This window comes from Nicotiana attenuata, chromosome 12, assembly GCF_001879085.1.
Source record: "Nicotiana attenuata strain UT chromosome 12, NIATTr2, whole genome shotgun sequence".
In the NCBI taxonomy this organism is placed as follows: domain Eukaryota; kingdom Viridiplantae; phylum Streptophyta; class Magnoliopsida; order Solanales; family Solanaceae; genus Nicotiana; species Nicotiana attenuata.
The window spans coordinates 18,836,386-18,904,988 of NC_032000.1; the positions used below are offsets into that span (position 1 = coordinate 18,836,386).

The window sequence follows — 68,603 nt, forward strand, 5'->3', positions numbered from 1 at the left end:
AGAAATTCTTTCCCTCTGAGTATAAGCAAAGATAATATACAATATTAAAGAGTCAATAGATTCTAATTGGACTTATCATGGAAGCTAGCTCCTCGCCGCCGTGGCGCCTAGGGACGTGGTGTGATGTATATGATTCCTTCATCCTTAATGGACCTCGGGTTTGATTCCAAGGAACTGGAAAAATCTTGGTAGGAGAGTGCTTCCTCCTTTCATGAGTCTTACTCAACATGAATTTGGATTAATCGTAGATCCAAAGTAATACCAGACACCGTGTGAGAAATCAAAAAAGAAAAAGAAAAAATAAGCTGGCTCCTCCATTTGTCCTTAGCTAAAGAAATCAGTAAGCTTCTAATTACGCATTGTTCATTTTAAGCTATATATCTACATAAATATAATCTTTAAACAAAAGATTTCAGAAAGAACGAAGAATTGAAAATCCTTTTGTTGATTAAGTAGAGTCGGAGGAAGGAAGAAAATGGCTATTTAAAGATACTAGGTAACGACCTTTCGGAATATTAAAAAATATGGAAAGTGGGATTGAAGAAAAAATGGAAAAAAGAAAATGACTATGTAATTACTTCTTGACTAGTTTTAGGGTACGCGCTTTGCGCGTGTACCTATATCAATGACTATACAAATTTTTAAAAATCACGTAAATATTATTAGACAATGGTTGAGTCCTATAAAAATAAAATTAAAGAAAACTTCCTGAAAATGATAAAAGTTGCTCCCACTTAGCATGCTCAATAAATTAAGATATTTTGTTCTACATAAGTTTTCAAATGCCTTATTGTGATTTTTTGAGAACTTATATAAAAATATCTTATGAAAATTATTGTTATTTCTCTAACCTAATAGTGAAAATAAAACACGAAAATTCTTTTATTACGATTCTGCAAATATTTGTCAAATAACACAAATTAAAAATTGAATCTTTGGTCTTTAAAAGATTTGAGTATGAAAAGGTTGATCATATACTCCCTAAAGATTTGACATTGAGAATAAAAAGTCTAAAAAAATTAATGTTGAACTAATATTTTATAATCGGTCGTCTGTTTTTTGGTTCGTCTTATGAATGATTAAGTTGGAAAAGTACTGAATTAGATTCTTTTTCTAATTAGTTAATTCAAAGAATTAATTAGTTAATTTTTCAAAATTAAAGGAAATAATTTGCTAATTTAAATTTCTAATAGTATCTTATCTCAAGTTTTAAATATTTAACTGTAATTATTATTTTATCCAATAAAAATTATATTTTCAAATAGTAAGAAAGTTATATGTTTGGATCTTTTTATTTGTAAACCATTAGTGTTTTTGACTTTTTCCAAACAGTTATGTTACATTGCTCAAAAGAAGAAATGATTTTGATAAGTTATTTAAAATTTTAATTGATTTTAACGACTTCCTACCCAACAAGAAAATATTTAATAAATTAAATTTTAGTAAATCCTAATATTAGGAAAACAACATGGAAGGTATTATAACCTTAATACAGATCGACTTTTTCGCTTTTTAAAAACAGATTTACATTGGAAGAAATTATAATTTAATTATTGTTCTAATATTTAAGACTTTAAATCAATTAATATTCCGGTTATTAAATTTTTTGTATTTAGAATATATTAAGATTTTATCTTATACAAAAATTGCTAGTATGTGGCATAACTATAATCATTAAGAAGGTATGAGGGTGGTATAAAAATTTAATACCATCTTAATACTCTATTTGGTTAGCAAACCAGGTATAAGTTATCCCGGTGTTAATTTTAACACTGGGATAACTTATACCTTATAGAAGGTGGGGTAATTAGCACCGGTATAACTTATACCTTCTTCTTAGAAATTAAGCAATTGTCATTCTTAATACAACATACCAAACAATGAATAAATAACAATCCCAGCATAACTAATCCCAATATCGGAAAAACTTATACCGGTATAAATCGTATTCCAACCAAACGACCCCCAAACTGCCTAATATCATCTGCTATTTTTTTTTTACAAAGTCAACCAAATTAGACTCTCGTCATTTTCTTTTCTTATTACGCATACAACTAAATCATCACGTCTGGAAAGTGGAAACTATGCAAATACCTTGGTTAATTGGTGTTTAAATAAAAGAGCTGGTAAAAATTTTTGTATGAAAATATGAACTAGCCGTAACGGAAGCATGTTAGCATGGTAATGAATCTTCTGTATCTTTTACAAACCGTAATAATTTAACAATTAGTTTATTTTAAAGTCTTCTATATTCAGAAAGTTAAAATGAAAGGGATTATAATTATTTTGCATATTTAAATAAAAAATAATTTATATAAGGTAAAATCTTTTAAAGCCATAAATATTAGGACTTTCTACCTAGCTCAATTAGGAAAGATATAATAACCAAAAATATAAATTGATTTTGAAATCCTAGATAATAGGAAAATAACTTAAATTACAATTTTGTCCAATGTAAAATGTGTTTTTAAAGGGTAAAAAAGGCGAACGATATTTTGCTAAGGGCTTTCGTGCTTATATATATATATATATATATATATATATATATATATATATATATATATATATATATATATATATATATACACACACACACACACACACAAGTCACAAATCATAAATATACTAGATTAATAGAAGAAATAGAAAAAGAAATTGTGGAATATACTATATTGATAGAAGATAGAAAAAGAAATTGTGTGTGTGTATATATATATATATAAAATCATTTAAAGCATAAATAATGATAATTATTTATCTAAATTACCTTTTAAATCTCAAACTTTCAAGAAACTTTTTAGAAAATTATAAAAATCATTATCAGATTAAGGGTAGATCAATTTAGAGAAAAGATAATCAATGCCTTTCTGTTTTTTAAAAGCAACAATTATTTTGGACTAAATTTGTTTGGTTAAAACGACAGGTAAAAAGGACCAGATGGAGTCATACAAATACAGTATAGAGTAACATAACTTAAGCTTTTGACATAAATTAAAGTATATTACTTTCTTGGAGTTAGGCATTAAGGTTTAGTTAATTAGTTGGCTGATATACTTCCCTAAAGTAATAAATTTATGTAACTTGCTATACAATCGAATATTTTTGCTTTTATTAATACACCCCATAATTGAAGAGTAAAGTCATAACGAAACAGATTTATTAAGACATTTAAATAGTTATATTCTGTAATTAAGCATTAAGCCTTGAGTTTTGGTGGGAGGAATAACTTGCTACATGCTTTTATTTATTTAGCTTTGAGCTGAGACCATTTCAAGGTTCAGTTAATCAGACAATCGAGCTTCTTATTAGATCAAGTATTACTATTATTTTTGGCAAAGTTGGCTAATCTATTCAACTATTAATAAGAGTAATTACAGACCAGATTTGTGCTATCGAGAGCACATAAGTGTTTGACAAAAATTTAGATCTAGGTTTAAACAATTAAATATTTTTAATAAGGTAGGGTTAATTTTACCCAATAATAATATCCACTAGATTATTAACTAGTGCCGTGACAAAATGTTACAAGATATGTGATAACAGTGATACATATACGGTAATGAACAATGCTTAATAGCATAAATACGATATAAATAGCATTAAATAGCAATAAATGACGTATGATGGTATTTATGTAAATAGATGTAATAGATATGACCGAAAAAAGGGACGAAATCGTGTAATGTTCCTTCTGACAATGATAAATAATTGATGAGCTTTTTAATATTCAGATTCTCCTTGGATCGTAGAGGAAAGACTAGACAGGGATCTCAAGAAAAAAGGTATCTTTTGTAGTAATAAAGCAAGAATCTCTAGAGAATGTCAATGTGTTTTTTTACAAATGAGTATTCAATGTCCCCTGTAACTATGTCTCTTTCTATTTATAAGGGGACATGTGCCACAAAACCCTAACAGTACAGATCCAGAAAATATTCACTGGAATATTCTCTTTAAAGTCTTATCCTAAAACTAGCCGTTATTACTCTTTTTAAGGAGAGTGCTCGTCCTCGATCTTGATCTCTGTTGACTTCTCGACCTAGCCCTTCATCTCTTGTCAGATCACTTCGACATTGAATCTATCTTTTGTTGAAGTCATACTGATGACAAATGGCAGCCCTCGAATGCCCTCTTAATGCTGATGTGGTCTAAACATAAATAAGATAATTTTGGCTCATACAGTTAGTCCCGCCACCTGTTGAGGTCGTCTTCGCGGGCGAGTTCAATGAGCGGAAAATGTCGTTCATGGTCGAGCTTGTCGAACAGATAACGTTGGCCGTAGTCGTTGTAGCAAGCAGGCAGGCTCTCTGTGGGTCGCATATTTCAAATCCCTTAAATTTTCTGGGTGATTTATTGGAGCCATCTTGTCCAAGAGAGGGGGTGACGTCATGACGTCATGCGTCATGATGATGCTTGTTCCCGATGCATTGCATCAATTTACGCGTGATCTTTGATTGGATCTGCCTGTTCGGTCCCGATGCCAATTATGATAAGCCGTTTCGGATTTGGTGCCCATTATGACAAACCATTTCGGGTTTGGTGCTTCAATCTCTATAAATAGGGATGCTTCCTTCTGTAACCTAAACTCTCTTCCCATTATCCTTATTCACTTTCTCATAAACATGTCGAATGTATCATCTGATGTTGGTGAAGGGAGTCACGCCGTTCCGTTGGTGGTTGTGTTCACTGATCAAGGGAAGAATGCAACTGCCAGCGTATAGGATGAAACTTTTCCCTCGGTGGAGGAGATCATCCCCCGCAACCCTAAAGCCAGGTCCGATTTCCAACTATCGTCGGAAGCGACACATGGAAAATTCCTATCGACAATGGCGCCTAATCAGTTGGTTGGATTTAAAGCCAAGTTCGCCCTCCCCGGCCATATCAATTTAATCCCCGTTGAGGGGGACGAAGTACATGTTCACCGCCACAGGTACTGCGCTCTATACGCTTCCTTGTTCGCTATCGGTTACTCGTTTCCTCTTCTCCTGCTGGTGGAGGAGTTATGCCGTCACTATAGCGTTTGCCCTGCTCAGCTCTCCCCAACATTTATAAGGTCATCAAGATGTTGACCAAGTTTTGCTGAGCTCGCCGGTGTTGAGGTGACTGCAGTATTTAGTGAACATGTTCGCCCCTATCTTCTATACGAGGACGATGTTGAACCTCTGTCACCGCGGAGACAAGTTCCTGGTGGTGAAGATGGATGATAAGACCAGCAGTCAATTCTGGCTTGATTTTTTTTACGTCAGAACTGAGGACATCGTGGCCAACGCTGACGGCTTCCCCGAGGCTTGAAATATTACATGTAAGTGTCTATATTTCTTTCGTTTTTACCTTTTGCATCTCTTCGCCTATTTTGGGCTAGTCAAGTAATTATTTTCTTGTAGCCAATATCTGTCCTCCCCTTCTAGCCGTACGCATCGCCAACTGGGCGGACAAGTTCTCCCTCATGACGCAGGGATTCGTGATTGGCCGATCTTTTTTAAGAAGTTCAGACCGATTCTCCCTTCAACAGGTAACTTCCTTTTCTGGCTGTGATCGTTGCCTCTTTTTGCTATGTTGGCTGGCTCTGTTAACTTTTATTTCTTCCTTTCTCGGGTCCGGTTAGGGGGTCATCTCGAAGGAGCAGGGCATCTGTGCTCTCGTTTAGGAGAAGGGCTGCTACACCTTTGGTTTCTGTCCCCGTTGTGGCTATTACGCCTCCTGCACCCGCTCCCGTCCTGGTTGATGCGACGCCATACCAATTGCTGCCTCTGCTCCTTAGCTATTTTTAATCAGATGAGGACCAGGAAGTCTCCCCCAATGATGGGGATCTAAGGTGTCACGACCCATTTTCTAAACAAGCCGTGACCGGCACCCGATCACTAAACATGACCGAGCGAACCATCTGAGCTTATCAAATCTATTATAACTGCAAACTTTATATGCAACAAGGCAATACTTTAACCAATTACTTTTGATTAATTTAAATTTTTAAAATAAATAAACTTCCAAAACTTTATTCTTAGTAACTACTGATATACTGCTAAGTTATTATCAAAAACATCTGAATCTTAACCCAACGACTATGTCTATGAAGCCTCTACTGATAAACTGACACACTGCTCAGGACATGAAATTTCCTGGCCAGTTCTCTAAGTAAACAAAGAAATAAGTAGATAAAGATGACTTTAAGGAATACTCCACGAACAAAAGTGGAGCTCACCAATAACACTGGTAGAGAGGGAAGTCTTAACCCGTAGCCTGTTCGCCTGCAAAATCGGTTCCTATGTTGTACCACAGACCAATGTAGGTTCCCAAAAGAGAATGTCAGTACCATCCATTGTACTCAGTGAGTCTCAACGACGGGGGACAAAACTTTAATAACATATATATTACGAGCAAAGATTCTAAATGCATGTAAAACATAAAGCTTATAAGAACAATTCTAAAATAATTGCATAATAGTAGTTTATGAATATTCTAAAAGAAATTCTTTTCTTTTTCTTTAAAAAAAATACTTCACTTTATACTTTGGGAGTTCCAACTATCCTGACCTATTTCTGTCTTAGTTACCGTGTGATTGGCACGGGTTCGATCCCAACCTGATCGAATAGGTCCAATCCACGAGGTGCCACTCGCTTCATGGTTCTCAACGCTCATGTATCATACCTTAGCATGGCTAAGTAAATTCTCAGCAACGAGACCCTCGGCTCGTGTGCTCCCTACTTTGGCACAAGTAATTTCAGGAAGTCAACGCCTTGGTCAGGACCCTCGGCCTGGACGATGACCCCTTCTCAGAATAAAGGATACTCCCAAAAATCTTTTCTTTCTAAAACTTCTTCTTGTGACTTTTCAAGTCTAAATCTTTTCTTTTTGGAACATCATGTACGTGCTCATGCTGGTATCCTTAAATGTAAAACATGATATAAGAATAAAATAAACATCTAAAAGTATTTCTAAAGATTCTTGCTTCTTCATAAATTTTCAACATGAAAATAGCATATAAGAATAACATAAAAATCTGAAAATTTATGCACATATATCGGCAATAAATCATCTAAACTTTTGCTAGAACAATTCTAAGTTAATAGGTACTCACTCGCTCCAATTAAGTAAATATAAACTCTTTTAAGCAATTCATCAAACACCTTGTATACGTGCTTTTATGAGTTAAACCACTTTAGGAAAGGGTTATATCAACTCACCTCAAAACTTCTCGAGCCAATACGTAGGCCCCAGTCCAATTGACACCAGTCAAACAATCGATTCTACAACAACCAGTGCATTTTAATTAATTTTAAATTCTTGCACCTAAACACGGAACTTTACTGTTGATATAGAAAAAGAAGGGAATTAACTACTCAATTCTTACCTAATACTACTATAGGGTAATTGACAATAAGGAATTTTATATACCCGAGTTCAAGAATTAGTGATCCGTAATGAAACCTAGAATCTTCCGTGAGTATTTTGCTGTAAAGCTGCTGTTTCTTGGCAAACAGAACGTGGAGTTCTGTTCTTTTTTGTTCCTAAGGCTTATGCCTTTTTCCTGCCAAGAGCTCTTTATGGGCTTGGCTTGCACGCCCATTTTCTTTTGCTTTCTTCTTTTTTTATTTTTTTATTTTTTTTGTTTTGACTTAATTAGTAAGTAATGATACTCACTTTTAATAATTAATAATATTAAAATTATTAATATTTTCCTAATCGTATATCCAATTATTTAAATGTACACACACACACACACACACACACACACACACATATATATATATATTTCACTATAGGCAAGATAAAAATAATAGTAATAATAATAATTTAGTTCTATAATTAGCGTGTCTCGAAACTTCTATAAATTTGAGGAGTGTTACAATCTTCCCTCCTTAAAAATATTCGTCCTCGAATTTTGCTAGGGCCTTATTCTTAAGCTAACAATCATTCCTTAGGTCCTTGAACCTCTTATGTTTTCTTAGCACTACTCACTCTTCCAAGGGACTCAAAATTTTGGCTAACTCCCTATATTTTTAAAAATTTCGGCAGAGTTCCCTTGTAAATTGGACTATGCAAAAAAAATATCCATGTCACAAATACCACAACTACTCCAACAACAACCAAATATACCATAACGGACCATTCATAGGCACCATACACAGCTCATAAATTAATTACTCACACTCCGGCAAGGAGGTACCACAATAACTAACAAGAATCTAAAGCACAACACTTTAACGAAAGTAAATCACTTTAATGAGTTAAATGTACTCTAGAATGGCACTAAATTATTAAATAACTAAATATACTCTGAAAAAACTAAATTACTTCAAGAACTAAGTATAATCTAGCAAGGACTTTGCATTTAATAAATAAAGTATAAATGCCAAACGAAACCTAGGTTCACATACCTTTTTTCTCAAATAAATATGGATATTTCTCTCTCATATCTTCCTCGACCTCCCACGTAGCCTCTTTTGAATCATGATTACTCCACAAAACTATTACCGATGCTAAATCTTTTGTTCTCAATTTTTTTACTTGCCTATCGAGAATTTCTATAGGTACCTATTCATAAGTCAAGACTTCTTTAATTCTTATGGTATCGGCATGTATTATATGAAAATCATCATGAATGTACTTTCTAAGCATAGACACATGAAAGACAGGGTAGAGGAAAACTCAACGGGCAGCGCTAGCTCATAAGCCATGTTTCCCTTCTTTTCTATAATCTCATAAGGTCCAATAAATCTAGGACTAAGTTTTCCTTTCTTACCAAACCTCATAACTCCTTTCATTGGTGAAACTTTCAAAAACACCTTATCACCAACCATGAACTCTAACTCACGATGCCTCTTGTCAGAATAAGACGTTTGACGACTCTGAGCTGCTTTCAGTCTTTCTCTTATTAGCTGAACTTTCTCTAAGGCCTCACAAACAAACTCTGGACCAATCAACAGCACCTCTGCTAGTTCAAACCAACCCACTGGAGACCTACATCTCCGCCCATACAACGCTTCATAAGGATCCATACCAATGCTGGCCTGATAGCTGTTATTGTAAGCAAATTCTATAAGTAGCAAGTGATCATCGCAATTACCTCCAAAATCTATAGCACACGCACGCAGCATATCTCCGAGAGTCTGAATGGTCCTTTCTGCCTGGCCATCGGTCTGTGGATGAAAAGCGGTGCTCAAATTGACCTTGGTACCTAATCTTTTCTGAAATGCCTGCCAAAAATGCACCGTGAACTGAGGGCCTCTGTCAGATATGATTGAAACTGGAGTACCATGCAATCAGACTATTTCTTTGATGTACAACTGCGCATACTGCTCTGCGGAATCTATTGTCTTTACTGGTAGGAAATGCGCGGACTTTGTCAGTCGGTCTACAACAACCCAAATTGAATCATGCTTACGGTATGTGCGAGGTAGACCTACAACGAAATCCATATTAATCATCTCCCATTTCCACTGTGGTATCTCTATATCTTGAGCTAGGCCACCAGGCCTTTGATGCTCGGCTTTGACTTGATGACAATTCAAACATTTAGCGACATGATCTGCTACTTGCTTCTTCATGCCTTTCCACCAATACAACTCTTTCAAGTCCAGATACATTTTGGTAGCACCTGGGTGGATAGAGTACCTCGAACTGTGAGCTTCTTCCATTATGGCCTTCCTAAGACTATCTACATCAGGCACACATAACCGATCATTCAACTTCAAAACTCCATCACTTCCTAGGGTGAAAGCAGTGATTTCTTTGTTTCTGACTCCTTTTTTTAACTTCATAAGTACGGATCTTTGTCTTGCTTAACCTTAACATGCGCAACTAGAGAGGATTGCGCTAAGGCATAAGCAGTTATACCTCCTTCTTCGGTCTCATCTAGTCTAGTTCCATCATTTGCCAGTTTTTGAATTTCTCGACCCAAAGTTCGCCTTTGTATTGCAAGATAGGCCAAGACACCCATTGACTTCCTACTAAGTGCATCTGCTACCACATTAGCTTTGCCCGGGTGATAAAGGATATTGATGTCATAATCTTTCAATAGCTCGAGCCACCTTCTCTGTCTCAAATTTAATTCTTTTTGCTTGAAAATGTACTGGAGGCTTTTGTAATTTGTAAACACTTCAGAATGCTCGCCATAAAGGTAGTGTCGCCATATCTTTAGTGCAAACACTACTGCTGCAAGCTCCAAGTCGTGTGTGGGGTAGTTCTTTTCATGATTCTTTAACTTCCTGGAAGCATAAGCAATAACTTTTCCATTTTGCATACGAACACAACCAAGACCAACTCCGGAGGCATCACAATACACTGTGAACCCACTCGAACCTGTCGGCAAGGTTAACACAGGTGCAGTGGTCAACCTCTTCTTTAACTCTTGAAAACTCTGCTCACAAGCGTCTGACCACTGGAACTTAACTGCTTTCTGGGTCAACTTAGTTAATGGAGCTGCAAGTGAGGAAAATCCCTCTACAAACCTTCTATAGTAGCCTGCTAGCCCCAAGAAACTCCTGATTTCGGTTGGCGTTGTCGGCCTTGGCCAGTTTTTGACTGCTTCTGTCTTCTGAGGATCTACTTTTATGCCTTCACTAGATACCACGTGGCCTAAGAATGCCACTGACTACAACCAGAACTCACATTTTGAAAATTTGGCATAAAGCTCATTCTCCTTCAAGGTCTGCAAGGCTATCCTGAGGTGTTCGACATGCTCATCCTTGCTCTTAGAGTACACCAAAATATCTTCTATAAACACGATAATAAAGGTATCAAGGAATGGCTTGAAAACTCTGTTCATGAGGTCCATGAATGCAGCTAGAGCATTTGTCAACCCGAAGGACATTACTAGAAATTCATAGTGTCCGTAGCGAGTTCTAAAGGCCGTTTTAGATATATCTTCTTCTCTGATTCTCAACTGATGGTACCCCGACCTCAAGTCTATCTTAGAAAAGTACTTTTCACCCTGGAGTTGATCAAATAAATCATCAATTCTTGGCAGTGGGTACTTGTTCTTAATGGCAACTTTATTCAACTGCCGATAGTCGACGCACATTCTGAGGGGCCTATCTTTCTTCTTGACAAACAGGACCGGGGCACCCCACGGTGAAACACTCAGCCTGATGAAGCCCTTTTCAAGAAGGTCTTTCAACTGTTCTCTCAACTCATTAAGTTTTGCTGGAGCCATCCTGTAAGAAGGTATAGATATGGGCTGAGTGCCTGGCATGAGATCAATGCCAAAGTCTATGATTCTTTTAGGAGGAAGTACGCGAAGGTCATCTGGGAAAACTTCTGGAAATTCTCTAACAACTGGCACTGACTGAAGAGCTGGTGGTTCTGATTCTGGATTAATGATGTGAGCCAAATAGGCGATACACCCCTTACCGATCATTCGTTGTGCCTTAAGGTAAGAAATAAACTTACCTACCAGCGATGCTGAACTATCCTTCCACTCTAACACTTCTTCATTTGGAAATTGGAACCTGATAATCTTATCACGACAATCTAACATGGCATAGCAGGAAGACAACCAATCCATACCCATAATCACATCGAAATCCACCATTTCTAACTCTATGAGATCGGCCTCGGTGTTGCGGCCTTGGACTGAAACTATACAACCTCTATAGACTCTTGTGACTTTCATTAAGTCGTCAACTGGAGTAGATACTAGAAATGGCTCACTAAGTTGTTCAGGTTCTAGCCCGAGGTTAATTGCAAAGTATGGAGTCACATATGAAAATGTTGAACCTGGATCCATTATGGCATAAGCATTATGTGAGCAGACTAAAAGTATACCTGTAATAACTTCTGCAGATGCCTCTGCACTCTGACGATCAAGTGTCGCAAATAAACGGGGTTGTCTCCCTCCCTGAGTAACTCGATCTGCACCTCTACCTACCCCATGCCCGGTCTGATTGTGAGCACCATGAGCCTGAGGTGGTGCAACTGCAGTAGCTGAGGAACTAGAAGGACGAGTTGATCTACCACTAAAATTACGTCACAACTTTGGGCAGTTGGCCTTTATATGACCAATGTCTCCACAATGATAGCAACCATGAAACCCAAGCTTGTACTGACCTGAATATTGCCGCTTACATGTTCCACAAAAACCTTGTTGGTGTGAATGTTGCTTAGCATGACTCTGGCTATGTAAGGATGATGTACTAAATTTCTGATTCTGGCGAGACTGGTTTCTATAACTCTGAGTACATCTGAAGGAAGACCCACCACCTGACTGATGACTGGCCTGAGCTGGTGCTAATGACTCCTTATTGGAGGAACCCCCTCCACCTCCGCTGGATGTACCATTAAACCTGCCCGCTGTCCGGGTTTTCTTGTTTTGCTCTTTTTCTTCTCTCCTTTGTTGTCTATCTTTCTCTAAGTACTTGGCGAATCCCGCAATAGAGGAGAAAGCTGTCATTCCTACTGCTACAGCTGATGTCGTATCCTTAATGTGGTAAGCCAAACAACCAACAAATCTGTGAATCTTTGCTTTTTCTGTCTTAACCATGTGAGGAGCATGCTTAGCCAACCATATGAATTCCATGTAGTACTCTTGCACACTTTTATTCCCTTGCTTGAGCTGTTCGAACTCTGTAGCCTTAGCTTCCCTATCTTCTTCCGGGATAAAGTTAGCCATGAAGGCCTCTTTGAATTATTCCCAAGTAGGCGAACCATCATCTTCATCTCTTTCCTTTTCCCACATCTCAAAGCAAGCGCCAGCCACATCTCTAAGCTGATAAGTAGCCAGCTCCACAACTTCATCATCAAATGCCTTCATCGCTCGGAGGGCTTTCTTGACACCCTCCAGCCACAACATTGGATCTTCATCAACTATTGAACCATGGAACACTGGAGGACTCAACTTCAAAAATTCATTCACTCTTAAGGACTCAGAATTGTTCTATCTATTTGATTGAGGTGGAATCTCATCTCTTCTCTCGTTCTGGTTGGCCATGAAGGCTTTAAACATCTCCATAGCGCTGTTGACTGCATTAAACATCTGACCCATCTCTGGAGATATAGCTGTCTGAGCCGGAGCTGCTGTTGGAGGCGGCACTGGATCCTGAGGTACTAGATCATCATGCTCCACCCCATCTTCATGTTCAACCCGGGGTACTTGAACCCCCCCTCCCCCCCGTGGATTTACCCTTCCTTTTCTGAGTTGGAGCCTTTTTAGTTCTGCCTTGAGCCACAATAGTAGCAATAGTTTCTTGAGTAGCATCCTGAGTGTCGGTGTCAGAGTTGCGAGTACGAGCCATTTCTGCGAGTTTTGGAGAAAAGAATACTTTAGATAATTTCTTAGAGGTAGGCTCTACTGCACGATCTAAAGTATGAAAAAATGAGACTTTTCCTAAGTGCTTGTAGCCTCCTGTTTATAAGTATGGCGCACTTCATACCCATAAACAAGACTCTACTAACACAGTTTCATAGACCCCTAGGACTCCATAAACCTGAGGCTCTGATACCAAGTTTATCACGACCCACTTTCTAAACAAGCCGTGACCAGCAACCGATAACTAAACATGACCGGGAAAACCATTTGAGCTTATCAAATCTATTATAACTGTAAACTTTATATGCAACAAGGCAATACTTTAACCAATTACTTTTGATTAATTTAAATGTTCGAAATAAATAAACTTCCAAAACATTATTCATAGTAACTACTGATATACTGCTAAGTTATTATCAAAAATATCTGAATCTTAACCTAACGACTATGTCTATGAATCCTCTATTGATAAACTGACACACTGCTCAGGACGTGAGATTTCCTGGCCAGTTCTCTAAGTAAACAAAGAAATAAGTAGATAAAGATGACATTAAGGAATACTCCACGAACAAAAGTGGAGCTCACCAATAACACTAGAAGAGAGGGAGGACCCGTAGCCTGTTCGCCTGCAAAATCGGTTCCTACGTTGTATCGCAGACCAACGTAGGTTCCCAAAAGAGAACGTCAGTACCATCCATTGTACTCAGTGAGTCTCAACGACGGGGGACGAAACTTTAATAACATATACATTACGAGCAAAGATTCTAAATGCATGTAAAACATAAAGCTTATAAGAACAATTCTAAAATAATTGCATAATAGTAGTTTATGAATATTCTAAAAGAAATTATTTTCTTTTTCTTTAAAAAAATAATTCACTTTATACTTTGGGAGTTCCAACTATCCTGACCTATTTCTGTCTTAGTCACCGTGTGATCGGCACGGGTTCGATCCCAACCTGATCGAATAGGTCCAATCCACGAGGTGCCACTCGCTTCATGGTTCTCAACGCTCATGTATCATACCTTAGCATGGCTAAGTAAATTCTCAGCAACGAGACCCTCGGCTCGTTTGCTCCCTACTTTGGCACAAGTAGTTTCAGGAAGTCAACGCCTTGGTCAGGACCCTCGGCCTGGACGATGACCCCTTCTCAGAATAAAGGATACTCCCAAAAATCTTTTCTTTCTAAAACTTCTTCTTGTGACTTTTCAAGTCTAAATCTTTTCCTTTTGGAACATCATGTACGTGCTCATGCTGGTATCCTTAAATGTAAAGCATGACATAAGAATGAAATAAACACCTAAAAGCATTTCTAAAGATTCTTGCTTCTTCATAAATTTTTAACATGAGAATAGCATATAAGAATAACACAAAAATCTAAAAATTTATGCACATATGTCGCAATAAATCATCTAAACTTTTGCTAGAACAATTCTTAGTTAATAGGTACTCCACTCGTTCCAATTAAGTAAATATAAACTCTTTTAAGCAATTCATCAAACACCTTGTATGCGTGCTTTTATGAGTTAAACCACTTTAGAAAAGGGTTATATCAACTCACCTCAAAACTTCTCGAGCCAATACGTAGGCCCCAGTCCAATTGACACCAGTCAAATAATCGATTCTACAATAACCAATGTATTTTAATTAATTTTAAATTTTCGCACCTAAACACGGAACTTTACTGTTGATATAGAGAAAGAAGGGAATTAACTACTCAATTCTTACCTAATACTACTGTAGGGTAATTGACAATAAGGAATTTTATATACCTGAGTTCAAGAATTAGTGATTCGTATATTTTGTTGTAAAGCTGTTGTTTCTTGGCAAACAGAACGTGGAGTTCTGTTCTTTTTTGTTCCTAAGGCTTATGCTTTTTCCTGCCAAGAGCCTTTTATGGGCTTGGCTTGCACGCCCTTTTTTTTTTTGCTTTTTTTTTTGACTTAATTAGTAATTAATGATATTCACTTTTAATAATTAACAATATTAAAATTATTAATATTTCCCTAATTGTATATCTAGTTATTTAAGTGTACACACACACACACACACACACACACACACATATATATATATATATATTTCACTATAGGCAAGATAAAAATAATAGTAATAATAATAATTTAGTTCTATAATTAGTGTGTCTCGAAACTTTTATAAATTTGAGGAGTGTTACATAAGGCCTCGCAAAAGGAGAGCCGTGGATGCCGGAGGGGAAATCCTGGTTTCCATTGACTCGATGGAAGATGACTTGGTTCTGAGAGAGACGACGACGATTCATGTAAGAGAAGATGCTGGGGCAGGCACCGAGGCCCCGCAACTAGAAAAGGTGGTTGTGGATGTGCTGGTGCGTCCTCAGGGAGAGACGACCGTGGTGGGGGCACTTGACGGCGGCCCTACACCTCCGAGGCAAGAGGATGCTTCATCCTCTGGGTGGCAATCGATGTTTCTTCTCCCGCTGGTGACAAAAGAAAAGTTATCGCCGAGGAGGGTGACGAGTCGGGTTCTAATATTGACTTGGACGATATGAGGATGATCGAAAGGGGCTCACCCAACTTGAGGTGAGACTGGAGGGAGTTTCTAGGACCATCACAATCCCAATGGATCGTGATTTGCTTGTAAATACCAAGCAGGTAGTCCTTGCAGTCCTCTCTGTTTTGACGTCGAGGGTGAGACTCTCAAGAAGATAACCGACAGTACTTTGTCGAAGAGTATCGCCGGCCTCTCTCTCACGGTAAGTACAATTGCTATCTTCCCTTTTCCTAATGCCTTAGCTTATTTTTGAGTTATACTCTCTTTTCTTTCATTTATAGATGGTTATTCTGGAAATTGAGAGTGCTTGGAGGGAGAAAAGCATAAAGAGATTTTTGTGAAGCTGAAAGGAAAGTATACCGAGTACTATGGGAAGTATCAGGATCACCGAAGTCGGCTTTGTGAGGGAGGCGATGTGCTGGCTTTGAGAGAATATTTGAAGAAGAGGGATGAGGAGCTGATAGCGGCCGTAGAAAAGTGTAGCGTCCTCGAGGGAACGTTGATGTAACACCCCGTACATTCGGACTAGGTGTGCATATGTTAAATGGGTATTAATTGGATATTTTAGACATATGAAGTCCTAGTGAGATGAGTATGGGTGAAAATAGTTATTTCAGAATCAAGATGGAGAGTGAGGTGCATAAGATTCTACAAAATCGACTAAGTTTACAAAAGGTCCGTCTTCCAGCAGGATTTAATGAAATGTGAAAGTAATTTGGGAAAACTCAAAAGATATAACTTGTAGGCCTTTGAAATAGCTTTCCAACGATATATTGTGAAGCCCGAACGGATCTCTGTATAAAAGGTTATGTGCATTTTACAGAGCAGTACGCAATATGCGCGCCCAGGTGCGCGCCTAGAGGGATCACGTGCGCGGCCGCGCACTTGTGGCAGTGCTACTACCATTTTGCGCGGCAAGGTGCACGGTCAGGACTTCAGGTGCGCGGGGGGCGCACCGTGGGGGTCATTTTCAAAGCCCTACTTCGTCCCCCACACCCCAAAACACAAAAACTTGCTCTACAAAGAGAAGCTCTCAAGAACCTAACTCCTCAAAGGTCCCTCCACCATCCAAGGTAAGTTCTAATGATGATTCTAAGTTGATATCAATTCCCCAACACATTATTAACATGGTTAAACCCTCCAAATCATTATATATTCGATTGGGGCATCATTGTTGAGAGAAGAAATCCAAGAACTCGAATTCAAGAAGATTGAACGTCGAGAAGGTAATATCTTCACCCTCTATTTGATTATAGCGTTGGATTATTGATTGTAGACTATAAGTTCATGAGATACGAGTTGATTGGTTTGATAGAAAATCATGAACAATTATAGGTTTGGCTTGTTGATTGTTCATTATTGGTTAAGGGTGTTGTTTATCTTATGGGTGAAGAAGAATGATATTGATTATAAGAAATTTGAGATTTTAAAATCTATCTAGGAGCTAAGAGAATAGCTTGTTGGGTGTAGAAACACCATTAATAAGGTTTATGAAGCTTTATGCCACCAAGTGATTGAGAAAATGCCTAAGTGACCAAAACATGAGTATTATTGCTAATATGGAATCCCTTTGACTTGTATTGCTATAGATTAAAGTTGAAAGGTTTGACAAACATTGTATTACGCTCAAGAGCAGGAAGTTAAGGTATGTGAGGCTAACTCTCTATGTTTGGGAATGTTAATGATTCTCCCTATATTACGTTTCTTTTACGACATTACTAATTGCCTCAGAAATATAGTTTAGCCTAGTTCCTTGAATAGTTGTAGAACTTCTATTCTCTAGCTTCATAACTCATTCATGATTTGTGAGCTCAGTGCGTATTTAATATAGACGGGTTTGATGCCCCCCAGTCTTAGTATAGATTACTCAATATGCCATAAACAGTTGAAGTTTCAGTGTTCATAATCAGTTCAAGAAAACATGTCTCAGTCTAGTCCTATTCAGTATTCTAGTATTATGTAACTCAGTGTGATCCAGTATTCCAGTATCATGTAACCCAGTGTGATTCAGTATTTCACTATCATATATTGCAGTATGATTCTCAGCTCCTAATTTTAAATCCATGAATGTTGAACACCTGTTATTGGGCCTGAAGCCATAGTTAATGCTTTATGCATCCTTGGGTCTGAGGCCACAATTAATGCTTTATGCATCTCTGGGCCTGAGGCCATTGATAGGTTACATGTACTTTGGTTATAAGTACTTCACTTTATGTTTTGATGATCTAACAAACTTACTATCCAGAACCAGATAAGGAACCTGTTACATATTCACACGACCTCAAGTTTGCAATATCCTAGGATGGGATTCAGCCAGAAACATAATTCAACTCTTCAGAAGTGGAAGGAACAGTTGAGGGACCAGGTCCCTACCAGTTCCCGAGGAGACTGCATGAAGTCAACTTTCTAGCTAGAAAGTTGCTGCCTGCTCACGCTACTGTGCAGAACAGTTCTACAGTCAACCTTCCAGGGAATACTTTTCACCTACCTTGCTTGCATCATTGTAAGTGATGTCACACATGTATATATGCATGCAAGGGAGGTAAAACAACCACTTGAACATTTTGACAAGCTCATTAATGTGACCATCCAGTAAGTTTCAAAGTGCTTCAAGAACAAAGAACAAAACAACTACGGACCAGTTCCCACATAGAGTTATTGTATGTCCTTAGTTGAGTTGTGACTTTGAAATAGTTCTTTAATTGTAACTCCTATCTAGCTTGTTTAGAAGCATTCTATAGGAACCCATTTGTAAACCTTAAACCAGTGTGTTTGAGTCTTGGCTAGAGTTAGTCATGTTGTAAAGTCTTTGTAATAGAGTTATTACAAAGTCGATTGTAATAGAGTATTACAAGTTAGTGAAGGATTAAGAGGTTAATTCCTAGGTTGCATAGGTTGTAATCTAAAAGTTGCTCAGTAGTGAAGTAGAAATCCTACAAGGGTAGGTCGTGGTTTTTAATCCCGTTGAGTTGGGAAATTTTCCACATAAAATTCCTCTTGCCATTTAATTACTGCTGTGTGTGTGTGTACTGTTGGATCTGATAGAGAACCTGGTTCTCTATAGAGTTTGGTGGACCCTTATATTCTATCACCGTAGTTTATGCTTTATGCATCTTTGGGCTTGAGGCCGCAGTTTATGTTTTATGCATATTTGGGCCTGAGGCCGCTGTTATGTATACGTATACTTGGGCTAGAGGCCGCAGTTGTGCATATATATATGTTGTGCCTGAGGCCGCAGTTTAATATTCAGATAAATAGGTTTTTCATCATTAAGAAAAGGGAGTATTCATATCCTTACTTCCTTTGTTTAGTTCAGTTATCAGTTATCAATTATCAGCTATCAGTTACCATTTCAGTTTTAGTTTCAACATTTATTATTTTAGTTACCAATTATCAATTCTTAGTAATCAGGTCAGTATTAGTTTCAGCATTTATAATTCTTTCTTTCAGTTGCTTTACATACCAGTGCAATTTAAAATTTACTGACGTCCCTTTTGCCCGGGCCTGCATCTCACGATGCATGTAATGATTTATAGGTTAATGATTTAGAGCACTAGGATTCTCGTACCAACTATTTTGTGATCCCAGTTCTTTCAGGGCATTATTATTACCTTATAGTCTTCAGTATTTTCAGACAGTCAATGTTTTCAGTACTTCATTAGAGGCTTCATATACTAGAGTTACAGTTAGACAGAGTCGCAGGCTTTTCATGTCAAGATATGTTGGCTACAAATATGTTTCAGAATTGTATTAGTATTTCCATACTTTGATTTATATCATTCAGACTTTTAGTGTATCACATGTGTTAGTTTATCTTCCGCTTCCAGTATGTTATGATAACACATGTTGATTCAACTAGCCAGTTGGTTCGCTCGGTCTCAGTAGTCAGGCACCGGGTTCCGTGTTACGTCCAGGCCCAGGTTTGGGGTATGACAAAGCTTGGTATCAGAGCACTAGGTTCAAGAGTCCTAGGGAGTCTATGAAGCTCTGTCCAGTGGAGTTTCCTTTATATGTGTGTGCCGGCCACTCATATTAATGGTTAACTACCAAGACATTCAAGATTGTCTCATTTCTTTCTACTCTAGATCGTGCCATGATACTTAGAGCAATAGGTAGCCTTCTCTTCCGATCAAATTCCAAACGTATTGGATGCCCAAGCGACGCACAGGAGAAACCTAAGGTTCTAGAGAGGACGATTGCCCATTGTGGTATATTTATGGATTGCATGTTGGTAACAAATGAGATTTGAGGGTATGTTGAAAGTGGGAGGCAATAGATAGTAGTACATATTAGAGCATACCCTAATAAGAAAGTACAAAAGCAGTTACCATGTTTTATGGTTATCAGTTTATCTCAGTTACCAGTTAGCGGCCTTTCGGCTAGCAAGTTTATGGTTATTCAGTACGCCAGTATTTAGTTATATATTTACCAAATATCCAATTTTCAATGTATCAAAATTTCTGGCGACTTGTGAGTATACAATGATGCATATGGGTGCTCAAAGAAGGTGTAAGTAACAGTGATTAGAGCGAAATCTTCGCATGTTTTAGGTCCGAATTAAGACCCAAGACTCACCGGATGGTGCATGAAGTGATTTATCAGATGTGTATGGTAGTGTACCCGTATGTCAGACCCCACAGTGTAACAAGTTAAGAATTCAACCGCAGCAGGCATAGAATTGATCACTATAGTTTTGGACAGAAAAGAGCCTAAGGGAAATATAGCTACGAATAATATGATGTATGAAATGAGAACTAAGAGCTGTCGATATTGAAATTTAGGGAATGATTTTAAGTTGTTTAGGTTTATTCAAATCAGAATTAGAAGGTACCACGTTAGTGAATTACTGTAAGAAGCTACTATTATTGTGACATAAAAGATAAGATAGTTCCCCCTTAGGTTATGTGACTAAGTGTTTACCCCAGATGTTTATAGTCTGATATGATTTTGAAGTGTATAGAACTTCTGGGGTTAGATATTCTAATTTCGTTTAAGACAGGTGAACTTTCCCTAAGTGTGATCCATGTACATTGTTCAAAAAACAAAAAAAAAAGATAGTATGTGACCATAGAATAGGGTCGGATGGTGAGGGAAGTTAGAAATAACCTTATGCTTCACTTTAGTTATTCAAAGCAGAGCAAGAAAACATGATGCTAGCAGGTGGTTAGTAAAAGAATAGTAAGTAAGTTTTGAGTAGATACTGTGAATTAGCTCAACATGGCTAGTAGAGGTAAGATTTGATTCACTTAGCCACAGGTTAACTCTAGTGAGTGGATGACAGTTTGAAATACCGAACACGTGTTAGAACCCAAAGAGTTTAAGTTAAACCCGAAGTACAGTGATAGTGTAAAAAAAATCAACCAGCAATAAGAGAGAAAACTATAAAAGAATAGTAGCCGAAGAGAAGGAGAAACAATTCGATGATCCCTACGTGTTGCAGTTGAAAGAGGAGATTCACAAGTATAAGACGATGGCTTTTGAACAAGGGGGAGGTGATGGTACTTTGAGGTACCAAGACAGATTGTGTGTTCCAGACATAGATGGACTTAAAGAGGGAAGATCATGTTAGAAGCCCTTAATTCCAGGTATTCTTTCCATCCGGGTACCTCAAATATGAATCATGACTAAGAAGATCTATTGTTTGAACGACATGAAAAAGAACGTCGCAAACTTTGTGGCCGATTGTCCAAATTGTCAGCAAGTGAAAGTCGAGCAGCAGAAGGCCTAGTGTTTTATCACAGAATACACATATTTTGAGTGGAGATGGTAAATATGGAATTTATAACAAGATTATCTTGCTCATTTAAAAGGATGATTTGATTGGATGATTGTAAATCGACTTACCAAGTCAGCACACTTCTTGCAGTAAAGACTACAGATTTAGTAGAAGATTATGCCAAGTTGTACATTCAGAAAATCGTCTGATTGCATGGGACTCCATTGCCCGTCATTTCAGACCGTGGTGCTCGGTTTAAAATTAACTTTTAGAAGTTTCTTTCAGAAAGGATTAGGCACAAGTTTTACATCCTCAGAAAGATGGCCAGGCAGAGCGCATTATTCAGACAGTCGAGGATATGTCCTTGATGTTAAAAGTAATTGGGATGATCACATACCTCTCATTGACCTTGCTAATAATAACACCTACCATTCTAGTATCAAGGTGGCACCGTGCGAGACTCTGTATGGGCTAAGGTGTAGGTCGCCAATAGGTTGGTTCGAAGTCGGCGAAGCAGAGTTGTTGGGATCAAATTTGGTCTATCAGGATATGGAGAAAGCCAAGTTGATTCAGGAGTGTTTGAAGATGGCTCAAAGTCACCAAATTCCTATTCATACGTGCGGCATAGAGACCTAGAGTTTCAAGTTGATAATTGGGTGTTTCTAAAAGTTTCGCCTATGAAAGGCGTTATGAGATTTGGGAAGAAGGGGAAGCTTAGTTCTTGCTATATTGGGCCATATATAATCTTGCGAAGGATCGATCAATTAGCTTATGAGTTAGAGTTGCCACCAGAATTTGCGGCTATACAGCCATTATTTCATGTATCATGTTATAGCATTCAAGTTTCTAGTACTTAGATACTCATGTTAGTTCAATACTTAGCTACTCATGTCAGTCCAATACATAGATATTCATGCCAGTTTAGTACTCAGATAGTGATGATATTTCAATACTCAAATATTCGTGCCAGTTCAATATTCATATATCCATGTTAGTTTAGTATTCACGTATCCATGGTAGACCAATATTCAGTCAATAAAGTAGTCATTTCGGTTCAGTATCTCAACAGTTCAGTAATCATGTATTCATTCAGTTTAGTATGCAAGTGTTAATGAATGTTCATGTTTCCGCCAAACCCGTTTAAGGTCCGGAGTTAGCAAGTCAGGACAATCATTCGAGGACGAATGATACCAAGGGGGAGATAATGTAACACCCCGTACATTCGGACTAGGCGTGGATATGTTAAATGGGTATTAATTGGATATATTAGACATATGAAGTCCTAGCAGGATGAGTATGGGTGAAAATAGTTGTTTCAGAATCAAGATGGAGAGTGAGGTGCATAAGATGGCTAAGTTTACAAAAGATCCGCCTTCCAGCAGGATTAGTTGCAAATGTGTATGTAATTTGGGAAAACTCAAAATATTGAAGTTGTAGGTATTTAAAATAGCTTTCCAACGATAAATTGTGGGACCCAAACAGATCTCTGTGCAAGAAGTTATGTGTGTTTTACAGAGCAGTGCGCAATATGCGTGCCTAGGTGCGCACCCAGAGGGTCACGTGCGCGGCCGCGCACTTGTGGCAGTGCTACTGCCATTTTGCGCGGTCAGGCCTTCCGGTGCGCGGGGGGCGCACCTGGGGGGTCATTTTTAAAGCCCTACTTCATCTCCCACACCCCAAAACACAAAAACTTGCTCTAGAAAGGGAAGCTCTCAAGAACCTAACTCCTCAAAGGTCCCTCCACTATCCAAGGTAAGTTCTAGTGATGATTCTACATTGATTTCAATTCCCCAACACCTTATTAACATGGGTAAACCCTCCAAATCATTAGATATTCGATTGGGACATCATTGTTGAGAGAAGAAACCCTAGAACTCGAATTCAAGAAGATTGAACGTCAAGAAGGTAATATCTTCACCCTCTAATTGATTATAGCGTTGGATTAATGATGGTAGACTACAAGTTCATGATATACGAGTTGATGGGTTTGATAGAAAAGCATGAACAATTATAGGTTTGGCTTGTTGATTGTTGATTATTGATTAAGGGTGTTATTTATCTTATGGGTGAAAAAGAATGATACTGATTATAAGAAATTTGAGATTTTAGAATTCATCTAGGAGCAAGAGAATGGCTTGTTGGGTGTAGAAACACCATTAATAAGGGCTATGAAGCTTTATGCCACCAAGTGTTTGAGAAAATGCCTAAGTGACCAAAACATGAGTATTATTGCTAATATGAAATTCCTTTGGCTTGTATTGCTATAGAATAAAGTTGAAAGGGTTGACAAACGTTGTATTACACTCAAGAGTAGGAAGTTAAGGTATGCGAGGCTAACTCTGTTTGTTTGGGAATGTTAATGATTCTCCCTACACTACGTTTCTTTTACGACGTTACTACTTGCCTCAGAAATATAGTTTAGCATAGTTCCTTGAATAGTTGTAGAACTTCTATTCTCTAGCTTCATAACTCGTTCATGACTTTTATTCTGAACATTGTGAGCTTAGTGCGTATTCAGTATAGACTTGGGTTTGATGCCCAAGAGTCTTAGTATAGATTACTCAATATGCCATAAACAGTTGAAGATTCGGTGTTCACAATCAGTTCAAGAACACATGTCTCAGTCTAGTCCTATTCAGTATTCCAGTACTATGTTACTCAGTGTGATCCAGTATTCCGGTATCATGTAACTCAGTGTGATTCAGTATTTCACTATCATGTATTGCAGTATGATTCTCAGCTCCTTATTTTAAATCCCAAAATGTTGAACACTTGTATTTGGGCCTGAGGCCGCAGTCAATGCTTTATGCATCTTTAGGCCTGAGGCCGCAGTTAATGCTTTATGCATCTTTGGTCCTGAGGCTGCAGTTAATGCTTTATGCATATTTGGGCCTGAGGTCGCAGTTTATCCTTTATGCATCTTTGGGCCTGAGGCCGCAGTTTATGCTTATACATCTTTGGGCCTGAGGCTGCAGTTATGTATACGTATAGTTAGCCCGAGGCCGTAGTTGTGCAAATATATATATTGGGCCCGAGGCTGCAGTTTAATATTCAGATAAACAGGTTGTTCATCATTCAAAAGAGGGAGTATTCATATCCTTACTTCCTTTGTTCAGTTCAGTTATTAGTTATCATTTTAGTTGTCTGTTATCAGCTATCAGTTATCGGCCGCAGTTAATGCTTTATGCATCTTTGGGCCTCAGACCACAGTTTATGCTTTATGCATCTTTGGGCCTGAGGCCGCAGTTTATGTTTATACATCTTTGGGCCTGAGGCTGCAGTTATGTATACGTATACTTGGGACCGAGGCCGCAGTTGTGCACATAAATATATTGGGCTTGAGGCCGCAGTTTAATATTCAGATAAACAGGTTGTTCATCATTCGAAAGAGGGAGTATTCATAAGCTTACTTGCTTTGTTCAGTTCAATTATCATTTATCATTTCAGTTGTCGGTTATCAGCTATCAGTTATCATTTCAGTTATCAGCTATCAATTATCAACTATTAGTTATCATTTCAGTTCAGTTTCAACAGTTATTATTTCAGTTATCAATTATCAATTCTCAGTAATCAGCTCAGTATTAGTTTATGCATTTATAGTTCTTTCTTTTAGTTGCTTTATATGCCAGTGCAATTCAAATGTACTGACGTCCCTGATGCCCGGGGCCTGCATCTCACGATGCAGGTAATGATTTACAGGTTGTCGGTTTAGAGCGCTAGGATTCTCGTACCAGCTATTTGGTGATCTCCAGTTCTTTCGGGGCATTATCATTACCTTACAATCTTCAGTATTTTCAGACAGTCAGTGTTTTCAGTACTTCATTAGAGGCTTCATAGACTAGAGTTACAGTTAGACAAAGTCGCAGGCTTTTCATGTCAAGATATGTTGGCTACAAATATGTTTCAAAATTGTATTAGTATTTTCACACTTTGATTTATATCATTCAGACTTTTAGTGTATCAACATGTGTTAGTTTATCTTCCGCTTCCATAATGGTATGATATCACACGTTGATTCAGCCAGCCAGTTGGTTTGCTCGGTCACAGTAGTTAGGCACTGGGTGCCGTGTTACGTCCAGGCCCAGGTTCGGGGCGTGACAGTTGAGGAGCAAAGAAGAGGAGCTTGAGCTTAGTAAGGATGTGGAGGCCCAATGTAGCAACCTCCAAGCTCGAGTAGTCTAACTGCAAGGCCAGCTAGAAGAGTTCCAGTTCCAGGTGGAGGCTCTTATGAGTGAGATTGCCGAGAAGCATGAGGAGCTTGAACATGTGAAGTCTTCTCGTTTGGATGCTCGGAGGAAGGTGGACATCCTTGAGCTGGCGAACAAAACTCTTCATGCCGAGCGGGAGAATGATCGATCGACGTCGAGGTCTAAGGAGGACCGGCTTGAGTAGAGGATCAGGATCTGGACAAGGAAAACTCTGAGCTGCATGATCGAGTTGCTACTCTAGAGGCTGAGAAAATCCAACTACTCACGCGACCTTCTTCGTCTAATGCTTTTGATTTCCCCAACGTCCCTTCGGGAGCTGTATAAAAAGTGGATCCATGCTGAAGCCCGACTAGATGTGTTCCGCAACATGCATTCAACGGGATCCATTTCTGAGGTGGCTCTTGAGGATCCTCAGGTCAAGGCTCTCTAGGCTCGGCTTGGTTGCGGCTATGATCCTGCTACGCCTCAGCCTGGTGAGGAGGATGAGGAGGAGGTCATGGATCGGCTCGAGGACGATGCTTGGTATGATTCTGTTTATCCTCAGGGTGAGGGTGGAGAGGATGCTGGAGGCCAAGATGGTGGTATTGTTGACGGTCAGGGTGACTTCGTTGAAAGCCGGATGGCGAGGATGTTGAGGGTTATTATCGCGATGGCCAGTAGGTTTTCTTTTAACATTTTTGTGTATTTTTGTTGGCGTCTTTGAGCGCCTTTATAAAACAACTCTTTATCTAGGTGTGAATATCAAAGTTGTTCCTTATACCTTTTTTCAATCATGCAGTTTGTTTCTGTACTTGTATTTTCTAGCTTCTGTTGTTTCTATGTTTTGCTTTTTGTCCTTTTATTCTTGTAGCCTTCTGGCTGATCGTAGCGTTTTGAGCCGAATAGTCGTGGATCATATCGGCCCTTTGTTTATATATCTTAAGTATGTCTCTTAGTTGGGAAGTGGCTGAGGGCTGATAGGTCTTGTTCGAACAAGTCATGGTCGAGGGCCAATAGGTGTTGGTTCGAGCTTAGTCGAACTTAAACTTTTATTAAGTCATGGGCGAGGGCCGGTAGGTATCGTTCAAACTTAGTCGAATAAGTCATGGCCGAGGGTGATAGGTGTTTGTTCGAGCTTAGTCGAACTTAACCTTTCATTAAGTCGCGGCCGAGGGCCAGTAGGTATTGTTCGAACTTGGTCGAATAAGTCATGGTCGAGGACCGATAGGTGTTTGTTCGAGCTTAGTTGAACTTAACCTTTCATTAAGTCGCGGCCGAGGGCTGGTTGGTGTCATTCGAACTTGATCGAACTTAAGTTGCGGCCGAGGGCCGGTAGGTGTTGTTCGAGCTTGGTCAAAGTTAACCTTTTGTTAAATCGCGATCGAGGGCCAGTAGGTATTATTCGAACTTGGTCGAACTTAACTGTTTGTTAGGGAAGTTTCGCTAAGTGTGAATTTCTATTACTTTGACGTCGTTGCTCTGATTACATTGTTTGGCCCTTGGGTAATTTTTTGGAGAAAGTTACAAATTTTGGGCGTTGGCTGGCGTTCCAGTCCTAGTATATCTAGTCCCTTTATTTTTTGACTTGGATAATCTTGAGGAGTCGGGCGAATAAAAAAAATCAGTCTGATCTTCGTATACTCCAACTCGAAGTGCCCTCTCGCCGCCTCGTTAAAAACCTACTTGAGAAAACCCTAATGGGATGAAACTCAAATGAGGGAAAAAAGAGTACGACTTGGGGGCACTTCTTATTTTTTTTAGAAGTTGAAGTATTTAAGGTGGCTAATATTCGAATTGTTTGGTAATTATTTTCTTTTCATTGTCTCTAGTTGGAATGAACCCTTGTTCACTTTGCCTACAATTTTGTATGGTCCGTCCCAGTTGGTTTCTAATTTTCCTTCTCGCGGATCTCTGTTTTCTTGGGTTTTGGCTTTGAGTACGTAGTCCCCGATCTTGAGCGGTCGGACCTTTCCCTTTTTGGTAACGTTCCGCCTACTATTTAGGAGACCATCCTTATGTATGCCATATCTCTTCGTTCGTCGACCTCATCGAGCTCTTGTCTCCTACTTTCGTCGTTGCTGGTGCCGCTTTCATGGGAGTACCTCAAGCTGGGTTCTCCGACCTCGACTCGTATAACTGCTTCTGTTCCGCAGACCAGGGAATAGGGCATCTTCTTGTGCTCGTCTTCGGGGTGGTTCTGTGCGTCCATATTACTTCTGGGAGTATTTCCGGCAACAGTCCCTTGGCTTCTTCAAGTTTCTTCTTCATGATGTTTAATATGGACTTATTGGAGGATTTTGCATGCCCGCCGGCTGATAAAGAGTTGAAAGTATCCTCTTATTATGCCATTTCTCGAAGAATTTAGTGGGTTTTTTTCTCGTGAACGAGGGCCCGTTGTCCCAGCTTATCTCCTTGGGTAGGTCAAATAGACAGATGATGTTTTTTCCATATGAAGGCGATTACCACTTGTTCGCGCACTTGGGCGAATGCTCTTGCTTCCACCCAAATAGTCAGTTAAAAGTAAAAGAAATCGTCCATTACCTCGCCCTGGCGGCAGTGGACCCACGATATCCATTTCCCACTTGATAAATGGCCATGGAGAGGTGACCGAATGAAGGTGTTCACCCGCTTGGTGAATTATTGGGGCGCATTTCTGACATTGCTCACATTTCTTCACAAATTCTGAGGTGTCTTTCTTCATGGTGGGCTAGTAGGCCGTATGATACACCTAACGAGTGTTCGATCACCAGAATGAGCGTCGTAGTGGCCTTCATGGACTTACTCAAGAATGCGCTGGGTTTGATTCAGACCTAAACATTTCGCTAGAGGGACGCCATGTGTTCTCTTTTACAAGTCATTATGAAGGAGGATGTTTCTGGCCGCTTGCATTCTTAGTTTTTTAGCTTCCTTTTTGTTGTTTGGGAGAGTTCCATCCTGCAAGTAGGTAATAATTCAATTGCGCCAGTACCAAGTCAAACTTATAGATTTTACCTCGATTTGGTCTTGTGACGAGTTGAGGAGATGGACTACGCTTTTATCCCCGATCGTGATACCTTTGGCGGCGGCAGCCATTTTTGCGAGGCCATCTGCTTCGCTGTTTTGAGCTCGTGGGATCTGGTCGAGCCGGCATTCGTCGAAATTGCACAACAACTTACAGATCTCGGCTTCATATTAATGCAACCTTTGTTCTTTGATTCAGAGAGTCCCTATAACTTGGTTGAACACGAGCTGAGAATCACAACAGAGTTTCAGCCGCTTTGCCCTATATTTGAGTGCTGACCTCAGCCCTACGATTACGGCCTCATACTCGGCCTCTTGTTAGTCATATCTGGGAATCTTATGGACTGGTGAATTACTTTACCGCTAGTAACCTCAAGTACAATTCCCAGTCCAGATCCAGAAGCATTGGATATGTCGTCGGTGTACAGGACCCGGAGGTCTTGTATTTGAAAAGAAGCTTGAGCGTCTTCCTTCTTGGCCTCGGGCATTACTTTTGCGCTAAAGTCTGCGATGAAGTCGGCGAGCACTTGCGACTTTATCATTGTTCGAGGCTGGTATATGAATGTCGTGCTCACTTAGCTCAATGGACCATTTGGTCAACCTCCCCGACATCTCGAGTTTATGTAAAATGCTTCTTAAAGGGAAAGTGGTAATGACCGAGATAGGTTGGCACTAGAAATAGGTTATAAGCTTTCGTGAATCTATGACCAATGCTAGGGCCAATTTCTTTAGGTGAGGCTACCACGTCTCGACATCGACAAGTGTTTTACTGATGTAATAAACAATATATTGCATACCTTTGATTTCTCAAACTAGGACTACATTTACTACTACTTCGGAGATGGCGAGATAGACGAGGAGGTTTTCCCCAGGTCCAAGCTTTGAGAGTAAAGCTAAGCCTTCAGTTCTCATAGTGCTTGCACGCACTCGGGCGTCCACTAGAGGCCGCTATCCTTTTTGAGTACGCCAAAAAGCTATGACATCTATTGGACGACCGCGAGATAAATCTCGATAGGACGGCGATTCTACTAGTCAATCTCTGGACTTGCTTCTTGGTAATTAGTTGTTCAGGTATCTTGTCGGTAGCCTTGATTTGATCTGGGTTGACTTCAATCCCTTGATGTGATACTAAGAAACCCAAAAAATTTTCCGAGGCTACGCCAAACGCGCATTTCTCGGGGTTTAGTGTCATCCAGTATTGTCGAAAGCTTCCTTCAAGTGGTCGATATGGTCTTCTTCCCCCATGGATTTTACCACCATGTCGTCGATATATACCTCAATGGTCTTGCCGAGTTGATCCTTCAACATTCTAGTGACTAATCTCTGATAGGTAGCCCCTGCGTTCTTCAATGCAAACGTGATGACGTTATAACAATATGTTCCCCTGTGGGTGATGAACGTGATTTTCTCTTGGTCCTCTTCTTCCATGAGTATTTGGTTATAACCCGATTATGCATCGAGGAAACTTAGCAGCTCGTGCCCGGTTGTTGCGTCAATGAGTTGGTCGATATATGACAATGGAAATGAATCTTCCAGTCATGCTTTGTTTAGGTTTGTGAAGTCTACACACATCCTCCATTTCCCTTTTTTTTACCATTGCCATGTTGGCTATGCATTTAGGGTACTCCGACTCCTTAATAGAGCCATTTGCTAATAGCTTCTCTACCTCCTCGGGGACGACATCGTTGATGGTGGGGTTGAACTTTCGTCGAACCTGCCTTACCGGGGGATAGAAAGGGTCGACGTTCAATTTGTGTGTGGTGATATCTTTGTGGATTCCTAGCATATCTGCATGGCTGAAAGCAATAGATCCGCGCTAGTTATTAAGAATTGACTAAATTAATCCGATTCTCGGATATTGCAACCGATGTAGGCCTTTTTGCTTGGGTCGCAATGGTCTAATTGAACGGGGTTGAGGTCCTCTATAGTTGATTCAGCGGCTTCGACTGTTTCAGGGTCCATAATGACTTCCCTAGCTCCTTCTTGTGGCGACCTCGACCCTGCTGATTTATATTCTTCTTTTTCCTTATCTTTATTTTGTTGAGTTGTCGTGCTATCCATAGCGATGCACTAGCAGTCCCGGGACATGCGATGTTCCCCTCATATGCTGAATATTCACCAAGGTGTTGGGAACTTGATCACTTAGTATAAGGTGGAGGGGACGACTCTCAGGATGTATCCATGGTCGTCATACTATGGCATTGTATGTGGTGGCCTGGTCCATGATGCAGATCATTGTCTCCAGCGTTATGCCACCAACAAGGAAGAGGAGTGTAATTTCTCCGAAGGTCCGTTCAACTGCATTGTTAAAATCGATTAGTATGATGCAACGTGGCACTATCTTGTCCTCGAGTCTCATCTGGACGAGGGCTCTGGGATGGATGATGCACGCTCTGCTCTCATCATCTACCATGATATATTTAACATCAGTATCTAAAATTCGTAAAGTAATGACTAGAGCATCGTTGTGAGGGAAAGTCAAACCGTCGACATCTGACTCGTCGAAGATGATACTTTCTTCAAGTCCGTCATGCCGTTCGTGTGTGATCGATCTTTTGAGCTTGTGGGTGGTAGTGAACTTGACGCCGTTGATGGAGGCGTCGTCGCCGCCTCCAATAATCATATTGATGGTACGAGGTGGTGAGGGCGGCTTTGGCGGGCGTTGACGTTCTCAACCCCTGGCGAAGGTTCTCATTCCTTTGTTACTCAGCAGCTCTTTGAGGTGCTCTTGCTGCAACATGTTCGCTACCTCTTGCCTTACAACAATGCAATCTTCTGTTCTGTGTCCGTGTTCCTGGTGGAATTCGTAGAGGGCATCAGATTTCTTGGTGTTTGGATCGGACCTCATCTTTGGCGGCCACTTTACCTTTGTTTCGAGCTTCTCCAGGGTGTAGGCTATCTTTGTAGGTGAAACACAAAAATTGTGAGTAGATAACAAGGGCATACCTCTCTCGTTCCTATGAGTCCCCGTCCTCGGCCTAAACGGGCCATCATCATAGCGAAAGGAAGGAGGGGCGGGTGCCCTGACATAAGGCTGATATCGTTCCCTATTTCGCCGTGAGACTAGGTGATCCCTCTTCATGTTATCTCTTCGTTCTTTCCTAGGCTCGGTTTTTACTGAGACGAGTCATCGAGTTAGTCCGTTGAGGTCGTCATTGTCTACTCGGACCTCGGCACAATAGGCATTATGGATTTCATCCCAAGTGGTTGGAGGATACTTCATCAACCGACTCAGTAGCTTTCGGGTCGCTCTTCAACCTTCTCTACTTAACCCGTTCTGAAAGGCTGCGACTGACATCCCTTCGGACACATTTGGTAAGGTCATCCTTACCCTGTTGAATCGGGCAAGGAAGTCCCTCAGTCCTTCTCGGGGATTGCTTGATAGCGAAGGTGTCGTTTACTCTCGTTTTGGCTTTCTTGGCCCTGGCATGTGCCGTCACGAACTTGTCGCCCATTTCTTCGAACGTTTCTATGGAGCAGGCTGGTACTGTGAATACCATGTTAATACCACTCCAGTGAGGGCTTCGCCGAATTTCTTCAGCAAAATGGAGGACACCTGTTCCTTGGTGAGGTCGTTGCTTTTCACGGTGGTGACGTAATGAGTCACATGGTCTTCAGGGCCGGTTGTCCTGTCGTATATTCTGAGATACGGTGGCATTTTGAAGGTCTTTGGTATGGCATGTGGGATGGCTTCCTCGCTATATGGCTGCTCTACGAACCTGCCGGCGTCCCTTATCGATTGTAACTTAAGGGCGCCCGATATTTTGTCTACTCTTTCCTGGTGTTCTTTCATTTGGTCTCTAAGCATTGTGTTTTCATTCTCCATTTCTTCAATTCTTTTCAAAATAGTGGCAAGGATACTGTCACCTGCACTGTCAGTAATATTTTGAGTTATACCTGGAGTTGGGGGGTTTGGTTGATCGCCCTGTTTGTCCCCTCTGTAAAGCCCCATAAATTTTTATAATTAATTCAAGTTAATTTTAAGCTTGGGAATACAACTTAACTAAACCCAGTTATGCAAGATTATATGAATGGAACTGGTTATTGAATGCTCAGGGATAATTATTTTATTGATGGTTCAGTATTAGATTAATGGGAAATAATTAGTCATCAAACTCACTAGAATAATATGAAGTTACAAAGAAGTGAGTGTTTGGACTATTATTCATGGGAATACTTGGATATGATTTTTATACAATGGGATAAGTGTTGAAGCTATATTGAAACTTAAGGAAATTAAAATAAAAAGTAACGTGATGGTTGGCTAGAAGAGATGTAAAGCTCTAAATTATAATTTGTCACTTGAGACAAATGACATTTTATATGGAGAACTGAATGCAATATCTTGTACGTGAATTGGGGGACAACTTCACAAAAGATTCAAGAAGGAATAATGCTGAAATTATAAAGGAGTGGAATGTGATTGGAAACAGTGAATGATTGGTTGGCTAAACTAAGAAAATTAGGCAAAAGGCGTCAGCTATGCCAAAGTATAGGCAGTAAGCTCAACTGAAAATGCCAAAGTAGACATCCCAAAATATGAATGAAAAAGCAGGGACGCGCGCGATGGTCATGCAACGCGTTCCCTGCAACGTGCTTCGACTGGAGCCTTTAATAGGCATTTCGGGTGAGAGTATTTTATATTATTGAAAAAAGGTCAGATTTGTCCCTCTACTTTGGAAAATTATCTAGGTTTATACCTAATTCTAATATCGGTCCAAATCTATTCCTACCGTTAAGAAAGTAGACAAAATATCCCCAACCCTAACGGTTGTCCATGACTCAGTAACTAAAATGACACGGTGGACTCCATGTTTACTTTATTTTTCATCTGTATCAATAAATAACCAAACCTACTAAAATTAGTCTTCTCCTTCTCAGCTAACATACCACTATTGCTGTAAATTCAAGGTTCTTCTCCTGCTCCACAAAATTATTTCATAAATTTCCATCATTACCGGTCAGTGTTCGAACCACCACTCCAGTCGTCTTCCACCAAGAAAACTCCACCTTCTCTCCACCTAGAAAATCATCAGCAATCACTCATCGGAAATACTCACCAAAAAGCTTGAGAAAAAGAAGAAGAGCTAAATCCAAAAGAAAGAAATCCTTCATAAAAACCCATTTACCAGTGACCTCCTGTTTCTTTTTAAAATTCCACCTAACGGAAAAAACTTTTTTTTGCTAAAAAGTTTTCTTTACTTCTTGAACATATCAAAACCAGTAAATCTTTCTCGCAAACAAAGAAGAATCAATCAGGTGAGAATCGTTTCTGGAATTTTTGATCTATTTTGGACTGAATAGAACAAAGAATCTGACATTGGAATGCAGAAACTATTCAAAGCTGCAACTTGTTATTTAAATTAGAATTGGTTAAATCTTTGTGCCTTGAATCTGGAAAGCTAGAGCTCCCGTGACGAATTTCTTGTCATTTTATTTTGCCAGAAAGTTTGCTTGGATTTCTGATTTTGAAAGGAATTGTGCTAAGAGAAGGACGTAAAGGAAAAAAATAAAAATAAAAATAATAAAGAATAAACAGTTGAGGGGTGTGGGTCGGTTATGAGTTTGTGAAGAGAAATGAGTATAGGCAGGAAGGGAGGGGTCAAAAAAAAAGGGCATGGGTCAAAAAAATGAGCATGGCTCTCTACAATTCGGGTTGGTATTTGCCCAGTTGGCACATTAAGTGAGGGGTCCTACTGTTACGTTGGAAATCTGTTAGCGTTAGGGACTATTTTGTATACTTTACTAACGATAGGCGTATATTTGGACCGAAAGTAAAAACGGGTATAAACGTGACTAATTTTCAATAGTATAGGAACAATTTAGGCCTTTTTCCCTATATTATTTTGGTTCAAGTCTTTTAAGGTTTAGAGAGAGGGAGAAGCTCTAGACCATAAATGATACTTCAAGGTGAGAACTTAATACCCTCTTTGTTAAATTTGATCCTTTAATTTCATCTCCCAATCCAACTACATGAAATTCATAGATTTTTGAAGAATTTCTCAAGAGCATTTCAAGAACACAAGTTTTGAAAATTTAGAGTTTGACAAAGGGGTAATCCCTCCACTCCATTTATATATATTATACTTCATGGACTTAGTAGAGTATATTTATGATGAAAGATTTATATTTAAGCATCTATTCATGAAATCTTAGAAAGCTAGTCTTGAAATTAACAAATTTGTAGGTAGAGAAGATGAATAGTATTTGGTTTGTTTGAAGATTCCATCTTGAGCTTCTAATGGAACGACTAGACTGCATAACATGTTTAGTGGATGAATTAGAGTTAAAAACCAAGGATTAACCTTTAAATGGTGAGATAAGGTTTTTGTAAAACTTGTGAAATTGGACCGTGTTAGGAACTTAGTTGAATTGGTTTGTATTGTTGCAATGCGTTATTAATATATGTGAGATCATAAATGTAGATTATGAATTGTTGACGTGGTTGAACTTTTGGGTAAGATTTGGAAAGCGACTTGAGGTAAGTTGATTAAAACTTACTCTACTTGAGGGATTTTCTCTAAACATATGTTTTGACTTGATACATGAGATTGTTCGTAAATGTGTATCCGTATTCGTGGGGACAAGCAAGAAAGGATGTCACCATATGTTTTTGAGTCGTGTTACATATGAAGTGATGTCATGTTATTTTGACAAATCTTATTATTAAAAACTTGTTAGCAAATGGCACTTGAGGCAAACGTTATAAGCTTTATTAAAAAAATGATAAAAAGATTAACATTTGAGTTCTATTGTTACTTTTATTTTATAAAATGAGAAATGTAAGATAAAAAGATTAACATTTGAGTTCTATTGTTACTTTTATTTTATAAAATGAGAAATGTAAGATTTCTAAAAAAATTATATTTTGAAGTAGCACTTGTTAAATCTTTAAGGATTGAAATCTCAATTTTTTTGTTGCTTTATATAAAATGAGATAGGATACTCATTTGATTTGTTCGAACGATTTGGATTAACTATGAACGTCATGATTTGATAAAATAGATATTCTGAGGCTATTTGGCTACAAATTTATTTTTGGAGTATCAAATATTTTGGGAGTTACTCATGTTCCCCGAGATTGGCTTCGAATATATCGTGTTCGTCGTCACAAAACTACACGTGTCGGTGTAGGCATAGATGACCACTCTGTGGTATAGATTACAACAGAGCAATCCTCCTTGAGAGGGTGTTATTTCTGCTAAGTTGATTCGTACAACACTGCGATGAGACGACCTAAGCAAGTAGAGTATATGATACTTGTCGCAAGATACATAACCTAGTTTACCTTATTGTGTCGATGATGGTATAGTACTCCCGATGAAAGGTAAAAGATGATTTTGCTATGTATAGGCCTAAGGAGTTGAAATGATTTCAATGACTTAATAAAATTGAAATGGTTTTGCATGATTTTATTAGAATCATCGGTTGATATAAGTATTTAAAAAGTTTGTATCATGTTTTATATTTTACTAATCTTTTTATTTAAAAAAATAAAGTATGAACTGGTGTAAGGGTTTATCGCTTTATATAAAGTGTTGGTTCATATGTTTTGTAAAGCCTTGTCCTAGGAACTCTAGTTAGAGAGAGTCTATGACATTTATTAAGTACCATGGTGGTGTACTCAGCCCTCAAGGATCCCTCTCTAGGGTCCTGCTTTCTTTACATATTTTCAGGATAAGATGCGGCATGTAATGGGCGGATGAGGCTAGGATGACTCTCTCTACAAGGTACATAGTGAGGTACCATTTCTATTTCGTGGTAGATGTCATGTTGATCTTACTTTCTTCGAGTTGGGGTTTGTCCCAAGTATTGATTCTATTCTTGTCTCATAGAGATTCCATAGACAATTGTTGTTACTTTGGATTATAATTGAGAGTTATTCATATTGCATGCATGAAAGAAATATTGCCAACTTTATGTATTTTCAATTATTTAAAATGGTAGATTTAAAGATTGTGTTTCATATATGGTCTTAATTATTTAAAATAATTGTGTTTTTTTCTGAAAGACTTCCACATGCATCTATTAGGCATATATGGGTATTCTTGTACGAGTTGATCCACTCAGGTTGGGTAGTATGCCGGGTGCTGGTCACACGGTTTTGGGTCGGGATACCCTCGTTGTACCGCATGGGCTCTCGTGGTTTCTATGGTCGTGCATGGAGCTTATTTGTTGAGAACACTTACTAGGGTATCGGTTAGCCATGCTTCGAGGAGCTTTTTCATAGCATGTGGCATCCCTTCTCCGGTAGACGTGGAAGCTCCTTTTCCATTTGGTTTCATTGTGCTGCAATGAGGGAGGCGACCTTTCACGCGGGGGGGGGGGGGGGGGGGGAGGGGGGGGGGGGGGGGCAGTGGGCGTCACATCCTCGCACAATGTTTCATAGCTTTCATTGATGGAGTTCATGAGGTTAATGGGGACGTCACCTATCGCCCTAGTTCCATTTTCCTGGTTACCTGCCACGGAAATTTCAGTACGTGTGGAGAGGAGAAAAACTTTGTGGCTCGTTAGGTTAATAAGTCATGTGAGTTGTAGATCTAAAAAAAACAAAAATCTTAACTAAAAAAATTCCCACAGAAGACGCCAAACTGTTTGACTGTCACGACCGTAAACCCAAACCCGGTCGTGATGGCGCCTCTCGTGAAGACAAGGTCAGCTGACACACTTCCAATTCACATTAAGCAATTAAATAAATAAATAATAAGTCTTTAACAGAAATAAAATACAAAATAACAGTATAAGTTGCGGAATTAAAAACCAACACAGCCCGATATCAGGGTGTCACCAGTCATGAGCAACTAAAATAATACTACAGTCTGAAAGTCTAATCCACTACTACATCACTGAATCAAAAGGGAAATAAAATAGAGGGAGAATGCACTGGGCTGCGAATCGCCAAGCATCTACCTAGTAATTCTCTGAAGATCTGCTGGAAACTATAAACCCTCAGTAGCAGGACCTGTAGCGTCCGAATCTGCACACAGGCGTGCAGGGAGTAAAGTGAGTACTCCAACTCAGTGAGTAATAACAATAAATGAAGACTGAGCGATATAAAATCACGTTAAATAAAACAATAAGCTATAAGAGGCATAACAAAATCAGTAAACACAATTACACAGTGAAATTTCATAAAACACCTTTTAAGCAGTTAAACATGTAAAGGAAAAACAACCAGAAATGTAAACACACAAGAACTGCCCCGCGGGCTAAGTAACAACAACAGAATTAGCCCCTCGGGCTATATCTCATATCACAATGGGTGCCCGCGCTCACTGGGGGTGTACAGACTCCGGGAGGGGCCCCATACGGCCCAAGCACAATATAAAGCCATCTCGTGGCATCATAAACAGGCTCTCGGCCTCATACCAATAACAAGCCACCTCGTGGCGTACAATCTCAGGCCCTCGGCCTCATCATTATCATAATCAGTATATCACTGCTGCGGCATGTAGCCCGACCCATAAGTATCCTCACAGTACAGGCCCTCAGCCTTACTCAGTCAGAATCTCATAAGCCCCTCGGGCAACAGTAAGATATGAAGCTCAGCTCAAAAACAGCTTTAAAAATATCATTTAAAGTGTTTAAAACATAATAACATAGCTGAGTTTTTGAAACCAGTAAAATATGGCATGACTGAGCACAAATGTGAAATCAAATAGTGAGGAAAATATCAGTAAAAATCCCCTAAGGGTTCAAACAGTTGGCACGAAGCCCAAATATGGCATTTAGCCCAAAACAAAATAATATCAAACAATTAGCTATCATATACGCAGTAAAACAATCATTCGGGATGGACTAAGTCCCAATCCCCAACGGTGCACGACCCCAGGGTCGTCATCTAGCGTGTGTGTCACCTCAACATAGCCGAACGCTGTGTAATCCGGGTTTCATACCCTCAAGACAGCATTTAAAATTATTACTCACCTCAATCCGGCCCAAACTCTAGCTCGCAATGCCTTTGCCCTTCGAATTGGCCTTCGGATGCTCCGAACCTACCAAAATCAGAACGTAATCATCAAAATATGCTAAAGGGACAAAGCCCACTCGAATATAATCGAAAAAACCATGAAAATCCCGAAATTACCAAAACCCGACCCCCGGGCCCACGTCTCGAAATTCGATAAAATTTAGTCATTAGATTCCTTATCTCCCCACGAGTTCATACATATCAAAAGTTCCAAAATCCGACCACAAATGGTCTTTCAAATCCTCAATCAAAGGCTTAGGTTTCTAAGCCCTAGCTTCTCTAATTTTTATCCTCAGTTACAGCTCTAATCCGCGAATTAATACCATAAAAACGAGTTTTCATAATCCAAAACCTTACCTCAATGATGTCTCCTTGATTTCTCTCTTCAAAATCGCCCAAAGCTCCAAAATTCGTGTTTAAAAGTAAAGAAACCCTCTGAAAATCGCGAAGGAGGAAATATAACCATTCTGACCCAGGCTTTTCGCACCTGCGGTCCAGAAGTCGCACCTGCGTGACCGCTTCTGCGGTCCCAGTGGCCGCACCTACGGTTTTCACTTACTCGACCATTTCCGCATCTGCGATGTCCTCTCCGCACCTGCGCCATCGCAGGTGCGATCAATCAACCGCTTCTGTAGTCACAGCCTTCCTAGGCCTCATCCGCATCTGCGACTTGCTTCCCGCATCTGCGGGGTCGCACCTGCGATCCTTTAACCGCAGATGCGGCTATGACAGTAACAAAAATACTTCAGCTCTCCAACTTAATTCCAAACCTTCCGTCAACCATCCGAAATCACCCCGAGGCCCCCGGGACCTCAACCAACAGCACAAACACATCACATACTACTATTCAAACTTATACCAACCTTCAAAACACCTCAAACAACATCCAAACCACCAAAACACATCGAATTCAAGCCTAAGGTTCTAAAATCTTCCGCATTCCGCTTTTGATAAAAAAAAGTATGCCAAACCACGTCCGAATGACCTAAAATTTTTGCACACACATCCCAAATGACATAACGAAGCTACTGCAACTTCCGGAATTCCAATCCAACCCCTATATCAAAATCTCACCTATCAACCAGAAAACGCCAAAAACTCAAGTTTGCCAATTCAAGCCTAACTCTGTTCCGGACCTCCAAAACACATTTCGATCACGCTCCTAAGTCCCAAATCATCTCCCGAAGCTATCCAAACCATCAGAACTCACATCCGAGCCCTCTAACACATAAATCAACATCCGGTTGACTTTTCCAACTTAAGCCTTCTTAAAAGAGACTAAGTGTCTCAAACCTTCTTAAAACCTTTCCAAACCAGAACCAACCAACCCGATCACATATAAAACCGATAATTAAAGCAAATAGAAGCAAAAATGGGGGAAATGAAGCGGTAACTCATAAGACGACCGGCCGGGTCGTCACATCCTCCCCCTCTTAAACAAACGTTCGTCCTCAAACGAGTTAAGAAACATACCTGAAGCCTCAAGTAGGTGAGGATATCTGCTCCGCATCTCCCGCTTGGTGTCCCAGGTAGCCTCCTCCACGGGCCAACCTCTCCATTGCACTTTCACTGAAGCTATATCTTTTGATCGCGGCTTTCGAACCTGACGCTCCAAAATAGCTGTTGGCTCCACATCATAAGTCAGATCACCCTCCAACTGAGCCGTACTGAAATCTAGAACATGAGACAGATCCCCAATATACTTCCGGAGAATGGAAACATGAAACACCGGGTGCACACTCGACAAGCTAGGTGGCAAGGCAAGCTCATAAGCCACTTCCCCAATTCTCCGAAGTACCTCAAAAGGCCAAATGAACCGCGGACTCAATTTACCCTTCTTTCCAAATCTCACAACACCCTTCATGGGTGAAACCTTCAACAGAACCTTCTCACCAACCATGTAGGACACATCCCGAACCTTCCGGTCCGCATAGCTCTTTATCCTCGACTGCGCTGTACGGAGCCTCTCCTGAATCACCTTCACCTTGTCTAAAGCATCCTGTACCAAATCTCTACCCAATAGCCTGGCCTCGCCCGGCTCAAACCGACCAACTAGAGATCTACATCGCCTCACATACAAAGCCTCATATGGAGCCATCTGAATACGCGATTGGTAGCTGTTATTATAAGCAAACTCTGCGAGCCGTAGAAACTGATCCCATGATCCTCCAAAATCAATGACACAAGCGCGTAACATATCCTCCAATATCTGAATAGTGCACTCGGACTGCCCGTCCATCTGAGGGTGAAAAGCCGTGCTCAACTCAACCTGAGTACCCAACTCTTGCTGTACAGACCTCCAAAACTGTGAAGTAAACTGAGTGCCCCGATTTGAAATGATGGATACCGGGACACCATGCAAACGAACAATCTCTCGGATATATATCTCTGCCAATCGCTCTGAAGAGTAAGTAGTAAGATAGGGATGAAGTGCGCGGACTTGGTCAGCCGATCTACAATTACCCAAATAGCATCAAACTTCTTCAAAGTCCGTGGGAGCCCAACTACAAAATCCATGGTGATCCGCTCCCACTTCCACTCTGGAATATCCATCTGCTGAAGCAAGCCACCCGGTCTCTGATGCTCATATTTCACCTGCTGACAATTGAGACACCGAGCTACAAATCCCACAATGTCTTTCTTCATTCTCCTCCACCAGTAATGCTGTCTCAGATCCTGATACAACTTCGCGGCACCCAGATGAATGGAATACCGCGAGCTATGGGCCTCCTCCAAAATTAACTCCTGAAGCCTATCCACATTGGGCACAAAAATCCGGCCCTGCATCCTCAACACCTCATCATCGCCGATAGTCACATCTCTGGCATCATCATGCTGAACTCTGTCCTTAAGGACAAGCAAATGAGGATCATCATATTGGCGCTCTCCGATGCGCTCATATAAGGAAGACCGATAAATCACACAAGCCAATACCCTGCTGGGCTCCGAAATGTCCAACCTCACGAACTGATTGGCCAAAGCCTGAAAATCAACTGCAAGAGGTCTCTCCCCAACTGGAATATACGCCAAACTCCCCATACTCACCGCCTTTCGGCTCAAAGCATCGGCCACCACATTGGCCTTCCCCGGGTGATACAAGATAGTAATGTCATAATCCTTAAGTAACTCCAACCACCTCCGCTGCCTCAGATTGAGATCTTTCTGCTTGAACAAGTGCTGGAGGCTACGATGATTGGTATACACCTCACAAGACACACCATACAAATAATGCCTCCAAATTTTCAACGCGTGAACAATGGCAGCCAACTCCAAATCATGAACAGGGTAGTTCTTCTCACGAGGCTTCAACTGACGAGAAGAATAAGCAATAACTCTACCCTCCTGCATTAGAACACACCCAATACCAACTCTCGAAGCATCACAATACACGGTATAAAAACCTGAAGCTGATGGCAAAACTAACACTGGAGTTGTGGTCAAGGCAGTCTTGAGCTTCTGAAAGCTCTCCTCGCACTCATCAGACCATTGAAATGAAACAACCTTTTGAGTCAACTTGGTCAAGGGCGATGCAATAGACAAAAATCCCTGAACAAACCGGCGATAATAACCCGCCAAACCAAGAAAGCTACGAATCTCTGTAGCTGAGGACGGTTTGGGCCAACTCTGAACCACCTCTATCTTCTTCGGGTCCACCTGAATACCTCGCTGGACACCACGTGCCCCAAGAAAGCCACTGAACTGAGCCAGAACTCACATTTGGAGAACTTTGCATACAGCTTCTCCTCTCTCAGTCTCTGCAACACCACTCTCAAATGCTCCGCGTGCTCCTCCTGACTATGCGAGTACACCAGAATATCATCAATGAAGACTATGACAAATGAGTCGAGATACGGCCGGAACACACTGTTCATCAAATGCATGAACGCTGCTGGGGCATTGGTTAGCCCGAAAGACATCACCAAGAACTCATAATGACCATATCGGGTCCTGAAAGCTATCTTAAGTATATCTGAGTCCCTGATCATCAACTGGTGATAACCCGAACGCGATGATCAATCTTGGAGAACACTCTCGCTCCCTGAAGATGGTCGAACAAATCATCGATACGAGGCAAGGGATACCTGTTCTTAATTGTTACCTTGTTCAACTGCCTGTAATCAATGCACATTCTCATCGTGCCATCCTTCTTCTTCACAAAGAGAACCGGCACACCCCACAGTGACACACTAGGATGAATGAACCCCTTATCCAGGAGTTCCTGAAGCTGTTTCTTTAACTCCTTCAAATCCGCTGGTGCCATACGATATGGTGGGACAGAAATGGGCTGAGTGCCCGGCACCATGTCAATACAAAAATCTATATCCCTGTCCGGTGGCATGCCCAACAGGTCTGCAGGAAATACATCGGGAAAATCCCTCACAACTGGAATAGAATCGATACTGGGAGTCTCTGCACCGACATCCCTCACAAAGGCTAGATATGAAAGACAACCTTTCCCAACCATACGCTGGGCCTTCAAGAAAGAAATCACCCTGCTGGGGACATAATCGGTCGAACCTCGCCACTCAATCCGTGGCACACCAGCCATAGCCAAAGTCACTGTCTTGGCATGACAGTCCAGAATAGCCCGGCATAGAGATAACCAGTCCATGCCCAAAATAACATCGAAGTCCACCATACATAACAATAACATATCCACTCATGTCTCCATATCCCCAATAATCACAACACACGACCGGTACATACAGTCTACCACAACTGTATCGCCCAACAACGTAGAGACATGAATAGAAGAAACAAGGGACTCGCAGGGCATATCCAGATAATGGGCAAAGTAAGACGACACATAAGAGAAAGTAGAACCAGGGTCAAATAACACAGAAGCATCCCTGCGGCAGAATGAGATAATACCTGTAATCACCGCATTTGAAGCAATCGCATCAGGCCTAGCTGGAAGTGCATAGAAGCGGGCCTGACCACCACCGGATCAACCTCCTCCTCTGAGGCGACCCGTAGATGACTGTCCTCCACCCCTAGCTGGGTGGGTGGGTGGTGAAGTGGCTGGGACTGAGGCTCATGACTGACCCCTCTACTGAGATGAACCCCCAAGGCAACGAGGACACTGCCTCCACATGTGACCCATCTCTCCACACTCATAGCAACTCCCGGGTGCTAGAGACGGGGACTGATGGGAGCGCCTAGCACCGGAATGACTAGCAGACTCACCTGGCGTAGAAGAATCCTAAACTGATGGAGCACGGGACGAACCCTGGGCTGGAAGTGCACTGAGTGAGGAATGACCCTGCTGAGAACCGTGAGAACCATGGCCTGATGATGCCCCACGATAACTTGGGCGAGCTGACTGAGCATGCCTGAACTGACGGCCTCTGCTGTGCCGAAATTGGCCCCTCGAAGGAGCACCCCCATAACTACCATGACCACGGGGCCTCTTGGCCTCCCTCTCCTCGCGCTCCTAGCGACGAACTGACTCAATCTCACGAGCAATATCCACAACCTCCTCAAACGTAGCACCTGACACTCTCTCCCTAGTCATGAGAACTTGAAGCTGGTAGGTGAGGCCATCAACAAACCTCCTGATCCTCTCTCTCTCTCCGTAGCAACCAGCCAAATGGCATGTCGAGCTAACTCTGAGAACCTCATCTCGTACTGAGTAACAGTCATCTCCCCCTGTCGTAACTGCTCGAACTGCTTACGCAGCTCCTCCCTGCGGGACTGTGGGACATACTTCTCCAAAAATAGAGCGGAGAATTGCTTCCAAGTCAGAGGTGTCGAACCAACATGCCTACACCTCTCATATGCCTCCCACCAAGTGAAGGCAGCTCCGGTAAACTGAAAGGTCGTGAATGCAACCCCGCTGGTCTCCAGAATACCCGCAGTGCGAAGAATCCTCTGACATCTGTCTAAGAAACCCTAGGCATCCTCGCCCTCAGCACCACTAAAAGTAGGAGGCTGGAGTCTGCAAAACCTCTCCAATCTGTGTTGCTCATCCTCTGGCATAACTGGAGCTACGTAACCCTGAGCAGCTACCACTGCCTGGGCTAGTGGTGCCTCCAGTGTCTGCACTCCCTAAACTACCGGAGCGGGTGTGCGGGCGGCAGGAGTCTGAGAGCCTCCCCCTGCTTGAGAAGTGGCTGCGGCAGTAGAGACCGCGACTGCCTGAGCAAGACTCGTACATACTGTCAAAATCTTGGCCAAAGTCTCCTGAAGACCCGGAATCACAATGGGCACAGCTGGTGCCTGAGCTAGTGCTGCTGGAGTGTCCACAACTGGGACCTGCTCCTGAACTGGGGCGGCTGGTGGATGAGCAGGTGCTTTTCCAGCTGCTGTGTGGGATGCACCTCTACCCCTACCATGGCCTCGACCACGTCCTCGGCCTCTAGTGGCTCCAGCTGGTGGTACTGGTGGTCGTCCATCCTGACCGGTAGCCCGTGTTCTCACCATCTGTGAGAGAGTAGAATAACAGAAGCCTAGTTCTCGGATCAACAAATTCGCACGACAAGAATTTCAAGAATATGGAATTTTCCCAAAGGTTCTGCGGCCTCTCGAGGATAAATACAGACGTCTCCGTACCAATCTACCAGACTCTACTAAACCTGCTCATGACTCGTGAGACCTATGTAACCTGGCTCTGATACCAACTTGTCACGACCCTAAACCCAAACCCGATCGTGATGGCGCCTCTCGTGAAGACAAGGTCAGCCGACACACTTCCAATTCACTTTAAGCAATTAAATAAATAAATACTAAGTCTATAATAGAAATAAAATCCCAAAATAACAGTATAAGTTGCGGAATAAAAAACCAACACCGCCTGACATCGGGGTGTCACCAGTCATGAGCATCTAAAACAATACTACAGTCTGAAAGTCTAATCCACTACTACATCAGTGAATCAAAAGGGAAATAAAATAGAGGGAGAATGCACTGGGCTGCGAATCGCCAAGCAGCTACCTAGTAATTCTCCGAAGACCTGCTGGAAACTATCAACCCTCAGTAGCAGGACCTGTAGCGCCCAAATCTGCACACAGGGGTGCAGGGAGTAAAGTGACTACTCCAACTAAGTGAGTAATAACAATAAATGAAGACTGAGCAATATAAAATCACGTTAAACACAACAATAAGCTATAAGAGGCAGAACAAAATCACTAAACACAATTACACAGTGAAATTTCATAAAAACAGCTTTTAAGCAGTTAAACATGTCTAGGAAAAACAACTAGAAAGGTAAATACACAACAACTGCCCCTGGGGCTCAGTAACAACAACAGAATCAGCCCCTCGGGCAATATCACAGAAGAATACCAGCCCCTCGGGCTATATCTCATATTACAATGGGTACCCGCGCTCACTGGGGGTGTACGGACTCCGGAGGGGCCCCTTACGGCCAAGCGCAATATAAAGCCATCTCGTGGCATCATAAACAGGCTCTCGGCCTCATACCAATAACAAGCCACCTCGTGGCGTACAATCTCAGGCCCTCGGCCTCATCATTATCATAATCAGTATACACTGTTGCGGCATGTAGCCCGACCCATAAGTATCCTCACAATACAGGCCTTCGGCCTTACTCAGTCAGAATCTCATAAGCCCCTCGGGCAACAATAAGATATGAAGCTCAGCTCAAAAACATCTTTAAAAATATCATTTAAAGTGTTTAAAACAGAATAACATAGCTGAGTTTTTGAAACCAGTAAAATATGGCATGACTGAGCACAAATGTGAAATCAAATAGTGAGGAAAATATCAGTAAAAATCCCTTAAGGGTTCAAACAGTTGGCACGAAGCCCAAATATAACATTTAGCCCAAAATAAAATAATATCAAACAATTAGCTATCATATACGCAGTAAAACAGTCATTCGGGATGGACTAAGTCCCAATCCCCAACGGTGCACGACCCCACGGTCGTCATCTAGCGTGTGCGTCACCTCAACATAGCCGAACGATGTGTAATCCGGGGTTTCATACCCTCAGGACAGCATTTAAAATCATTACTCACCTCAATCTGGCCCAAACTCTAGCTCGCAATGCCTTTGCCCTTCGAATTGGCCTCCGGATGCTCCGAATCTACCAAAATCAGAATGTAATCGTCAAAATATGCTAAAGGGACAAAGCCCACTCGAATATAATCAAAAAACCATGCAAATCCCGAAATTACCAAAACCCGACACTTGGGCCCACATCTCGGAATTTGATAAATTTTACGTCATTAGATTCCTTATCTCCCCACGAGTTCATACATATCAAAAGTTCCAAAATCCGACCACAAATGGTCTTTCAAATCCTCAATCAAAGGCTTAGGTTTCTAAGCCCTAACTTCTCTAATTTTTGCCCTTAATTACAGCTCTAATCCGCGAATTAATACCATAAAAATGAGTTTTCATAATCCAAAACCTTACCTCAATGATGTCTTCATGATTTCTCTCTTCAAAATCGCCCAAAGCTCCAAAATTCGTGTTTAAAAGTAAAGAAACCCTCTGAAAATCGCGAAGGAGGAAATATAACCATTCTAACCCAGGCTTTTTGCACCTGTTTGGTCCAGAAGTCGCACCTGCGTGACCGCTTTTGCGGTCCCAGTGGCCGCACCTACAGTTTTCACTTACTCGACCATTTCCGCATCTGCGACGTCCTCTCCGCACCTGCGCCATCGCAGGCTCGGTCAATCAACCGCTTCTGCGGTCATAGCCTTCCTAGGCCTCATCCGCATCTGCGGGGTCGCACCTACGATCCTTTAACCGCAGATACGGTTATGACAGTAACAAAAATACTTCAGCTCTCCAACTTAATTCCAAACCTTCCGTCAACCATCCGAAATCACCCCGAGGCCCCCAGGACCTCAACCAACAGCACAAACACATCACATACTACTATTCAAACTTATACCAACCTTCAAAACACCTCAAACAACATACAAACCACCAAAACACATCGAATTCAAGCCTAAGGTTCTAAAATCTTCCGCATTCCGCTTTTGATCAAAAAAGTATACCAAACCACGTCCGAATGACCTGAAATTTTTGCGCACACATCCTAATGACCTAACGAAGCTACTGCAACTTTCGAAATTCCATTCCGACCCCTATATCTAAGTCTCACCTATCAACCGGAAAGCGCCAAAAACTCAATTTCGCGAATTCAAGCCTAAATCTGTTCCGGACCTCCAAAACACATTTTGATCACACTCCTAAGTCCCAAATCATCTCTCGAAGTTATCCGAACCATCGGAACTCACATTCGATCCCTCTAACACAGAAGTCAACATCCGGTTGACTTTTCCAACTTAAGCCTTCTTAAAAGAGACTAAGTGTCTCAAACCTTCTCAAAACCTTTCCGAACCCGAACCAACCAACCCAATCACATATAAAACCGATAATTAAAGCAAATAGAAGCAGAAATGGGGGAAACAGAGCAGTAACTCATGAGACGACCGGCCGGGTCGTGACATTGACCAAAATTTAGATCTAGGTTTAACAATTAAATTTTCTTAACAAGGTAGGGTTAATCTTAGCAAATTATAATATCCACTAGATTATTTAACTAGTGCCGTGACAAAATATTACAAGATCTGTGGTAACAATGATGAATATACGATAATGAACAATGTTTATGGCGTAAATACAATGAACAATGTTTATGGCGTAAATACGACATAACTAGCATTAAATAACAATAAATGACGTATGATGGTATTTATGTAAATAGATGTAATAGATTTGACCGAAAAATGGGATGGAATCGTGTAGTGTTCCTTCTGACACTGACAAATAACTGACGAGCCTTTGAATATTCGGATTCTCCTTGGATCGTGGGGGAACGACTAGACATGGATCTCAAGAAAAAAGGTGTATTTTGTATGTATGTAATAAAGAAAGAATCTCTAGAGAATCTCAAAGTGTTCTTCTACAAATGAGTATTCAACGTCCCCTAAAACTATGTCTCTTTCTATTTATAAGGGGACATGTGCCACAAAACCGTAACAGTACAGATCCAGAGAATATTCATTGGAATATTCTATTTAAAGTCTTATCCTAAAACTAGTCATTATTACTCCGTTTAAAAAGGATGCTCGTCCTCGACCTTGATCTCTATTGACTCCTTGACCTAGCTCTTAATCTCTTGTCATATCACTTCTACCTTGAATCTGTCTTTTGTTGAAGTATATGATATTCGGCTTAAAGTATGCATGTTTTTTGTGTATATTGCCTCGCATTTTGCTCATGTATCGTAGATTTCGGAAGTGTACTATAATGATTTGTGCTAATTTGGGGTATTTTTATGTGTAGGAATCATCCGAATGCAATTTGGGATGAAGTTGTGAGAATTGGAGCGAAAACGGGAAGAAAAGGAAAAAGTGCACATTATAGCGCCACAGGCAGTGTGTGGCGCACAAAATAGAATGTTTAAAAAACCCACCTCCAGGGCTAGCGCCCCACGTTACCCTAGGCGCTGGTGACGTGAAAGTTGTCGTATTTCGATTTGGACTTGGTTATTTTGACTCAAGACGCCCCCAACTCATATAAAAACCAACCTAAACCTATTTTGGGGATGAGGAGGCTAATTTGACAGAGGAACAAAAGTAAGAAACACTCGGGAGCACGAATTTGATCAATTCTTCCATTCTTCTTCTAGTGTTTATTGAAATTATGTTTGAAATCATTATTTTTGATGATTGCATGAATATGAGTAGCTAAGAACCTTGTTATACTGGGGTCATGGGTGCTACATGAATGTTGACGTTTGGATTTTAAATTGACGAGTTTGATTTTATCATATTGGGTTGTTTATTTAATTCTATTCTTAATTATTTTGCTGTGTAGCTAACAGTGAAATACTACTTACAAATCTAGAGTTGAACTCGAAAGTTGGAATTCTAGATTGCATATAGGATTAAATAGAGCAAGTTCTTGAACCCGGGCATCAGGGAATGGATTTGCAGTTAGGATAGAAATATACCTAATTGTCTTGCTTGGTTGAGATACAGGAAGTATAAATGCGTTCTTATTAGTCTTAATTCCGTATACATATATGTACTAAGTTAGCTTGAATAGGCGAGTAAGAACTCGACAAATTCTTACGAGTAACATCAACCCTGTCAATCAATAAACCAGACAAAACAATTAGTCAGTTTAAGCGAAGAAGGAACAAGATTGTTATCTAGCCTATGACCCTGGAATATCCTCTCCTACTGATTTTTATCCGAAATTGCCTAAGTGTTGTAGTCTATCTCTAGTTATTTCATTGCTTGATAGTTTCTTTGGTAGTTAACTAATTACTTACACATCACATGAAAAATCTCTTGAATCGATAAGTTGTTTGAGTTTGAATCAGTCAAAAGTTAATCATAAATCTTCGTGGGAACGATACTCTACTCACTATTTTATTACTTGACGACCACGTATACTTGCGTGTGCGTGTTTGGTTGCAACAAGTTTTTCGCGCCGTTGACGGGGACTTAGGAATTAGCTACTTGTTTGAGTTATGCTTTTATTAATTATTTGTTCAAGTTTTAATTTTCAGTTTGCCTTGTTTGTGTTAACAGAGTCTCTTCTCTTGAATGAGGAGTAGTAGAAGCGCAAACAACCTCCTTCCTCTTGATCCTGAAATTGAATGAGCACTTCACAGGATGAGGAGGGAAGTCGAAGCTAGAACTAGAATAGAAAGAGAGTTGGACATCGTAATTCAACCACAACCACTAGAGAAGGCAGGTAATGAAGAGCGTCTAGTGATAGAAGCTGCAAGGCCCAATCTTGCTAATATGCCTCATGCTATTGTGGAGCCCGATATCATGGGACACTTTGAACTCAAACAGTACATAGTACAGTTGATCCAGTCCACATGTCAATATGTGGGTCTATCTCATGAAGATCTGCAGCGGCACATTCAGAACTTTCTGGAAATTACGGATACTTACAATTATCCAAACGTTTCCAAGGACTACGTCACGATGACACTGTTCCCCTTTTCACTGCTGGGGAAAGCTAAAGAATGGTTGCAAATGGAGCTCGCGAACTCGATCCACACTTGGATGATCTAGCAAGAAAATTTTTAATCAAGATTTTTCCCACTAAGAAGACAAAGTCGCTTAGGATCCAGATTCTTAGGTTCCAACAACGGGATGGAGAGGCTCTTCGTCAAGCTTGGGAAAGATACAAGAAGCTACTCAGAGACTGCCCACATCACTGTCAGACTGATGAGGTGTTGGGTCACACTTCCGTTGATGGGTTAGACGAGACATCAAAGATGAATCTTGACTCAGCTTATGGGACAAGTTGCATGGCAAGTCCGTATAGTGAAATCCAACTCCTGCTAAAAAACTTCATTTCTAATAATAACAATTGGCAAGGAGATAGGGAACCACGAAGAGCACTTAAACAGAAAGCAGCCAGTGTAATTGAGCTTGATGACTTCTCAGCTATGAGAGCAGATATAGCAAAATTAGCAAATCAGATAATTAGAATGACAATGCACCAAATATAACAGATACAACATGTATAATAGATGTCTACTTGCTACGAATTATGTGGTGACAGTCACACGAGTGACATGTGCCCCATGAATCTTGAATCTATCTACTATGTAGGGTGACAGAACAGAGGTTTGATAAATCAGCATGCACAATATAGGAACACTTACAACCCAAATCGAAAGAATCTACCTAAATTCTCTTGGGGTGGAAATCAGATGACTCAGAATTATTATAGGCCCCAAGGAAATTTTAATCAACCTCAGATGCCACCCCAACAAGTAGAAGAGAGTACGAATGACTTGTTGAAGAAGTTGTTGCTTGACAATCAACAACTCAGGACTGATTTCAAAAATCTTGAGAGACAAATGGGGCAGTTAGCGTCAAATCAAAATACTAGGCCTGCAGGCGTTCCCCATGATACAGAGAAGAACCCTCAAGTTAAAGCAGTCACACTCAGAAACGGGAGGGAATTAGAAGAAGCTCCAAAGAAGAGAAGGGATAAGCCTATACCTGAGGGGGAGTTGATTCCTAAGGCAACAAACGAGTCAAAGAAAGATGATGCAAGTTCAGAGCCAGTGAATGTTGCAAGGCCAACACCACATTTCCCCCAAAGATTACAGAAGAAGAATGATGATCACATGTTCAATAAATTTCTCTCTATGTTGAGCCAGGTTCAATTGAATATTCCATTGGTGGATGTATTTCACGAAATTCCAAAATATGCTAAGTACATCAAAGATATAGTGGCTCACAAGAGGAAATTGATTGAATTCGAGACAGTTGCACTTATTGAGGAGTGCACTTCGAGGGTCCAAAACAAACTCCCTTAAAAGCTTAAATACCCTAGCAGCTTCACCATCCATGTGCGGATTGGTAATATTGATATGGGTCGTGCTCTTTGTGCTTTGGGGGCGATCATAAATCTGATGCCCTTGTCCGTGTTCAAGCAATTGGGTCTGGGAGCTCCAAGACCAACCACTGTGATGTTGCAGCTAGGTGATAGATCCATAGCCTACCCTGAAGGAGTGATTGAAGATGTGTTGCTGCAAATTGGGAAATTTATCTTCCTATCAGACTTCATTATCCTAGATTATGAGGCTGATGAACAAGTTCCAATCATATTGGGACGACCTCTCTTGGCTACAAGTGATACAATTATTAAAGTGAGAGAGGGAAATATGATTATGAGGGTTGACAACGAGGAAGCAATTTCTAATGTTTACAAGGCGATCCACCTTCCCCGCCATTATGATGAGCTTTCTATTGTATCTGTTGTGGAGGTGGATGAGCAACTTATCAACACGAGTGTATATCTAGACGATTCTCTAGAGAAAGCTCATATGTTGTTCGATAGTTTGGAGATTGATGATGAAGTTTAGGAGATGATGCATATACTAGATGCATCATGTTTCTACATGCAGGGATTAGATCCCTTTGAGACCCTAAATAGGACAATTGGGCCTCCTCCAAAGCCGTCGATTGAAGAAGCTCCAAAGTTGGAACTTAAACCCTTTCCCCATCACCTTCAATATGCTTATTTGGGTGGTTCTGACACTCTACCTGTTATTGTTTCCTCTGACTTGTCTAAATTGTAGGAAGAAAAGCTTTTAGTAGTGCTGCGTGAGGCATTAGTAAGACCTTCTACATGCATAAAATCCTCATGGAGTAAGGGCACAAGCCAAGTGTAGAGCACCAACACCGTCTAATCCAATCATGAAAGAGGTGGTAAAAAAGAAGCGATTAAGTGGCTGGATGCAGGTATTGTATTTCCAATCTCTGATAGCAAATGGGTAAGACCTGTCCAATGTGTGCCTAAGAAGCAGGGGGGGGGGGGATGATTGTAGTGGTTAATGAAAATAATGACTTGATTCCCACAAGAACTGTGACTGGTGTCACACCCCCTTTTTTCCTCCTCGCGGAGAAAGTTCGGGTTTCGACACTCATGGGGGATCAACTCGCTTCTTTTTGGGAAGTGGGTATTTTGAAGAGTCACCACCTAACGGATTACGGTGCGTTAGGGAACCTAAAATAATTAACTCATGTAACTAGTTTGCATTACCAGAGATTAGGGTAAGGACTCGAAATAACCTTGAGGGGAAGGTGTTAGGCACCCCTCGCGGTCCACAACAATGGGTGATAACTAGGGAATATGATTCATTTTACACTCCTTCATGCTCAAGTTTAGATTAGAAATGTGTACAAAATAGTCCCAAAGGCTCACAAGTTGTGCTTGATTGCAGGTCTGATCAACAAGGTGACAAGGTGTCAAATACCAGCTCAAAAAGGAGTGAAACTTGCACAAGTACCAAGACAAGACAAAGCTCAGTCAAATAGGGCCAATGCGGCCGCACACCATTCTGTGTGGTCCGCACAAGTGAAGTTCAGAGAGTGTGCATCTCAGGCCAAAAAGGCAATGCAGCCGCAAAGGATTTTCTACGGTCCGCGTTGGAGTCACTATGGCCGCACTCGATTTAGTGCGGTCCACAGAGCCAAGGTTCAGAGAGATGCCTGTTTGAAGATTGAAGCCCAATGCGGTCCGCGCTCTATTTCATGCGGACCGCACTAGAAGCCACCACGGCCGCACTAGACTTTGTGCGGTCCGCATTGCCCAAGTTCAGAGAGCTAGATATTCAAGTCAACAGCCTTAGTGCGGCCGCACTTGATTTTGTGCGGTCCGCACTAGCCCCGAAGGGGTATTTTTGTCCGAGATTTTTAGCCTAGTATAAATAAATTCTTTTCCCATTTTTAGGCAATCAGATAGTTTTGTACGTAGAGCTGCGCTCGTGACTTCATTTCTTTTGCTATTTTGAGTAATTTCATCTTAATTTCACCATTGAATCTTCAAGTTCTATTTAGTAATTAATTATTATGAGTTTATCTTCATCTATTTCTTTGTTTTTCTCTTTAATTATGAGTAGCTGGGCCCATCAGCTAGGGTTGTGGCCCAACTCTAGTGTGGGTAATTGATGGGTCTTGTGTTTTAGGGCTTGATTGACTATGGGTGTTTGATATTTGGACTAATTTCATGGTTAATTGGTGAATTAGTGGTTGCACACACTAATTTGTGTTTAGTTGACTTTGGCTCTTCTTGAGAAAGAGAGCCTGTCTCTGAAATTGGTCCAACAAGGAATTGGAGCGTACTCAAGAGATTGATAGCCCCAATTAAAGGGTTAAACCTAGAGATAGTAATACCCAACTTGAACCTTAATTGCTTGTGCAAATTTGCATACCCAATTGGTCTTGAGAAAGTCAATTCGGGCAAAATCACTCGAACTACCGAGAGGTATAGAGTGAGTAGAATCGAGCAATGGTTATATCATACTCCCCAAACGTGACAATCTAGCTTTAAACTCAAGAATCCGTCAATTGACCACCTAGGCGAAAGTCACTACCCTAGTGCCTTTTAATCATTTGAACAACTCGCAATAGTTTAACCCTAGCTTATTTTAGTTTAATTGAGCATTGTAGTTTTATAAAATTAGAATCATAATCAAAACCAAAAATGTGTAGAAGTGCAATTTGGAGAAAATACAAAACTCCACTTTAGATAGACACCCAACTCCAATATCTAGCTCCCTGTTAAAATCGATCCCGACCTTAATCGGTTAAAAGCTGCTTCGACCTCTCTCGCTACTCAATAGTAGTGCAGGGTTGGAACCGATCACTTTTTGGAGCCGTTGCCGGGGAGCTAACGGTTTTGGCTATCTATCTAAATAATTTTGTGTATTGTTCTTCTTTCCTTCTTTGTCACTAATTTGGGTGTGTCACAACTTCAGGTACAAAATGGCATTAAATGCTAATGAACCTCTTGGAAACGTGATTGCGGGGGAGGAGGTTGATGACAATGGAGAGGATGAGGTGCCTCTTGTACCTCAAGGACAACGTAGAGGTCGTCAGGCCAATGCAAATGAAAACATTCCAGACCCTCCTCCGCCACCTCCAAGAGTGGCTCCTAGAGTTCTTCCCAACCAAGGCTATGCGAGTGCAATTGTTCCGCCTCGGATCCAGGCGGGCAATTTTCAAATAAGCAACGTGATGCTGACATTGTTGGAGCAGCGTGGGTACTTCATGGATGCTCCCACTCAGAACGCTTAAAAACATCTCAAGGGGTTCGTGGATACCCGTTGGGGGAGAAAGAAAACCAATGTTTCCGAGGATGCACTTCGATTGAGGCTCTTCCCATTCTCACTTAGAGGGAAGGCATTGGATTGGCTTGAGCGACATCCCAACCATTCCATCACCACTTGGGATGAGTTGGCGGATAAGTTCATTGCCAAATTTTTCTCACCGGGGCACATGGTAGCATTACGGGATGAGATCTTAGCCTTCAAGCAGGAGCCCACCGAACCATTGCACGAGATCTGGGAGAGATATAGAACTATGGTGAAGGAATGCCCCAACAATGGTATGACAGAGGCTATGATACAACAGACCTTTTATCGGGGCATCAATACAACGAATCAATGCATAGTGAATCAATTGGCTGGGGGTAATTTCATGAAGTTGCCTTATGATGAAGCTTGTGCTATTCTTGACGAGATGGCTGACACATCCTCCGCTTGGCAAAGTAGGGCCAATGTGCCACAGGGTGACCCCACGGTCACTCATTTGCACAAAGAAGTACATGACCATGGACAGGCTATAGCAGAACTTACAACAACAATGAACCAATTAGCAAAGGCACAGTTGCAACAAGTTCAGAATCCTCGCCAAGTAAATGCCATGGAGGGTTTCAACATGCATGTGAACAATAGAAGACAGAGAGGTTAACAGAACCAAGGGAATTCGGATCAATTTGACAATAATTGTGGTGGATTCCAAGATGATTGTTATGATGGGCAGAATGAAGAGGTGCAATATGTGAATAATTATCAAGGCCAAAGAGGCAATTCTTCTAAACAACAACAACAATGGAGATCCAGGGCAACAAGGCAACAATAATTGGAACAATCAACAACAAGGGAACACCAATTGGGGAAATCAAAATAACAATCGGAACAATCAGGGAAACTGGGGCAACAACAACAACGTGGAAACAACAACAACCAGGGTGGATGGAACAATAACCAAGGAAATCAGGGGCAAGGCTTTCAAAGGCCCCCAATGTACCAACAACCGAGCAACCTACCGCCTTTTCCATCCCAGGGTCCCTGTTCTTCCAATAATAAAATGGGTAGAATTGAGATGATGTTTGAACAGATGATGAAAAAGAATGCTGACTCTGATGCGCAATTGGCTTCTCACAACACATCAATCAGGAATTTGGAGGTCCAGCTAGGCCAAATCTCACAGTCTTTGAATACTCGCCCTAAAGGGGCTCTACCGAGTGATAGGTAGTTAACCCAAAGGGTGGTAACAATCATGTTATGGCGGTAACTACTAGGAGTGGAGGAGGCGGTGATGTGAATGCCTCCAAACAAAAGCAAGTTTTGGGTGATGAAGTTGAGTTGCCGAAGATGAATTTCCTTTGATCGTTGAGAATGTGGTTGATGAAAATGTAAAACAAGAAGTGAGGATTGATATTCAAGATGCTGAGGTGGAAACACAAAATGACGTGAACCCCTCTAGGGAACACGTAATTGACATACCAGAGCCGGTTATGCCAAAAGCCAAGGCACCCTTGCCTAGGCCACCTCCCCCTTATCCTCAGAGGCTAGCCAAGCAGAAAAATGAGAATCGGTTCAAAAAGTTCATTGACATGATGAAGAGCTTATCCATTAATGTGCCTTTGGTGGAGGCTTTAGAGCAAATACCTGGCTATGCTAAATTCATGAAAGATTTGGTGACGAAGAAAAGATCCATGGACTGTGAAACTATCAAGATGACCTACCAAGTTAGTGCTATGGTACATTCAATGGCCCCGAAGTTGGAGGATCCCGGTGCTTTCACTATCCCTTGCACTATTGGAAGTGCAGATTTGCTAAAGCTTTATGTGATCTAGGGGCTAGTATCAATTTGATGCCCTACTCAGTTTTCAAGACTTTGGGTATTGGGCCACCGAGGCCAACTTCTATGAGATTGCAAATGGCGGATAGATCAATGAAGAGACCATTAGGTATTGTTGACGATGTGCTTGTCCGGGTGGAAAAATTTATCTTGCTATCTGATTTTGTGATCTTGGACTGTGAGGTAGATTATGAGGTTCCGATCATATTGAGGAGACCTTTCCTTGCTATAGGGAAGGCTCTAGTAGATGTGGAAGCAGGGGAACTCATTTTTACGGTGAGTGATGAAAAGGTCGTTTTTTATGTGTGCAAGTCAATAAAGCAACCCAATTGTACCGAAGTGTGCTCATTTTTGGATCTTGTCACGGTTGTGATAATTGATGATACTAGTGCAATGATCAATGTGGAGGACCCTTTGGAGGCCGTATTGTTGAATCTTGATGTCAATGATGATGAGAGCCGAGTGGAGTGCGTGAATGCTTTACATGGAATGGGATCTTATTCTTATGAGCCTAGGAAACTCTCTTTGGATCTTGAAAATAGAAAGACCCCTCCAACAAAGCCTTCAATTGAGGAACCTCCGGTGTTGGAGTTGAAGCCATTGCCTCCACACCTCGGGTATGAATTCTTAGGCCCTAGTTCAACTTTACCAGTTATTCTTTCCTCTTGTCTTACTAACAAGCAAGTAGATGCCACATTGGCGGTGCTCAAAAAGTGGAAGAAGGCAATTGGATGGACTTTAGCTGATACTCGAGGAATAAGCCCCGCATTCTGTATGCACAAAATTACTCTAGAAGATGATGCAAAACCCTCCTTGGAACATCAAAGGAGGTTGAACGAGGCAATGCAAGAAGTTGTGAAAAAGGAGGTGATCAAGTGGTTAGATGCCGGAGTTGTGTACCCTATCTCTGACAGCTCGTGGACTTCACCGCTGCAGTGTGTGCCGAAGAAGGGTGGTATGACCGTGGTGACCAATGCTAATAATGAACTTATTCCAACCCGGACAGTGACCGGATGGAGGGTGTGCATGGACTACCGTAAGCTGAACAAGGTGACCCGCAAGGATCGCTTCCCATTGCCTTTCCTTGACCAGATGCTTGATCATCTTGCTGGGCGTGCCTTTTATTGTTTCTTGGATGGATATTCGGGGTACAACCAAATTTTGATAGCTCCAGAGGATCAGGAGAAGACAACCTTCACTTGTCCATATGGCACCTTTACCTTTTCTCGGATGCCATTTGGGTTATGCAATGCACCGACAACATTCCAACGGTGTATGATGGCCATTTTCACCAATATGGTGGAAGATATTTTGGAGGTGTTCATGGACTACTTTAGTATTGTGGGTGATTCATTTGATGAATGTCTGAAAAATCTGGATAGAGTGTTGGCCCGGTGTGAAGACACCAATCTTGTGCTAAATTGGGAAAAATGCCACTTCATGGTTGAGGAGGGCATCGTGTTGGGTCATAAAATTTCAAAGAATGGTATTGAGGTTGACAAAGCCAAAATTGAGGTGATTTCAAGACTTCCTCCCCCCACTTCTGTCAAGGGGTTAGAAGTTTCCTTGGGCATGCGGGGTTCTACAGGAGATTTATCAAGGACTTTTCGAAGGTAGTGAATCCTTTGTGCAAGCTGCTAGAAAAGGATGCCAAGTTCGTGTTTGATGAGGGATGTATGCAAGCCTTTGAACTTCTCAAGCATAAGTTGACCACCAACCCGATCATTACCGCACCCAATTGGAGTTTTCCTTTCGAGCTCATGTGCGACGCGAGTGATGTTGCGGTTGGGGCAGTTTTGGGTCAAAGAGTAAACAAAATGTTTCATCCAGTGTACTATGCGATCATGACAGTGAATGAGGCTCAAAGGAACTACACGGTAACTGAGAAAGAGTTGTTGGCTATTGTGTTCGCAATGGAAATATTTTGGCGATATCTTATGGGAGCCAAGGTCATAGTGCACACCGATCATGCAGCTCTTAGGTACTTGATGAGAAAGAAAGACTCCAAAGCTAGACTGATGCGATGGGTCTTATTACTTCAAGAGTTTGATTTGGAAATTGTGGACCGGAAAGGTAGTGAAAACCAAGTGGCGAATCACTTGTCCCGCTTGGAGGAGGAAGGAAGGCCGTGTTATGGCCTAGAGATCAATGATGCATTTCCCGATGAGCAGCTACTTTCTGTGTCGATGAGTGATATCCATGGTTTGCGGATGTTGCTAATTTCTTGTGACTGGCATCATCCCGTGTGAGCTCTCTTGTAACTAAAGGAAGAAGCTCAAACGGGATAGTCTGGATTTCTATTGGGATGAGCCGTACTTATTCAAGATTTTCACCGACGGAGTGATCAGGAGGTGTGTCCCTGATGAGGAACAGTCAAGTATCATAGAGGCTTGTCATTCCTCTCCCTATGGTGGCCATCATGGAGGAGCAAGGATAGCTTCGAAAGTTCTAAGTTGTGGTTTTTATTGGCCAACTTTGTATAAAGATGCAAGTGATCTTGTGAAAAGGTGTGACCAATGTCAGAGAGCGGGCGGTATTTCGAAGCAAGATGATATGCCTCTCAACACCATTCTAGAAGTGGATATCTTTGATGTGTGGGGTATTGATTTTATGGGCCCATTTGTAAGCTCGTGCGGGAATACCTACATTCTTGTAGCGGTTGATTATGTCTCAAAATGGGTCGAGGCCGTGGCTTTGCCCAGCAATGAAGCTAGGAGTGTGGTTGCATTTCTAAAGAAGAGCATTTTTACAAGGTTTGGCACTCCTTGTGCAATTATAAGTGATGGAGGATCGCATTTTTGCAATAGAGCTTTTGACACCTTGCTTGTTAAGTATGGTGTCAACCACAAAGTGTCTACTCCTTATCATCCTCAGGCGAGTGGCCAAGTTGAAGTCTCTAACAGGAAAATCAAGAGCATTTTGTCTAAAATAGTCAATGCCAATAGGACAGATTGGTCTAAGAAGTTGGATGATGCTCTATGGGCTTACCGAACTTCTTACAAGACTCCGATTGGTATGTCTCCGTACCGGTTGGTGTTTGGGAAAGCTTGCCATTTACCGGTTGAGTTAGAGCACAAGGCCATGTGGGCTTTGAAGAAATTGAACCTTGAATGGGATGTGGCAGCAAATCTCCGTGTTGAGAAACTCAATGAACTTGATGAATTCCGATTCCATGCTTACTCTAGTTCTTCCTTATACAAGGACAAGATGAAGTACCTTCATGATAAATATGCTCGTGGAAAGGAGTTTAAAGTGCGTGATTTGGTTCTCTTGTTCAACTCTCGGTTACGGTTGTTTCGGAGAAAGCTAAAGTCAAAATGGAGCGGACCTTTTGAGGTTGTGTTTGTGACCCCATTTGGTGCCCTTGATTTGAAGAACAAAAATGGGGAGATTTTCAGAGTTAATGGGCACAGGGTCAAGCACTACTTGGGAAATTTGATGATAGCCATGTGGTGGCACTTCTTCATTTCAAATGATTGGATGGTAACATGCGTCGTGCCGCGACGTTAAATCAGGCGCTTCTTGGGAGGAAACCCATGTGTTTTTCTTTGATTTCATTGTAGTATTGGATTTATTTTTGGACTGAATGGTTGCGAGATGCTACATGATTGCGTTGATGCAGTGCAGGACATAGTGGAAAAATTGTTCAAGGCTCTGAAGTTTGCAATGCGGACCGCACTACATTTTGTGCGACCGCAAAGAACCTAGTGCGGGGGGCACAAAATTAGTGCGGACCACACTGCTGATGGACGAAAATACCAACTCTCTGAAGTTTGCCACCTCGGCCGCATTACATTTTGTGCAGTCCGTGGTGGACCACTGCGGCCGCAAAGCATTTTGTGCGGACCGCAGTAGGTTGCCTTCTCAAACTTGTGTAAATGTTGTGTGGTGCGGACCGCATTCCATTTTTTGCGGTCCGCATTGAGTAGGTGAGATGGGCCCCACGACTTTTTCTATAAATAGTACCTGAGGCCCTCATTTTGAACTTTTCGATCTTTTAACTCTCAGAGCTTTAAAATTACTGTTCATCCCCACTCATTGCACATAACTGATTTCTAAGGCTTAATCTTCATCACAGCATCTTACTTCTGACAATGGTAAAATCAAGAGGCCAGGGTGCTAAACAACCAGGCAGAGGAGAGTCCTCCCGGGGGAGGGGACGTGGAAAGATAAAATTTACCCCCAAAGTTCGGGAAGCAATAAAAGCAACAAGGAAGGCGATTCGGGCCGCTGATAGAGCTGCTTCCCACTCCTCGGGAAGTGAGTATGAGCCTTCTAAGGAGTTGACTTATGCTGATTCTGCTCCAGAGTTTATGGATGATCGCAGGTTCAGGCTGACAGATGACCCCACTCCTTCAGCATATCCCACTGCTCAGGCTTCAGTGCATGTATCTTCTGGGTCGTCTGAGGGCTCAGCTGAAGGCAGTAAGGATGAGTACTCCACCTCTCCCACAGCTTCATTATCCGGAGAGGGTGCAGTAGGAGAAGAAGAGGTAGTAGGAAAAGGGGGTGAACCTCAGGTGGGAGGTGTTGCTAGAACTAGAAACCCGGAGGTGTGGCAAGATCGCTTTGTGAGTGAGAGGGCTTACCATAAGTTTTGAGAATGGTGGCCTGTGAGGAAATTGATTCCGGAGAGAAGTTTTGTTCATACAGACCTCTTGCCTCACAACCCCAATGTGAGGAGACAGTTTAGAGAGAGAGTGGGCTAGGAGTACTTCTTGAGCGACTGTGTGGATGCAAACGAGCACCTGGTCAAGGAATTCTACACCAATGTTGCCCACATCAAAAAGGGCACCAAAGTGACCAAGGTGCGAAATTTGACAGTGCTGTTTGATGGAAAAACAATAAATAACTACTTGGGATTCGATGAGGAGGATGAGTCGCTGTACTTGGCAAAGATGGAATTAGGTGAGAAGGTCCGTCCTTGGTTGGCACAGTATCTGGCAATCCCATGTACCACCCCCGATTGGTTAAATGCGGGACTAAAAATTTTGAGGAGAAGTTTGAATTTCGAGGCCAAGGGGTGGGAAACATTCCTGTGCAGCAGATTGGACCCCACTACTCATGACAACTCCCTCCCTCTTCACCGAGCAGTACTGGTAGCATCAATCATGACGGGGTACCCGATTAACATTGGGAATGTGATGTCTCGAGTGATTACACATGTAGTAAGTGAAGGTAACAGAAACTACCCCTTCCCCAGCTTCTTAACCATGTAATTCAGGGACCTCAAAGTTGAAAAGCGGCCATTTGATATCAAAGTGAAAGCAAAGGCCCCGTTCTCATGGTACAGCATGCAGGGTGATGACAACCCAAAAGGCAAGAACTACAAGGGAACAGCCACTGCTCCAAATGGCCAGTCTGAAGAGCCAGTAGTGGTAGTGGCTCCTACTCAGCCTTCTTCCACCTCAGCGGACTTGCCCCTTGGTCCATCCACTTCAGCAGTTCCAGACATACCCTCTACCCCGGCCTACCCAGTGACTGCACACTGTCTGAGCCAGGCCTTTCTCAGCATCAACAACTGGATGCAGACAACTTCCTCTAAGTTGTCTGTCCTCACTACTACAGTAGCAGCTCAGTCGGCACCCCCACCTCCACAGGTCCCACAGTCTATTGAGGACACCCTCAAAGAGATTCTAGAAAACTAGAAGAAGATCCTTGATACTTAGAAGAAGCTTACGGAAGCTGTGGATTCTCATGGGAAAGCTCTCAAGGAGCTTGCTAAGGAGGCCAAGAAGATGAGAAAGACTCGGGCTTCCAAGGAGTCCGTGAAGGAGTTACGCATTGAGGTTGACAGGTTGAAGGCAGATCAACTGCCTTTGGATTTATTACTACATGACCCGGTGCCAGGAGCCCATCCCCAGCCAGTGCAGTCAGAGAGGCCTCCTAAGAGGTAGAGGGTGATTCCCCATGCGGATAACGCCGTCATACAGTTGGAGGACCCACCGGAGGCTTCCTCCAGTCAGCCACAGAATGCAGCCCAAGAGCCTGTCCAGGTCCAGGCCTAGGTCCTAGCAGCAGAGCAGCAGGTCATAGGGAACCAGTCTGAGGTTCCCGAGCATATTGAGGACCCAGGGACCATTCAGGATCCCATGCAGACAGGCGGGCCATAGGGAGTTTCTATATCATTTTTCCCTTTATTTTTTGTGCTTATTTTGCTTAGTTGGCGTTGAGGACAATGCCAGCTTTCATTTGAAGGGGTAGACCCTACTTTGATTTGATGGATGACTGTATATATTTGACAGATTTTATGACTTCTTTCCTTTTTATCTTTGGTATGTATATAATTTTAGTATTTCATTACATTTTGCGTACTTTTCACTTTGGGTCTGTATATGAAAGTCATGATTACATTGAGTATATTCATCCCCGTATTGTATATTCGATTAAATACCCTCTTGTACATATTCATCCTTCTTTCTGCATTTTTCTTTTCCGTAGCTTCTTATTTATGTTTGTAGCTTCTTGTTTTGACCGTTTGCAATAAGCCTCTAGTTTTCTTAATGCCACGGTTCTTTCCAAAGGTGGAGTTTGTGTGAATCGGGTGGCTCTTCCCAATGATGGATGGCATGACAACCTTCTTAAGGGTTTGAGTCCGTTTTTCTTTTTGCTTTTTAGTAGTTAGTGGTAAGGATGCCTCAAGCAAAGCTTCACTTGGGCCTAGCACATTTGCCTTTGATCTTATGGTCAAAAACAAATCGTTGTGTATGGGGTGGTGAAAGTTGTGACCTTGAGACTCTTGTGTTGGCCGATAATCATCAAGTGGTTTTTCGGGACCATTGTGTGCTCAAATCTTATCTAAGGTTGTTGTGGGCCCTCGACTCTGTGTCTTTCGCAATCCCATAGCTTGTGTGGTGAGAAATTGCATTGCAAGTCCAAGTCCCGAGCCATTGGTCTAGAACTTGCCCTGAATGTTTGTTGAGGCGAAATCCTAAGTGTAATTTGACTTGAGACATGATTATAGGCTCTCCTTGATCCAAATGATAGCTTGATCACTTCCATAGCCCACCAATGATAAAATCCCTAGTCAACCCTTTTGAGCCTTAGACCTTTTTCCTTCAAGAACAATGATACAAGCCTTTACCCGTTCTAAAAGATACCCTCTCTTGGCACCCGATCTTTCCTTAGCACATGGCAAAAGTATAAGTTTGGGGGGGGGGGAGACGAGGATGGCAACAAAGTGGTAAAAAAGTACAAAATGAAAAAAAGAAAAGGCAATGAAAAAGAAAGAAAGAGAAAGAATACTCAATGTAGAAATGAATAAAAGGGATTCAAGAAAAGCAAAGAATGAAAGGTGTGGAAAATTGAGAAAGGAGAAAAGATTTGAATGTATAAGAAAAGTGACAGTGTGTCTCTCTAACCCCTTCGAAAATGACTCAAAAAGTCAAGTGAATGTGTGCCAAAATGAAACAAAAGAAGTGCTTAAGGGAAGATGGAACCTACTTAGACCAAACATTGCCTACCCGGAACCAAAAGCCTTCACTATGTCTCCACAAAAGACCTATATGATCTCTAGTTGAATGAAGCTTACATTAGTAGTGACTCACATAAGGGGCAAGCATATGGTACTTAGAGCCGGACTTGTGACTTTTCTTTGAGAGAGATGAGTGAATTTCCATTAACCTCGTTCTGAGTGCCACTATTCTAAAGGTGAGGTTTGCTTAGGGAGAGCTGAGGATGTGCGAGTTTGGGTTCCACAATGAAAGTAATAGAAAGAGTTCTTTGATGTGTTGAGTCAACTCTTGATACTCTTGTGTCGCACTTAATCCATGGTGTTTAAAAGAGTAAATGTTGTTAAGAATTTATTTGTATTGAGGGCAATTGTTAGTCCCAATTGATGCCGGATGAGGTCACTTTAGGACAGCTGAATTCTCTTGGATGTTCTCTTAAGGGGTGGGTCTTATTTTGTTTGCTTGATGACAAGCAAAAGCTTAAGTTTGGGGGAGTTGATAACTAGGGAATATGATGCATTTTACACTCCTTCATGCTCAAGTTTAGATTAGAAATGTGTACAAAATAGTCACAAAGGCTCACAAGTTGTGCTTGATTGCAGGTGTGATCAACAAGGTGACAAGGTGTCAAATACCAGCTCAAAAAGGAGTGAAACTTGCACAAGTACCAAGACAAGACAAAGCTCAGGGCCAGTGCGGCTGCACACCATTCTGTACGGTCCGCACAAGTGAAGTTCAGAGAGTGTGCATCTCAGGCCAAAAAGGCAATGCGGCCGCAAAGGATTTTCTGCGGTCCGCATTGGAGTCACTGCGGCCGCACTCGATTTAGTGCGGTCCGCAGAGCCAAGGTTCAGAGAGATGCCTGTTTGAAGATTGAAGCCCAATGCGGTCCGCGCTCCATTTCATGCGGACCGCACTAGAAGCCACCGCGGCCGCACTAGACTTTTTGCGGTCTGCATTGCCCAAGTTCAGAGAGCTGGATATTCAAGTCAAGAGCCTTAGTTCGGCCGCACTAGCCCCCACATGGGTATTTTTGTTCGAGATTTTTAGCCTAGTATAAAAAGATTCTTTTCCCATTTTTAGGCAATCAGATAGTTTCGTACGTAGAGCTGCGCTCGTGACTTTGTTTCTTTTGCTATTTTGAGTAATTTCATCTTAATTTCACTATTGAATCTTCAAGTTCTATTTAATAATTAATTATTATGATTTTATCTTCATCTATTTCTTTGTTTTTCTCTTTAATTATGAGTAGCTAGACCCATCAGCTAGGGTTGTGGCTCAACCCTAGTGTGGGTAATTGATGGGTCTTGTGTTTTAGGGCTTGATTGACTATGGGTGTTTGATATTTGGACTAATTTCATGGTTAATTGCAGAATTAGTGGTTGCAAACACTAGTTTGTATTTAGTTGACTTTGGATCTTCTTGAGAAAGAGAGCCTAAGTCTCTGGAATTGGTCCAACAAGGAATTGGGGCGTACTCAAGAGATTGATAGCCCCAATTGTCACACCTCCTTTTTTACACACCTACCCCGAAGGATAATATATAAGGGAGTTTTTCCATTTAAAGTGACATTATTCGAAAAGGGATTATTTATTTATTTAGAGTCGCCACTTGGGATAGGTTTGACTTTTGGTGTCCCAAGTCACCGGTTTAATTTGAATCCCAAATCGAGGAAATTTTTCAACTTCCCAATTGGAGTCCGCGAACCAGAAATTCTGAATAAGGAATTCTGTTGNCTTATTTTCTTTCTTTCTTTTCTTCTTTTCTTCTTCTTTTTATATTTTCCTTTTCATTTAGCAAAACGCATGAAAGAATTTGGGGGGGGGGGGGGAACTTCCTTTTTGGTCGCTTCCCTGCTGCAAAGTTGTTTCAGCGCTTGCGCATTTCTTTACTCTTTTGGGTTGCACCTGCTTCTTGCGTGGTTGCTTTGAATTACGCCTGCTTTAACTTTCAAATAAAGAACAATTTGTTAGTTTGAAACGGTGGTTGGTTTTGTGGCCTTGATCATCTCAATTTCTTGATCCCGTCCCAGTTTCCGTTGAGAACTTTGTTGCTTGCTGGTTTTGAAGATTCTTCTCTCTTTCAAACCGGATGGCTCATCTTTTAGGATTTCATGACAACTCGCCCGCGTGGGGCTCCGGCCTTTCACTTTATCCTGCCTTTAAGACCTTTGTCCTTGACTCTTTTTTTTTCTCTTTCAATAGCTTTGATTTCAAAGCATCCGCCATCATGGCCAGTCGGGATTGACTTGATACACCCGCTGAGGCTGGGTACTTTCTTTAGCTTTTGTTAGGGGAGCCCTGTAAAGCCAATCCTTCCACCTTTTCTTTGTAATAGTTTCGGAATCAGCGTTAGACCGAAAGGGATTCAAGGAAAAAGTAAGCAAGAAGATGAATTTAAAGAGAAGCGTCCCTTTCGGGGGGCTGGACTTATCTGGGGGTGCATGCAAGCTTCAAATAAACATGACATGCTTCTTGGACTGGATGCCCGACCCGCACAAACTCTCCAGCTTCTCATGAACCCATTGATTCGTATTTCAAAACCAGGGAACCTTGCCAGGACTCTTTTAGTGATGAGATGTCTTTCGGCCGACCGCGCCCTTTGCAGGTTTTTGCTAATCGACCTCTCTCATTTCTCTTTTCACCGTCGTCCGAAAGTGCTCTTTACGAGTTTTCACCAAACGGATTCTCTCATTTTCAAATTCTCTACTCACCGTCGCCCGATAATGCTTTTTACGAGTTTTCACTAAGCGCACTCTCTCATTTTCAATTTCTCTACTCACCGTCGCCTTATGGTGCTTGTAGGTTTTCACCGATAAGACTCTCTCATTTTATTTCTCTCAATTTGATTGCATCAGATTCCAACAATGATGTCTTCAATTCCACGCCTTTGACAATTGATCGGAAGGACTTGGACAAGGTTTTTGGGTAAAAAGAATCTTGGATGGAATTACAACTTGGAACCGTTTTGGTGGGCTCATGGCCGAGCCATTATATCATCTGCCCCAGTTTTATTTTTTTGGGGAATTGAGATTTTTGTTTTGGTGTGACTGAACCCCAGAGAGAGGCTGCCTACGTATCCTTTTGGAATCAAGTCAGACGTAGTTCAGGGAAAACATTTGGTTTGTTGTTTTTGTTTTCTTTCTCTTTTTCTTTTCATCATATTTTCTTTTTCTTTTCTTTTTTTTTCATATTTTCTTTTTCTTTTCTTTTTTTCATATTTTCTTTTCTTTTTTTTTCTTTTTTTTTTCTTTTTCTTTTTTTTCTCTTTTTTTTCAATATTACTTTCGAATTCCAAAGAGGGTAACCAAGGAAGGGTAACCGGATCAAATGGGTTTGCAAAGGGTTGATAGTGTTTAGGTAGCGGAAATGAAAGACTTCGTCATCTCAATTGGACAAAGTCGTCATCGTAGAAGGTCTAGACATAGTACCTTTTTACCGCATCCGCATTCACAGCTGTTTCGGGGTTATTTCTTTCGATATCTCCCACATACAATGCTCCTCTCGACAAATATTTTCCGGATGATGTATGAACCCTTCCAATTAGGAGCAAATTTTCCTTTTGCTTCCTGGTGATGAGGGAGAACGCGTCTTAACACGAGTTGTCCCGCTTCAAAATTCCTGGGACACACCTTCTTGTTGTAAGCGCGGGCCATTCTTTGTTGGTACAACTGCCCGGATGTGCACTGGGTACAGCACACTCTTTTGTTGTAATGTATGGACCTTTCCAACCCAAGAACCAATTTTCCTTCAATTGTTCCAATTCTTTGTTTTATTTCTCAAGGTTACCTTCTTTGCATTTCGACTCTTGATTCATGATTTCGAAATCTGACAGCGTTTTGGGATCTAGGCATGAAGTCCGCAAGCATGTCATGTTATTTAAAGCTGCATTATTAGAGCTAAAGAGAAGAAATGAAGGGGAAAAAATAGCAAAATCAGAAAGAATAAAGAAAAATGAACGATGAAATATTGATTTCATTTCTTGGAATTTTGAAGATAACAGGGTTCACATTCGGGAATTTAAAGACAAGAAACTACAGGAAACATCCGAGTTACACCCTGGAATAACTCGGGATGCAGAAAAAGTGGTAGGACGGGTCTACCGGGACTCC

General features: G+C 41.3%; 2 protein-coding genes and 1 long non-coding RNA gene across 3 annotated transcripts; 2 read left to right on the top strand and 1 right to left on the bottom strand.

Moving 5' to 3' along the window:
• Window positions 9,755–12,607, bottom strand: LOC109235937. Its single transcript, XM_019402181.1, has 4 exons — window positions 12,046–12,607; window positions 11,078–11,922; window positions 10,609–10,930; window positions 9,755–9,957 (listed from the first exon to the last, which is right to left on the bottom strand). The coding sequence occupies exons 1-4, from the start codon at window positions 12,605–12,607 to the stop codon at window positions 9,755–9,757; spliced, it is 1,932 nt and encodes a 643-aa protein (XP_019257726.1).
• Window positions 33,556–49,252, top strand: LOC109236179. Its single transcript, XR_002069463.1, has 3 exons — window positions 33,556–33,937; window positions 36,328–36,408; window positions 48,913–49,252. It is a non-coding gene; the product is annotated as an uncharacterized LOC109236179 (long non-coding RNA).
• On the top strand, window positions 51,311–51,925 carry LOC109235938. The gene has a single exon (XM_019402182.1). It carries the CDS (start codon window positions 51,311–51,313, stop codon window positions 51,923–51,925), a length of 615 nt encoding a protein of 204 aa, XP_019257727.1.

Excerpts from the sequence above, each read along its gene's own strand:
- LOC109235937 (XM_019402181.1), bottom strand. The coding sequence starts at position 12,607 with ATGGCTAACTTTATCCCGGAAGAAGATAGGGAAGCTAAGGCTACAGAG. Across the intron at positions 11,923-12,045 it reads ATGTAAGCGGCAATATTCAG|CTACTGCAGTTGCACCACCT; the intron begins GTCAGTACAAGC and ends CTAGTTCCTCAG. Across the intron at positions 10,931-11,077 it reads AGGGCTTCATCAGGCTGAGT|GGTGAAAAGTACTTTTCTAA; the intron begins GTTTCACCGTGG and ends GATCAACTCCAG.
- LOC109235938 (XM_019402182.1), top strand. The coding sequence starts at position 51,311 with ATGACTCAGAATTATTATAGGCCCCAAGGAAATTTTAATCAACCTCAG.